The sequence below is a fragment of the Nansenia antarctica genome, assembly GCF_963989245.1.
Source record: "Nansenia antarctica genome assembly, chromosome: 1".
Classification (NCBI taxonomy): Eukaryota; Metazoa; Chordata; class Actinopteri; order Argentiniformes; family Microstomatidae; genus Nansenia; species Nansenia antarctica.
In genome coordinates this window covers 66841764-66913852 of record NC_137674.1, presented here as the reverse complement: position 1 = coordinate 66913852, position 72089 = coordinate 66841764, and the positions used below count along the sequence as shown (strand labels likewise).

The following is a 72089-nucleotide window of genomic DNA, read 5'->3' as shown; positions in this document are numbered from 1 at the left end:
TGCAATTTAACTATTAGTTACCGAACTAAATCTTACACGGTCCCTTCACAGAGATATCTAGGCCTGTGTGTGTCCGCGCGTCTGCCCGAGCGTGTTTCTGCTCCGCTGACAAAGGACAAAGGACACTGCAAATGGCGCCTAAGCTCCGCTGAAAGGACACTGCAAATGGCGCCTAAGCTCCGCTGAAAGGACACTGCAAATGGCGCCTAAGCTCCGCTGAAAGGACACTGCAAATGGCGCCTAAGCTCCGCTTACACAATGGCGTCCTTTCACACAGACAAAGAGTCTCATATGTTTTTCACTGCTACAATACAAAATAGACTACCCAGTCCATTTACACTTTAACACATAAACACAATTTTACCGAATTTTACACAGACACACACGATATTCCAATACCGTACAAACAAATCACATACCTTACCATCAAACACTATATTTTACAAAAAACGGGCTTCAAAGTCCGGCTCTCACCACCCCCACTTATTAAAGATTATGAAAGGTTTGTTTCTATTCCAACAAGATACTTTACTTTAAGGTTGTTTTAGTCTCAAAGAAAATGTTTGAAAAACACAGCTATTCCACACAATCATACCTTTCTTGCAGCTTCAGTTTTCAAACATAGATTTCCCTTTTTAGACTCCGTTGCTAGGCTCGCCATGTGTTGCGTATTTCTCTTATTGGTTATGAATCAAAGAACAGCTATTGAGTTTAAGACAATTTAATCAGAAGTTACAAACAGATTTATACATACACGTGTTGATCCGTGGGCCAGGGCTGAAAAAGAGGACGCTCTCTCTCTCTCTCCCCGTTTCGTTCCAGAGGGGAGGGGCCAGCGTGTATGTGTGTCTTTGCCCAACCCCCAGAGGTCTCTGATAGCTGGTCCAGGGGCCATCTGTTAATGATCAGTGTGTGTGTGTGTGTGTGTGTGTGTGTGTGTGTGTGTGCGCTCGACTATGTGGTCTGTCGTAACCTGACTCCCTCAGAGAGCTTGCCTGTAGGCCCAAAGGCTCCGCTTTGGAACAAGCCATAAATGCCATAAATGTAAATGAAACTGTTACCAAGCCTTATCATACAAATCCAAGGTATGTGTGTGTGTTTAAGTAGAAAATATACGACACCAGTTCAAGGGTTCTACGGTGACGTGCCTTGTTCAAATGAGAGGCAAAAGATATACAATTACTCCTAATATAACCCTTCACAGAGTCCCATAGTATCCGAGGATCTTCTACTGCGTGCTCATTGAACAAAATAAATTCAGCCAGACCAGTTTGAAGTTGTTCCACAAAGCTGTCATTACGCAATAAAGATGTGTTTAGACGCCAGCGCGGCGCACACGCTCGTTTCTGATAATTTGGCCCTGCAGATAACTGCCTTAAGGCGGCTACACACTAGACGATTTTAACCCCGATTTAACCCCGATTTACCAGTTTTTGCGGTCGCCGACAAAATCCACCCGTCGTTGCAAACCCGGGGACGCGCCGTCTCTGACGCTCGTTTAGTGTGACAGGCTCAGAGACGCAATCGGAGGACCGCCGACCCCGTCGTTAGGGCCATCGCAGGGCTCCAGATCTTTTCAAACATGTTTCATTTTATCGGCCGACGGAATCTACATTCTGCTAGTCTGAGATGGGCAACGCCCCGTGTGGACAGCACAGCCAATCGAGGTCGAGGAAATGCAGCGCGGAAGTGGACAGCACATTTTGAATGACAGGAAATGTTGGAAATGACAGCACAGTTTGACAGGAAATGCAGCGCGGAGGAGGCGTGAAAGTAGAAATGGCGCCGAAGAGAAAAGTTGTCAGCGCTGCTCGGTGGAGTGAACAGATGGAAGGAAGGCTCATTGAACTGTGGCAGGACCATCCGTGCCTGTTCGACTTGTCTTGCCCAGACTACCACAACCGTCTCGAAAAAGAGAAGAGCTGGAGAGACATTGCTACGATCCTACAACAACCAGGTGAGCTAACAAGCTAGCTAGCGAAACTCGCTAACAACCAGGTGAGCTAACAAGCTAGCTAGCGAAACTCGCTAAACACCAGGTGAGCTAACAAGCTAGCTAGCGAAACTCGCTAAACACCAGGTGAGCTAACAAGCTAGCTAGCGAAACTCGCTAAACACTAGTCTATAGCTTCACGTGAGCACTAGGCTATTTGAGCCTGCAGCCCCGCAGGGTTGGAGAAATGGTATCACTACATACCCAGCCATCACCTTGTCTTGAGATGTCTTAAGATGTCTTAACCAAAATAAGACATTTTGTCTGTCAAGATGTCTTAAGTCGTCTTAAGACCTAACCTGAAGACATGCACTCATTCACTCACTTAAGACATGGAGCATAAGAGCCATATTTTCTGTGTCTTGAAGACACAGAACATCTTGAGATGTCTTAAGACACTGAATATCAATGTCTTAAGACAGTCAGGCGATCTTGTTCCAATTGGAATAATTCAAGTATAATAATGAGTTATCCTATTATATATTTTACATTATTAATTAGTTAATAATAATTCAATTGGTGTGTCCCAGGACAAAAAATGCATGTCATCACTGTAAAAAAATATTTTGGATTTTAGTTCCTAAACACTGCCCCTGCAAAATTCCGTTTGTCAACCTGTGCATCCAGCAGCCTTTCTCCCTCACCTGATTCTAATTGACAATTAGATGCTGCTGAATTCACCCGTCTTGAGTCGTGATGAACGTAGCCAGCGTAGTAGGAATATCGAGAATATCAAGAATATAACGAATATCAAGAATATCAGGAGTGCGAATTACAAAAGGTGAGTTAATAATTTTATTTTTCAGAGTTTAATGTTCAATTGTGTAATAATTTTGCCGTTTGCCCCGCTTGTTAACTTTACCTCACCAGTGACATGATCTATTTAGCTAGCTAATATAGCTAACAAGTGAATTCAGTCGATGCAAGAGGGTTTCAGAAGCTTGGTTTCGTTTGCTGAAATATACGTTCATGTAGTATAATAATAATAAAAATAATTCATTGTTTTTATATAGTGCGTTTCCGGGGCTCAAAGGTGTATAGGCTAGTTAGCACTAGCTTTTCTGACTGCAGTGAAAGAAAGAATGTCAGTGTGCATCATGTTTAGTTAGTTAGCTAGTTAGTAACACCATCACTTGAATATGGCCCGTGTTAGCTTGCTAGAGAATTGGTTTTGTTTTCTGGAATATAACATTATGGCTTTTAGCTGGCTGAGCCAGGTGTAGCTAAAGTTTAATTGTGGGCTAGGTAGTTAGGGGGGGCTGCAATTAATTTCAGTACTTTTTTTGTGTGTGCACACTTTTACTTTTACTTTTTTTTCACAGAAAGTGTGAAAGTAAGAGGAGCTTTGCATTGCAGAGCTAGGCAACCCTATGAACTGGAAATGTAAGTTCTGCACGTTTTCTTCAGCTAACCAGCGTAGTATAATAAGGCACTACAAGTTCAAACACGGACATTATAGGTCTTGTCCCTTGCCTTGCATCTACAGTGACTGTGTGTGCTCTTTCACGACACAAGTAGCTCTAAAGAATCATTTACTGAAGCATGAAACATTGACCCAGAGACCTCAAGATGCTGTTGCTCGTGGATCTCAAAATAATATTGTGACTTATCGACTACATTGTGAATTATGTGATTTTTCGGAGCCCTGTACACTTAAAGAATACTTTGTTCATTTTAATTCAATTAAAGTAATGGGTTTATCCAGAGATATGGCATCCTGCGGCAGCAATTTAGGAAGATTGAGATTGTTAAGGAAAGCATCTGATTTAGATGAATCATAAGATACTTCGGAGTTGTATAACTTGGAATAAAAAGAGCGGAAGGTTGAATTAATTGTTTTGGGATCTGTTACTAGGTCTCCCTATAGTGTTTTGATGCATGAAATATTCGCAAAATTCTCACTGGCACGGAGGCTGATGGCAAGAGATCGGCTGGGGCGGGCACCTTCGAAATAATGATTCCAGCGTGAACGTTGAATGAGGAATTCAGCTCGCTGTCGCAACAAGGAGTTCAGCTCATCCTTTATTTTGTTTCTTTGTATGATTGATTCAGGGGTAGTGTTACTGTGCATGTCTCTCTCAAGTTGACCGAATTCATGTTCCAGTTCAAGGGTTCTACGGTGACGTGCCTTGTTCAAATGAGAGGCAAAAGATATACAATTACTCCTAATATAACCCTTCACAGAGTCCCATAGTATCCGAGGATCTTCTACTGCGTGCTCATTGAACAAAATAAATTCAGCCAGACCAGTTTGAAGTTGTTCCACAAAGCTGTCATTACGCAATAAAGATGTGTTTAGACGCCAGCGCGGCGCACGGTCGCTCGTTTCTGATAATTTGGCCCTGCAGATAACTGCCTTAAGGCGGCTACACACTAGACGATTTTAACCCCGATTTAACCCCGATTTACCAGTTTTTGCGGTCGCCGACAAAATCCACCCGTCGTTGCAAACCCGGGGACGCGCCGTCTCTGACGCTCGTTTAGTGTGACAGGCTCAGAGACGCAATCGGAGGACCGCCGACCCCGTCGTTAGGGCCATCGCAGGGCTCCAGATCTTTTCAAACATGTTTCATTTTATCGGCCGACGGAATCTACATTCTGCTAGTCTGAGATGGGCAACGCCCCGTGTGGACAGCACAGCCAATCGAGGTCGAGGAAATGCAGCGCGGAAGTGGACAGCACATTTTGAATGACAGGAAATGTTGGAAATGACAGCACAGTTTGACAGGAAATGCAGCGCGGAGGAGGCGTGAAAGTAGAAATGGCGCCGAAGAGAAAAGTTGTCAGCGCTGCTCGGTGGAGTGAACCGATGGAAGGAAGGCTCATTGAACTGTGGCAGGACCATCCGTGCCTGTTCGACTTGTCTTGCCCAGACTACCACAACCGTCTCGAAAAAGAGAAGAGCTGGAGAGACATTGCTACGATCCTACAACAACCAGGTGAGCTAACAAGCTAGCTAGCGAAACTCGCTAACAACCAGGTGAGCTAACAAGCTAGCTAGCGAAACTCGCTAAACACCAGGTGAGCTAACAAGCTAGCTAGCGAAACTCGCTAAACACCAGGTGAGCTAACAAGCTAGCTAGCGAAACTCGCTAAACACTAGTCTATAGCTTCACGTGAGCACTAGGCTATTTGAGCCTGCAGCCCCGCAGGGTTGGAGAAATGGTATCACTACATACCCAGCCATCACCTTGTCTTGAGATGTCTTAAGATGTCTTAACCAAAATAAGACATTTTGTCTGTCAAGATGTCTTAAGTCGTCTTAAGACCTAACCTGAAGACATGCACTCATTCACTCACTTAAGACATGGAGCATAAGAGCCATATTTTCTGTGTCTTGAAGACACAGAACATCTTGAGATGTCTTAAGACACTGAATATCAATGTCTTAAGACAGTCAGGCGATCTTGTTCCAATTGGAATAATTCAAGTATAATAATGAGTTATCCTATTATATATTTTACATTATTAATTAGTTAATAATAATTCAATTGGTGTGTCCCAGGACAAAAAATGCATGTCATCACTGTAAAAAAATATTTTGGATTTTAGTTCCTTTAACACATTTTTGTGAGTCAGGTCAACTAAATTTTGCCAAAAAGTTGAGACAACTAGAAATGTTAAGTTTTAATGGATTCAACCTGTCTGTGAAATTAAAATAGTCCATTCAAATCAGAATGATGAGATCACTCAACTTGTCAACAACGTTTCCAGTTGTTGCACATGCGCAGAACACTGCCCCTGCAAAATTCCGTTTGTCAACCTGTGCATCCAGCAGCCTTTCTCCCTCACCTGATTCTAATTGACAATTAGATGCTGCTGAATTCACCCGTCTTGAGTCGTGATGAACGTAGCCAGCGTAGTAGGAATATCGAGAATATCAAGAATATAACGAATATCAAGAATATCAGGAGTGCGAATTACAAAAGGTGAGTTAATAATTTTATTTTTCAGAGTTTAATGTTCAATTGTGTAATAATTTTGCCGTTTGCCCCGCTTGTTAACTTTACCTCACCAGTGACATGATCTATTTAGCTAGCTAATATAGCTAACAAGTGAATTCAGTCGATGCAAGAGGGTTTCAGAAGCTTGGTTTCGTTTGCTGAAATATACGTTCATGTAGTATAATAATAATAAAAATAATTCATTGTTTTTATATAGTGCGTTTCCGGGGCTCAAAGGTGTATAGGCTAGTTAGCACTAGCTTTTCTGACTGCAGTGAAAGAAAGAATGTCAGTGTGCATCATGTTTAGTTAGTTAGCTAGTTAGTAACACCATCACTTGAATATGGCCCGTGTTAGCTTGCTAGAGAATTGGTTTTGTTTTCTGGAATATAACATTATGGCTTTTAGCTGGCTGAGCCAGGTGTAGCTAAAGTTTAATTGTGGGCTAGGTAGTTAGGGGGGGCTGCAATTAATTTCAGTACTTTTTTTGTGTGTGCACACTTTTACTTTTACTTTTTTTTCACAGAAAGTGTGAAAGTAAGAGGAGCTTTGCATTGCAGAGCTAGGCAACCCTATGAACTGGAAATGTAAGTTCTGCACGTTTTCTTCAGCTAACCAGCGTAGTATAATAAGGCACTACAAGTTCAAACACGGACATTATAGGTCTTGTCCCTTGCCTTGCATCTACAGTGACTGTGTGTGCTCTTTCACGACACAAGTAGCTCTAAAGAATCATTTACTGAAGCATGAAACATTGACCCAGAGACCTCAAGATGCTGTTGCTCGTGGATCTCAAAATAATATTGTGACTTATCGACTACATTGTGAATTATGTGATTTTTCGGAGCCCTGTACACTTAAAGAATACTTTGTTCATTTGGGAGTTCATTTGAAAAACAAGGAAACTGTGAAGTGTCCTTTTCAGCCATGTCTATTCGATTCTAATGTGTATTCCACCTTCAAAGCTCATAAAAGTAGATATCACTGTTCTTCCGAATTGAAAGATTTAAGGGCCGAGTTAATTTATGATTGTGATCCACCAGCTGCAACCAGTGGGGAATATAACGTTTTGTTGCCAATAGACATTGATGTCTCACAAGATGATATCTCACAAGATGATGAATTTGAAGATGTTAATGGAGAGTCAATTAAGCATAGACTTGCATCTTTATTCTTACGTATGCAAACAATCTTGCATGTCTCAAAGTCAGCTACACAAGAAATAGTTGATGAACTACATGAAATTGGTACTCTAGCTGGAGAGTGCACCAAGAGATGTATTGAAAATGTATTAAGGCAGCACAACTGTAACACTGAAGGCCCCATCTTAGCATTGATAACAGAGACTATACAGGAAACAAATCCTCTTGGTTTTCTTTCAAGGAGTGGCCCTTTTGGCACTGACCACAAAAGGTCAGCTTTTTTCAGAGAGTTTCCCTGTCATTGAGCCAGTAGAATATGTCCTAGATGCAGACCAGAACAAAACGTTTGTATATGTGCCCATATTGACTGTAATAACTGAGTTGCTAAGCAGGAATGATATCCTTGACAAAGTGTTAGTTGAAGAATCTTGTGCAAAGTCGCAGTCTGGTGAATTTAAGTTTAAGAATACTTTTCCGTGGCCTTGAGATGAGGAATCATCAACAGTTCCACAGTCTAACACCGGTTAGAGAACAACTATTTATATCTGATGCATTTGAGTCCATCAAAGTGGATACTGTGGTTCAGAAAATACCTCAGATTCCACAGTTCACTGGCTACTACATATACAGCAACCACTCTGCCACTGCATTTGAAGAGCCAAGCAGCAGATACATCAAAGATGTAGCAACTCTCCCTGCTCATTGTAGTGAAGGGCAGCCAGAAAGAGAACTACCCACAGGTAGGCTAAAAAGCTTACCATGATATTGTACTACTGCTTTTCATTGGCACTGTTAAGTCATAGTTTCATGGCTTATCAAATATGATAGGTTGCTGTGAGTAAGCTGAACAAGAACATGCATGAAGTAATGGTTGCCATAAAATTGTTTCGTTAAAGGGGTACCAGTTCTGCCACTCTACATCCATTTATATTTTGATGGATTTGGGCTGTACAGGAGGAAGTACCATTCCACTAACGGAATGTACTTTTCAGTCGGTAACCTGCCCCGCTCTGAGGCGGCAAAAAGGGAGCACATGGGCATCATAGGCCTTGGAGAACCAGGTAGCATAATAATCAGCACATTTTAACAAATGGTTAAAATGTCTAAGTCATGGTTCATGTGAGATTGAGATATATCTTCTTTCCAAATCAGGGACATCATTTGAGCAGTGCATGAATGCCATTTCTCCATACATACGCAGACTACAGGAGGGGTATTATGCAAACTGCCCTTACTATGGAGGCAATGTGTTTGTATGTGGAGGAATTGGGGAGATCAATGCCGATATGCCCCAGGCAAACCACTGTGCAAACTGTTTGTCTTCCACCGCAAACAAACGGTTAGATTCAGTATTACTTCTCTGGCCATTTGGTCTTCTTGGTTATGTACATTGTGTGAAATCTTTCAAATGCATCCCTTATTAAAATGATGTCTCTCTTAGATGCAGAATTTGCACAGTCGACAAGGCCGACCTCTCCAACCCACAGGTTGCCAGTGAAGCACCCCGCAGAACAAAGTCCAACACCAACATCATTATCGCTGGCATGTCTGAGATGGGTGTAGTGGAGAGGAAACGACAAGAAACAGAGACTGGGACCTTGTTCAGCCAAAACAACCAGCTTTTCTCTGATGACATTGTCATTGAACCGCACATTCAGGTAAATGTTTTAATGTAAGCTCTGTCTATACATGCATGTTACCTATGCCTAATGAAGCTCAGAGCAAGGTATATGTTTTTGCCATGTTGCTGGAAATGGTTGCAACTAAGAAAAACATACGGTACTAATGGACTGAAAATCTCCTGCTCTGCCTTGTGTTAAAAATGATTCAAATAGAAAGCATATAATGATAAAACCATGTAAAAGCAATACAACTGTTGGCTTTGTATTTTGTTACAGACAAGAATCGATCACTTCCACTTAGAGATGCCCTTGGTGTTGGAAGACTCCAAATAAGTCTAATTTGGGGCAACATCAAGACACAATTGCAACTGTTCGTATCCAATCTGATTGTTGCAATTGACAGACCACACTGGCTCAAGCAGGTAAGTCACAGTTATACATTTTGACGCCGGTGTATTTAATTGTTAAAGGAACAGTTTACCCAAAAATGAAACTTGTGTCATCTCCTCACCGACATGCCACTTGAAACACAGGTGCAGTTTGTCCATATAACACACAGGGAGGTTGCCAGCACTACTTGAGTGAAAGCTAGTCCCCATTGACTTCAGTAAAGAACAACCAAAGTCAATGGGAACTAGCTTTCTCTCTAATAGTCTGCCTGTTTGTTATATGTGACACCCGCTGGTGATTTGGTCCTCTTCTCTGCAAATCCTGAATTGCGCTAGAATTTGTTTGTTTTTCTCTCCATATTACGGAAGTTGAAGTGAAGAACACACTTAATATAACAAGCAACTGTTTTAAGATCACTAAATAGTACATTTTTGTCATCAAAGTCCATGTCCTGTGAGAAGTGTGAACAGCTCTGAATGAAATTGCATTACACACCACATTATACTTTCAGCTCCCAGATGTTCATCACTTGGCATGTGCCACTGGCTGTGAGGTACTCCATCTCATTCAGATGTGGCCCATCATAGCCAGAGATGTCATGTGTTGCCCTGAGGCATTTACAGCAGCCTCTGTTGAATACATTGGCCGCAACACCTGCCGACTAGTGACTAAAGCCAACATCTTGCTGAGTGGATACTTGGCTTTGATCCGATCAGCTAGTTTGACGGATGACGAAGCAAGGCAACTCCAGGTCGAGATATGTGACCACCACAAACTTTTCGAGAGGGTGAGTTATTATTGATATCATTATTATATATATATATATATATAATTTTTCTTACAGGATTTTGCATCAAAACAGTGTGGTTTGATTAGATATTAATTCATATGAACATATTAACTCATATTAACACCATTTAGCAGAAGTAAGTACATTTTGGTGTCATATTTTCTTTAAGATATGGAAAGCAGATGTTGCAAACCGTGCCAACATTCATTGTGGCTATCACACTGGAGAGCAAACAGATGTGCTGGGCCACCCCATGATTGGAGACTGCAACCGCTTTGAACGATACCACCACAGGGTCAAGGACATGGGTAAATGTAACTACACATACAGTATTTAATTTGCAAGGCCATATAGGTGCTTAAAGCTAATTGTTTTATATGAATGTTGTACTTCAGTCATCGCTCACAAGAATGGTGTTAGTATGGAGAAGACCATGGTCAAGAGGATTGCAGTCTTGGATTCCATCACCACATTGTCAGCACCCAATCATGTGGCAGACAATACACCTGTACACGGGCTGCCAGGCTATGCCCCTGTATACAGAGCATCTGGTTCAGTCGCATTAGTATCGGCCACTGATCTTCGGCAAAGACGAGGGCTTGGTAGGAACATCTACTTCAAAATGTGTTTATTTACTTAAGTAACTGTATTATCATCTGTATTTATCATGTACAGTATTATTTCCTGCATGTCAGTTATACCAAAGATATCTAGAATGTTGGTACCAAAATATAACTCGTTCCAAAACAGGCTTAAGGCAGCATGGAAACGAGGTGTTGCCAGAGCTGTCAAAACTACAGGTGTCAAAAAATATGCGGCAACCTGATCTAATGGAGAGGATGGAGAATAGAATCCTGACACAGGAACAGGTCTTCCTCGGACCAAAGGTATGGTAGGGTGGGGTTGATCATAAATGTATTAATTATTTCAATACAATATTTAATACAATTAATTATCAAATAAGTCAGTATTAACTTCTTGTAAGAGAGCATTCTTTGAATCATATGCATGCTGTTTTATTTCCTAGGTTTGGAAAAGGGGAAAGCCTGTCATCCAAAATATTGACAACCCTCTTGCTGGGCAAGCAGCACAGAGACACACTCAATATCAGAGTGCAACATTGTCCCCTGAAACATACAAGTATATTATATCAATGTGTTTCTATGCAGTATCAATAGCATCTAATTTAGATTTTTTATTTTAGTTGTTTATCTAAAGAAAATAATATTTTAAAATAATGAATTATCTAAAATAATAAATTAAAAACAATCTAAATTATATGCTATTATCAATAGCATACCCCTTTTATAATTAGCATACTGAATTTCATTCTCAGATTTGATATAAAGACTATCAGAGTTGGGTCATTTGTGGAGACAACCCCAACCCAACTCAACCCAACCCTACTTGGTGAAGACAGGAACCAGAGGCAACCGGTGAAAATCACAGGCATATGGGCTACCATGTCAGGTAAAATAGTCTTACTGAAAGACCTTGTATAACAAATATTGATGGGAATCTATAGCCTACCTTAATACTTGTTGTATTGTCTTTTATTTTCAGAGAATCCACAGCTCCTGTTTGAAGGGACCGTGTTCCTGCCACTCCACAGAGAAGATCCCCTGACAGGCTGTGAAGAGTACAAGGTGGAAGCAAAGCTTCTCTTCCCACCCTCAGCCATCACTGACACCCTCCTGTTCCTACATCATAAATGTTTTGGGGAACCACGCCAACTTGTTGGGATAGGTATGAAGTCAACTGCCACCAATGGGCAATACTGTGAAATTGTTGATAAAAGAGTAGTCCACAACATCAGGAACACATGCTACCTGAAGAATAGGTTTCTCCACTCTCATATGGAGTAACTCTCCCATGTCACACTGTGACGGTGGTCATTGTAGTCTGTCTGGGATGGAGGATGTCAGTGTAGTCTCTTTCAGAAGGACAGTTTAGTCTCTCTGTGGTGGAGGGGAATCTTGGGGGAGTTGTTACACAACACATTCTTGTTTATTTATTTATTTGTATTTTACATAATTAGAGTTAGTAGATTTGTGACAGCCCCCCAGTGTGTCTGAATTGGAGTCCTAGTATACTGTACTTCCAAATGGTTTAGCATGGGGGGTCAGGTTCAGTACTAGATTTGGGCCGAGGTCCAATAGTGTCCTACCTACAAAAGGTTTTGTACATATAATCATTTTGTTCCTATTTATAATAGTTCCTGCAATTTCCTGTAAATGTCTTTATCAATTAGTAATCCACAGTATGATTACGTATTTGTGTATGTTGTTTTTTAAATAATAAAATGCTGAGACAATACTATGACATTCATTGTGTTCTTCATATTTCCAAGACATCTCAAGACATCTTAAGACATCTTCATATTTCCAAGACATCTCAAGCCATCTTAAGACATCTTCATATTTCCAAGACATCTTAAGACCCATGTCTATAGACACGTCCTTAGACGTCCTTAGACGTCTTGACAAATGTGTCTTAAAACCCTTCTGCGCCGAAATGTAACGCCGCCGGCACAAATCCGCACCCAACATTGTAATTACCGTAATTTCTAAACGTTTTGTGCTATCGAAAAAATTCCAACTGTCCCTGAAAGCTGAGATGTTGCACTTCAACCAACATATAGGGTATTACGGTAAAATGTGACGTGACGACATTCTCAGAGTCAGTTTACTCACAGTATAAGGCGGAGCGTTCTGTGGATGAGTTTGGAGGAGTTTGGTTTGCTTTTTTCGATCTTTTAACTTTAAAAAAGTATTATTATTATTATTAAAAATGTCTCGGAAATCATTGAGGGTGTCAAAACCTCCATCTCGATTTATCGAGGAGTCAGAGGACGACAGTGAACACGGGGACGTGATTTCGTCAGCGTGAGTATTATTTTATTTTTTTATGTTGTAGCCTAACACATTTGTAGCCTAACTTTTTGGGTAACTCGCATAATATTTTCCTTCGGGATGAATGAGACTCAAGCTATAATCTTATGTTATATTATCTACATTACTTTTAGCATGCCTTCTGAGGGGAGGAATGGAAGTATTGAGAGGGGAGAGAGTGCACACCGCAGCCGTAACATCGGGCACGGTGCCGGCGGTGACAGCTTCAGAAGCCGGTCACCAATCAGAGCAACCGGTTGGAAAACAGAGGCAGACCCTGACATTGCCCCCAAACCACCACGGTTTGCTCCCAAAAGGAGCCCCGGAGTTCAGCCCCCCCTCAACACTGGGAATCCATCCCCAGGCGAAATATGTTTACAGTTTTTTGATGAGGAGATAATGAGAGTGCTGTGTAACAACACAAACAGCAAAGCAGCAAAAAATAAAGAGAATGGTAAAACATTTGCGTGGAGAGAGTTGACCCCTGCAGACATGAAGCAGTACCTGGGCATCATGCTTTACATGGCGGTGCTGCACCTGCCCAAGGTGAGAGATTTTTGGAGGAAAGAAACCATCTTTCATGTGCCGTTTCCAGCCACCATGATGCCCAGAGACCGCTTCATGGCAATTTCTGCCAATCTCCACATGAGCGATCCAACTGAAGATGTGGAGAATGACAGAAAAAGGGGCACTGAAGAATATGACCTCCTCCACCGGGTCAGGCCACTGTATGGCATGATCAGGAACCGCTGCATGGCCATTTACCATCCCAGGCAACACATCTCTGTCGATGAGAGGATGGTCGCCACCAAGGCCCGGTTGTCCATAAAACAGTACATGAGGGCAAAGCCCACCAAGTGGGGGCTGAAGTTTTTTGTTCTTGCCGATGTAAATGGCTATACCATCGACTACAGGCTCTACACCGGCAAGTCCAAGTTTGCCACTGAGAAGGGTCTGTCGTTTGATGTTGTGGCTGACCTGGTGAACAAGAACTTCCTGGGCTCTGGTTATCACATATATTGTGATAACTACTACACCAGCCCAGCCCTCTTCAGACACCTCGGCCAGCAGGGATTTGGGGCATGTGGAACCTACCGGCAGGGTAGAGTTGGCACTCCATCCTCTCAGGAGAATGCTGTGTGTAAAAGGTAATAACAGTAATAATACTATCTAGACAGAATAATAATAGTAATAATACATTTGATTTTATTTGTAATGCACTTTTTGTTTGAAACACCTCAAAGGTCACCACGAGGAACCATCCGGTGGATCAGGGATGGTAACCTGCTCTTTGTAAAGTGGATGGACACGAGAGAGGTGTCCATGTGCACCAATGTCCATCCAGTCTACACTGGCGAGACGGTACTGCGCTGGCAGAAGACAGGTATTGACATAATGCTGTAATGTAACCTTTTGTCAGTTGATGAATAAATGACAGGAGCAAAACACATTGAATTACCATTGTGACAATGTGCACCCTCCTTTTCTCTCCTATCTGTCTAGCTGATGGACAAAATGAGAGGGTCCCCATCCCCAGGCCCACAGCTGTCGGGGAGTATAATAAGTACATGGGGGGTGTTGATACATCTGGCCAGATGCTGGGGACAAACTCTGTCCACCGCAAAACCAGGCGGTGGCCTATTACTGTGTTCCAGCACTTTGTGGACATTAGTATGACAAACAGCTACATAGTCCACAAGGAGCTATGTAAAAGCAAGCAGGAGGTATGTAATTGTACTCTTCTGTATTTTGCACTGTCCTGTCTTGTCCTTGCACCTTTTGTATGCTTGTCTACTTATTGTTATGCACCAACATTCCAAAGCAAATTACATGTATGTGTGAAAACCCCCGGCAAGAGTAAATCTGATTCTGATTTTGTTTCAGGGACACATGACACGCCAGGACTTCCAGGAGCAGCTGACTGCCCAGCTCCTGGGAGTGCCACTGCATGGCAGGACGGAGAGGATCCCCAGCCAGGGCCATTTCCCTGTCCCTGTGAGCGACGGTCAGGGGAAGGGCAAGACCGTGAGAGCCACCCTGGGGAGAAAGAGGTGCACTCTGTGCAAAAGAAACACTCCTTGGAGATGTAGAGAGTGTGGTGTGGGCCTCTGCCTTCAACTCGACAGGAACTGTTTCACTCTGTACCACGACTGAGTACAGTAGGCCTGTCTGTATATAGTTAGTTAGTTAGTCCTCTTCACCCCGTTGAGGGGCATAGGGCGTCCACCAGAGCTCTCCATCTCACTCTCTTTTAGGCCTGGGCCTTTGTTTCTTGCCAGCTCACCCCGATGTTCTTCAGGTCTTGGAGTGTGGAACGTCTCCAGGTGTTTTTCGGCCTTCCAGCTTTCCTCTTCCCTTGCGGGTTGTAGTCCAAGGCCTGTCTAGTGATGTTGTTGGAGTCCTTCCTAAGGGTGTGCCCTATCCAGCTCCACTTTCTCCTTTTGATGGTGGTAGCTATGCTGTCCTGGTTTGTTATTCTCCACAGCTCTTCATTTGTGATTCTGATGGGCCACCACAGCTTGAGGATGTACCGCAGGCATTTGTTGACTAACACCTGGATCTTGCTTGTGAGCCATAGCTTGTGTATATAGTCTGTTCTTAATTATTTGTATAATAGTCTGTTCTAAATCATTTGTATATAGTCTGTTCTTAATTATTTGTATATAGTCTGTTCTAAATTATTTGTATATAGTCTGTTCTAAATCATTTGTATATAGTCTGTTTTTAATTATTTGTATATAGTCTGTTCTTAATTATTTGTATATAGTCAATTTAATTTAACTAAAAACCCTCTAAAATCAATTCCGTTTTTGTGTTTTTCTTCCCTCAAAACATTTCAGTAATGTCAGATATTGAAAGCTGAAGTAATCCTGACAAAAGGAGCAAAGGCATTTACTCACAGGACATTATCTGACATTTTTACAGCCAAAACATTACAAAATACTTTTATTCTTGACTAAAAACCCGATTCCGATTTTCTTTTTCCTCCATGTCACTAATCACTAGAATGGTCATTACTCTTGAACAATATAAGATATTTCTAACCTGTCTTCTATTCTGAATTGCCAACAGAATTGTGCATGCCTCATACCCTCTAACCTTCCTCCAAGCTTGTAAGTAAAATGGTTTAAAATGCAGTTTTCTGATGGAGTATGGCAGCCGGAGAAGATTTTTGTAAAGATTGCTGTGTGAAATCTGTTGGATAAAGGATAGTTATTCTCAAATAATAAAATAAATATTGATACTATTTAAAAGCCCTAGCTCTTCTCTTTAAAATAGTCATATCATTTTGGCTCTGTGATGTAATATGAAAACACCACAAATGTTCTTGTATCGGAATGCCATATTCCGGAATATAAACATATGAAAATATGAATATATAATTAGGTCTAAAAAAGTTTTAAGGGGTAACCAGGCCCAGGCCCCAGGAAAGGACACTATAGTCCTGGATATTAAGGGGTAACCAGGGGTAACCATGAAGGCCCAGGCCCCAGGGGTAACCAGGCCCCAGGGGTAACCATGCAGGCCCAGGCCCCAGGGGTAACCAGGGGTAACCAGGCCCAGGCCCAGGCCCCGGAGGTTGAAATACCTTGCAACATAAGTGAGAAGTGTAGGTCATTGCGAGTAGGGTAGCGTCCACGGCAGGACTGCAGTCCGGTGGAGGTCCTATATTAGCGTGCCTCCTCTCACAGCGGGCGCTAAAACAATTGTGACGTTAGGATTATAAGGTTCTATCTTCATTTTAGTCAAAATTGAGTTTTTTGCATAATCTGATCCATTAGTGTTTATTAATGTGTGGTGTTATTTTTAAAATGTTGACATTTTGAGTTAGTAATTCATAAAATACAAAGGTTCCATCTCACAAAACATAATGAAATGTAAAAACTTTGACGCTCAATATCTCTGAACTACCCTAAGCGGAGATAGAACCTTATAATTGTAAACTCATGCAAAGGTGTTACGTAATATTGTATGTAAATCATAGTTGGAATTGTTATTATTATTGTAATTATTACTATTAAAAGGGATAGTTGAGTGAAGCGCCCTGGAGCAACTGGGGGGTGTTCCATCGGCGTCGCTGGGGGAGAGTCCGGGTTTGGTCTGACGGGTCTCCTAAAAATATCCAGGCATATTCTGGGTCTCGCAGGAGTTGTCGGAGGTGGGCCGGGCTTTTCCTTTGGTGACGTTGATGGAGTACCCCCCTGGTCTAGACTGAGTGCTCCCTGGCTTGGTATATCACTCAAATATCACTTGTAAAACTTTGTAAAATATGTTATGCCTCGTTCAAGGTGTTTAAAGAAGTGTTGTGCTGCGGGTGTGATCCACCATTGAAGCGCAGACAGCAGGAAAAAAAAGCTCACTAGGAGTGTCTCTGTTGATACGTGGTGATTTGTGTCTCGCCGTCTATGTAATAGTAGTATTTTTGGTGTGTTTGATTAAATTGTGGTTTTGTTTAGCATTGACTGGCAATAATAATATTGTTGGAATTGACCCCATATGGTTTGGAGATGGTTAAGAATTTCATCTCAGACTGATGTGTGTAACAAACACCACCCGTTAAAACAGTACTTAAATGTACACATATCCGATGCCTCCCTGTCCATTCCGAGAGATATGTATTGACTTCACGGACATGGGAGTGATTGATAGATTTTCAAGGTGGCCTGAAGCATATCCGTGTAAACGGGAGGACGCTGCAGTCTGTAATAAAGTGCCTCTTAAAGGAATTCATACCACGGTTTAGTTTCCCTACAATAATACACTTTGATAATGGGTCACATAAAAAAAAAAAAAAAAAAACATATGGCTGCAATTGAGACAGCAATGGGGATTAAGCATCGATTTGGTTCAGTCTACCACCCCCAGTAGTCACAGGGTTAGGGTTAGGTTGAGAGGGATAACCAATCTATTAAAAGAATGCTTGCCGACAGGCATGATACAGAGACAGAGGGAGGTGGCTTGGACCTCCTCTCCATGGAAATAAATGTATGTACAGGTTATGTCAAAACTCTAACTAATCTCAATCGAGTTTTCTCTTCACAGGAACTGAATGCTGCGGAGAAAGCAGACAACGGCGCAAAACAGACTCCTATTTTAGACCCAGGCGACGTGGTGGACAGGACCGTGGGAGGTATATTGACCACCTCACACGCTGTCAAAGTCGAAGGTAAACCGGGTGCAGAGTGGCCTCTCCTGTCACACTGTACCAAAGCAGACCCACCACATATATACAATTTTCTAATTCCTGGCGGCTCAGCATGCACCTCAATGGTGACGTTTACTGGGGTCCCAGGGGGGGGGTTTGGGTTCCGAGAAGCATTTCATGACTTAGCCTCAATTAATGTGGAAAGTAACACAACAAGTGGACTATTAATCCATGATATTAGCGATCACCTGCCTGTCTTTTCATTTTATGAATGTAATTATAGAAAGAAGAGTGAGTTAAAGGAAATGACATACAAGAGAATAAGAACTGAGGAATCCATATCTGCTTTTAGAAATGAGTTATTAAAATGGAATTGGAAGAGTATATATGAAGAATTAGATGTGGACAAAGCGTATGGGTTATTCCTAGAAACATTTAAAGTTCTATATGAAAAAAAAAAACTGCCCATACACTAAAACAATGTAGCAATAAGAATAAATATTCTGAAAATCTGTGGATGTCCAAGGACATTAAAAATGAATACAAGAAAAAGAATACTCTAGTTGGGTATTTATAAAGCATAAAACAAAGGAGGCAGGGGTTAAATATAAGAAATACAAAAACAAACTAATTAGTATTATGAGAATATGTAAGAAGGAGTAGTATAACAAATTATTAGATGAGAATAAAAAATAATGTTAAAGGAACAAAGTGAACCAAATGTATGAACAAAACTTCAACAGATAAACACCTCTTCACCAATTACAGACCGGTATCCTTATTATAACAGTTAGGGTTAGGGTTAGAGAAACTATATGATGAAAGACTGGCCAATTTCATTGAAAAACATCAACTATTAATGGATAGTCAGTATGGTTTTAGAACAGCTAGATCTACTGCCATGGCATTAATGGAGCTAGTAGAAGCAAATAACAACTTGTACAGAGAGAAAGAAATATGCATTGGGCATATTCATTGACCTTAAAAAAGCATTCGACACAATACATCATGAGATGTTTGGAGGGATATAGGTTGGAGGAGCTTGAGAATGACGTGAACTGGTATTTTTGTGGATATTTGGTTCCTGGTTCGCTATAGTGGATAGCCATATTATTATTGATATTGATAGATAATCTATTGCGTAATGGTATGATATTGTGGGGAAGGGGCAGGACCAGATGGGCTTTGTTTCTTTCTGTCTTTTCTCGAACAGGGCCATTGCCGACTGTTGCTTCCATGTCGAGGAAGATATATTTTATTTCAATTTATATATTTTATTTGTATTTTATTTGTATTTTTATTCATTTTTTGGGGTTTGCTTTTTGTTGTTGTTGCAGATTTGTGTGTTTTTGTGGTTGAAATGTTCGAGATAAATGGAGAGCAAATCAAATCAAATTAAAATGTTTGGTACAACTGGGTAAACTACACAATATCCACCATTTCTAAGGTAACATGTTTAGTCTGCTTGAAACAACCTAGAGAGAGTACACTGTTTCCCTCCCCCTACAAGCCTGATAATTGTTCAAATTCTCCAGTAGGGATGGGACGAGGGGGAGGACAGGAAAAACGGCCCCGGTATGGCTAGAACTAAAGGCCCCATGATATATGAGGGACATCACCCTTTACATTTAGAAAAAGGCTATGACTGCATTAAGATAACGGGAAAGGGGGGTGGTGTGGGACGCCTTCATGCTACGCACTTCTGTAGTATGTTCATGAGTGCATGGTCAAGACAGGGAAACATTTGTGAACAGGACTTTACTTGCGCATGTTGGGGGGGGGGTTCAACGATACCAAACAAGGGCTGTGTTTATGCCTCTGTTTTTATACTTGGTAATCATCTTATTTTTTGTAATTTTTTTGAGTCCTTTTGGTGTGCTGCACATTTTCATTTCCTTTTCGGGGGTGTTCCATGGGTAGGCTCCTTTAACTGTTATACATTTTTGTTTTGCATTTGTTTTAATCTTTGTTTTCATAAATATACATGTTCCTCTGAGTTCATAATTAGTCTGTCTAACTTGGAACAGTCTCTGGATACAGTCTGGAAGCATCTTGTTTTTTATTAGTACATTACTTGTGCCATTTTGAAGTCCACCAATTCTTTAAATTTGAGATCATAGGTGTTTATGAATAATTTGTTAGTTGGGTCTTGATAGGCAGCTCTGTTTATTTACGGTAATAGCATTCCACTTACTATTTTACTCCCAATTTCATTGGTAAAAATGTTATCTATTAAAGTAGCACTGTTACTTGTTATTCTAGTCGGTTTTAAGATTGTAGGAAATAGACATATACTGTACATTGTGTCCATGATGTCTGTAACATTTTTTTTTGTGTTCATTTGGGTTCAACAAAGCTATATTTAAGTCCCCACATACAAAGACCGTCTTTCTGTCATTTAGTTTATCATACATATCAACCATCATATCTTTGAATGTGTCAAGACAGGATCCTGGAGTTCTATATACACAGTTTATTATTATGGTCTTAGATTTCTCCATATTTTATTTCTACAGTGACACAATCCATAATGTTTTCTATTATTATTGACATATGTTTTACTATTTTACAGTCAAAGTCATTATTTACATACAAGGCAACTCCTCCTCCCTTCTTGCTTGTTCTGTTGGAGGTAAATAGTTCATAGTCCTCAAGTTCCACATCGGCTTCTTTTTCTTTACTGAGCTATGTCTCCGATACAGCAATGATGCTGAACTTGGTGAACTGTCTCAAATAGTCCTTAGTTTTCTTAAAGTTTCTATAAAGACTTCTACTGTTGAAGTGTATTGTTGATAAAATACCATCCAATATTATATTACTTTTGAATTGTTCCTCTGTGTAATACTCACAGTTGCAGACGGTTATTATTGTTGTAGAAGTGGTTCGATGTTATTATTGTTGTAGAAGTGGTCGATGTTGTTCTCAATGTCATACATTTTGTCCTCTGTAAAGTCAAAGGTTTTCAAAGTTCAACTCTTCATAGTTTTTAGGTGCAGCTGGATTATAATTCACACAGTCCAGTGATCCCATTTCTCCAAACTCATCATCATTTATATCGTTTAGTGGAAATGAATAATCCTTGTCCATTCCCATTTTGACAGTCATTGTCTGTTCAAGTATTTCCACTCAGATTTGAGTCAATTGTCTGTTCAGGTATTTCACAGTCATTATTTGTTCTCTCACCATAATCCCTTTGGAGGTTTCAGGAGATCCATTGGGCCTAATCATCACTTTACAGTTTCTTGTCCAAATGCCTTGCAATTTGTTTTGCTTCCTTAGAATGCGTGCCTGCCAGGCAATTTCAGCAAACCTGTAGCAGACATGTTTGGAAAGGTGGGGGCTCACCCCATAGATATCTGCCTTTAGATTGGAGGTACTGTCATGCCAAAACCTGCCGCTGCCAAAAGCTGCCGGGCCATCAGCGCGTCACGACCTAACGCGTCTCGACCAGCTGGCACGTGTCACGACCAGCTGGCGACTGTGACGCGTCAGTCTAGTGTTTTTGAAACCTCCGTTTTGGCCGCCATTAGCGAAAAGCTTTAATTTGGCTCTACAAGTGTTAATATGTCATTTTATGAAGTTTTAATATGTTTTCAGGCGAGAAAGTAACCATATATATTCACAAAATGTATCCGGTTTATCAAAATAACCCGTTTATATATGATCTGACGGTTTTTTCCCCACTTCTGAGAGCAGACGACACATTTGGGTTGTGTCAGCAGATTAACGTGTGTATGTTAAACTGCGAAGACAATGTCATCTTCTTGCACTTGAATAGCATTAAGGTTGATGCAGGCTCACTAGTCAGCTATATAATATATAACATTTTATATGAAAACACCTGCTAATTTCACACGTAACTCGCTCCGCTAACGTAGTACGGAGTTGGCTAGTTAAACCACATCAGAGCACAGAGCACCTCGGGTTGGGAGAGCCCTATAAGACCCCGATCAAATAAAAGCAGAACGGAATAAACGTTATTAAATACAACGTTATAAAATGCAAGTGTGCATAGCGCGCACACACACACACACACACACACACACACACACACACACACACACACACACACACACACACACAGAGGACATCTCTGTTTAAACTGACGGCTGATTTCCGAGAGGACGCCCACGGACAGAAGGTGAACTTGGGAGTCGGAGGTAAGAGAGGCTTTGCTATCCTAGCGGGGAGCTAGCTCGCGGTGTTCGGGTGACAGCCAGGGCGCGTTCGTAAATACGCTCTGGAAATCTGATCAGCACTCACGGAATGCCTCTTGTCCAATCAAATGACTTGGTCCCTTTATGACGTTGAACCCAGTGTGCGCTCCGGGGCTCTCAGAGCGAATTTACGAACGCAGCCTCAAGTTCAATACTCGCGACACACACGGACTGGTCCAGTTTCACTAACCACTGTGTAGAGTAGTAGACGCATCATTTCTACTAACACAGTAATATGACTACATGATCACACTAGTCTAGTCGTGTTTAAGCCCACGTTTCACTCTCTACTCCTAGACACACACTGTCCTAGTCACACACACTAGTCACACACACTCCTAGACACACACTGTCCTAGACACACACTCCTAGTCACACACACTCCTAGACACACACACTCTTTTTTACTACAGTAAACATTGTATCCAAGAAAAGAAAAAAAATCAAAGTAAACATTGTCAACAAGAATGAAGCCCTGCATTTTTATAACTTTATATTTGTTTCTCTCTTAGGCAAGTCTAAAGGTTGTGGTGGTGGTGTGTCAATCAATCAATCAATAATCGTTTAGAACGTGTCAGGACCAGGTGGTGACTGTGACGTCATTCTAGTGCGCTGTGTTTAATCCTCCGCACTTTACTCCACCATTTTGCTCTGCTGCCGGATGACGAAACACCTGCTACACGACACACCTGCTACTACAGAGAACTACTAGAGAACTACTACAGATAACCCTATCATTTCCTTTTATACATTACTCTTATATTGTGCTTGTATTGTAAATTGTTTTATTTTAGATTGTGATTTATTTCGAACTAGCTAACTTGTGCGCACACGCGCACACACACACACACACACACACACACACCCACACACACACACACACACACACACACACACACACAGGGCATTGATAGCTAGCTTTCCAACCATTTATTGATTGTTTTCTAGTGAAATTGTGTTGTATCTGTATATATATATATATATACACAATTATTATACATATCAGATAATAGATATGGCATCCTATACCAGCCACAGTGACATTTTCTGTGACATTTTCATTATCTGTCCAAAGCCCAGTTCCAGGAGGATATGTCTGCAGAGAAGAAGCGTGCTCTCCGGAGAGCAGCTGAGAATTACATGCTTCGGGGTAAGATTTGTTAAATTAACCCATAAAGCAATAAAGTAGTGTACTACTGTAAAAAAACAACAACAACAAAAAACATTATTGAACAAGTCCTGGTCTCTTTTCTCTAATCCTTTTGATGTTGTAGATGGTCTCATGTATTATTGGCCCAAGAAGGGACAGCCACAAAGGAGGGTCATCATGTCAGACGAGGAAAAGGAGGAAGTGCTGACCGAGGTCCATGCCGGTCACTTCGGAGTGAAGCGCATGATTAACAAGATTAATCAGCGCTTCTGGTTTGGCATTGTGAAGGATGTGAAAGACTGGGCAAGCAAATCTATTATTTCTTTAGTTAGTTTTTATGTTTTACAAACAGTAGCAAGATTGTATTTTACACACAGATAATATTCATTCATTCACATTTCATTTCAACTTGCACTTTACTGATTGTTTCAAGGTCCGTACCTGCGTGGCTTGCCAGAGGTTTGAGAAGGTGAAGACTGAAGCCCCTGAGCTGAAGAGCATCAAGCCTGTTTCACCGTGGTACATGATTGGTGAGTTCTACACTTTTATATCCCAATATTTTTTTTGGGTTTTGACTTGTTTCCCACCATGCTTTCTTTCAGTATGCTCTTTTAGTGTGAATGTTTTACTTCCGCTTGTCCAATGTTAGAGTATGCCAACACATTTTTCTTGCTAGGTGTGGACCTCATCGGACCGTTCAAGGCCTCATCCAAGAATAGCAATCGCTACTGCCTCACAGCGACAGATTTCTTCACCAAGTGGGTGGAGGCCATTCCTATCCAGGTGTGTTATATCTGTGTTTTCTCAAATATAATGATCATGACCATGCTTTTTAAAATACTTGAATGTATTGTACTTGAACAGTTCATCACCATGTATCCCCATTTTCATCTTAAAATTAACATTATGGGCCGGTTTCACAGACAAGGCTTAAGCCTAGTCCTGGACTAAATCACACTTTCAATGTAAAATCTCCATTGAAGATGCTTTTTAGTCCAGGATTAGGCTTAAGCCTTGTCTGTGAAACTGGCCCTATAAGTATTAATATAATAGTACCATATCCTGTGTGTATACACTGCTAGGACAAGACGGCTGTGGCAACATCCCAGGCCCTGATAGACATCTTCCACACCCATGGTGCGCCGGAGGTCATCCTGACTGACCAGGGCAAACAAGGTCATGTACTTGCTAAAACATATGATCTTGTAACAGTTATGGACATACTTGTATGGACAAAACTAATGACTTCTGTCTTACTTTCTTTTTTAGGTCAACCAGATTTTGTTTGAGAAGTGGGGGATGAAGCACCGGATTACCTCTGCCTACCATCCCCAGACCAACGGACTGGACGAGCGGACCAATCAAACACTCAAGAGGGCTATCGGGAAATCTCTGGATGGGCACCAGGAACGGTGGGAGGACAACCTTAAGTTAATCCTTATCGCACATAACACCAGCGTCCAGGCCTCCACCAAGTACTCGCCCTACCGCCTGATGTACGGTCGGGAGCCACGGCTGTCCTCTGAGGTATGTCAACTCTTGATATTATTGTTCTTATAATATATAATTTGTTTTGCAAATTGATTCTCAACATAAACAAAAAATAAAACACTAACTCTATGCAAATGTATGTATTGCGTATCTCTATTTGCCTCTCATTTCAGATCACAGGCGACCGTCCTTTTGTGGAGGTGGACGAGATTGATGAAGACACCGCTGCAGACTATCTCCACGCCAGGGCTGAGAAGGATGAGGAGGTCTTTGACGAGGTGAAAGATATTACACAACTATATACTGAACAACCACCTGAGTGATGCTAAGTAACTGCTAAAGCAATAACAATGCCTCAGCAATATACAGAGCTATACTGCACAACAGAGAATTACAATCTCTGCTGCTTCGCTTTTTCTTCAACGATCAAGGTGCGACTCAACGTGGAGAAGGCCCAGGAGAAACAGCGGGAAAGCTACCGGAAGAGGATCAAGAAGGGAACCAAGCGGTTTGAGATCCTCCCGGGCATGGAGGTCCTGAAGAAGAATGAGAGGAAACGTGGGAGACCTGGTGGCACAATGGACCCAGACTGGCCAACTACGTACCGGTAAATGTTAGACTTTTAAGAATATTCAGAATGAGAGGGTGATGTGTGATGTCCAATTTTGCCATTATTAATACATATTTTCTTCAGGGTGACTGAGGTTGGGGACAACAATTTGGTGCAGTTGGAGACCTTGGATGGCCAACAACTGGGAACCAAAACCCCCTATGCCTCAGTGAAGCCTCTGCGGAAGAGTAAGTGTAACATACAGTTCCCATTTTAAAGTTAATGTAATGTGAAACTGTATTTTTTTTACCACAAGATGTCATTCTAAAATTGTTTTGTTGATTGACTTAAGGATTCCGAGCCTGCCCGCCCACTCAGAAAGCTGTGTCCCATCCACCGGAGCCAGTGTGTTCTGATGACCCTGAACCGCTAAACTCTGAGCCGGAGTGGGACTCACTTCAGGTACACTTAAAAATCCTAGCTTCATTCATTTTAAATAATCAAAATTCCAATGGCTGAGTACTGTAACATGACAGTCCCTTTAACCCAACATCATTATGTTTTTTAGGCACCATCTCAGCTGCTAGATGTCATCATCACAGATGCTCAGCTGGGGCGGGCCTGTCCAGCTTTACGTAGCAGGTTGGAGGGGCTTAGGCCTTTCGTTCAGAATCCCAATTGTTGGCTGAATGATCTCTCCATTGACAATGCTCAGGCTCTTTTACAGGCTCAACATCCCCATGTAGGAGGCCTCTACGCCACAACGTCCCTCTCCCTCCTCTCCTCCGTGCCTGCATCAACCCAGGGGTTTGTTCAGATTTTAAATGTTTGTTCAAATCACTGGGTTACGGTAAGTAACATCAACTGCGAGGTAGGTACTGTTAACGTTTATGACTCCTCTGGTCACGGGTCGACCGAGGAGTTCATTTCTCAAATAACACGTCTCCTCTCTTTTTCAGGTCCCAAGGTCCTTCTGCAGTGGCCTGATGTCCAGCAGCAGAGAGGCAGCTCAGACTGTGGGCTGTTTGCTATTGCGAACAGTCTCACATGCTGCAGAGGTGAGGACCCAGCAAGCAAGGAATTTGATCAGTCTGCTATGCGTAAGCACCTCTTTTCCTGCTTTCAGGATGGGCACCTGACACCATTCCCCAGCTCCATACGGTGTCCACGCACGGCCCAGTCAGTGTACACTATGGACGTTAGTGTGCACTGCATCTGCAGGAGGACCATCCGACCAGAGCTTCAGGTATCCTGCAGGAGGTGTTTCAAGTTTTTCCATTCGTCTTGTGTGTCAATTAATATTATGTTTCCTAATGAATTTGTTTGTACTGCTTGTAAAGTTGTTTTTTAAGTATTTTCCAGATTGTACACATATAGCCCTGCTACGTCCTCCGTGAGGGCCCGTTCCCCTGTACATAAGTCCCTGTCCAGCCCTGCTACATCCTCCGTGAGGACCACCTCTACCACATCCTCCGTGAGGACCACCTCTACCACATCCTCAGAGAGGACCACCTCTACCACATCCTCCGTGAGGAACACCTCTACCTCCTCCGTGAGGACCACCTCTACCTCAGGCTACTGCAAGTATGAGCCACAATTACATCATTGTTATTTTTAAATGTTCATATTGATTGTTTCATTACTAATACATTAAATGTATGCTCATTCATTCACACAGCACCAAGATGTTTTGGACAAAATTACATCTGGACAGTTACCTTTCATCCCCATCCACCCAGTACACTGGTAAGTCACATTGAATAGGGATTATTTAGAAATGTGTTTACTCACAAAATGTTATTTTGACTGTACATATCTGTGCTTGTTTGTGTGTTTACACTAACAAGATGGTTATTGCTTACCTCAACAGGAGAGCTGATTGGTGTGATGTTAACTAACCCCCCAGATGTTACCCACCAACCCTCCAGATGTTACCCCCAACCCTCCAAATGTTATCCCCTAACCTCCTTAAAGTTTAAACCTTAAAGTTTATTCTGTTTTCTGAATCAGTGTGGACTCGTGGTGTGTTTGTTCATCGTCTGACATTGGCACGTTTTATTACAATATCAACTACTATACTAGTCCAAAAGTTACATATGACTGTAGTTATCATAACTGTACATGTCCTACTCTAATGGATCTTGAACGAAACGCGCATTTTTTTTATTAAGTTGAATTGCTGAGTTGCGTTTGCAACTTTATGAGAAAATGATCTGCTGATCAGACCTCCGTTTCTTTCTTTTGAAACCGGGAGCACTTAACCAATAGAGAACGGAATAAACTGGGCTTAGAAGAGATGTTGTTACCTATGGCAGTGTATAGAGCCTCTCTATGTGTTACCTATGTCAGTGTATAGAGCCTCTCTATGTGTTACCTATGTCAGTGTATAGAGCCTCTCTATGTGTTACCTATGTCAGTGTATAGAGCCTCTCTATGTGTTACCTATGTCAGTGTATAGAGCCTCTCTATGTGTTACCTATGGCAGTGTATAGAGCCTCTCTATGTGTTACCTATGTCAGTGTATAGAGCCTCTCTATGTGTTACCTATGTCCAGTGTACTAGAACCACTCTAACAGGAGTGTTTGTCCGTGAATAACACCGGCTATGCCCGGGGTAGAAACACAAGACTATAGCTGGATAAGGTCTACAGGTCTACACGGTAATTTTAAGCCGTCGACCAGCCCTCTACGACCACGGGAAGTCATGTTAAAAGTGAAGATACTTCTGTTAAACTAAGCTAAGCCAAACATCGCTAATCGCTAACTCCCTCCTGGGCCTTAAAGTGACAAGTAATAACGTTGTGAAAAAAACCGTCAGATCAGATAGATATAAGGGTTATTTTGATAAACCGGATACATTTTGTGAATATATATGGTTACTTTCTCGCCTGAAAACATATTAAAACTTCATAAAATGACATATTAACACTTGTAGAGCCAAATTAAAGCTTTTCGCTAATGGCGGCCAAAACGGAGGTTTCAAAAACACTAGACTGACGCGTCACAGTCGCCAGCTGGTCGTGACGCGTGCCAGCTGGTCGTGACGCGTTAGGTCGTGACGCGCTGATGGCCCGGCAGCTTTTGGCAGCGGCAGGTTTTGGCATGACAGTACCGCTGAAGGGACACTCGAAAGCCGACACAGACGAAGAAAAAGGAAATTATGCTGCAGATGCAGCCGCTAAATCAGGAGGGGGTGGCTGTGATGCAGGAGGTAGAGCCGCCATCTAATGATCGCAAGGTTGGCAGATCGGCGGTTCGAGCCCCGGCAGGCCACATGTCAGAGTGTCCTTGGGCAAGACACTGAACCCCGAATTGCTCCCAGGGCCGGCGCCTTGTATGGCAGCTTGCCACCATTGGTGTGTGAATGTGTGTGTTGGTGAATGAGAAGCCATTGAAGCGCTTTGGATAAAGGCGGTATGTAAGCGCAGTCCATTGATATGTCCCCAGAGAACATCAGCTGGTCTCAATCCAGCTAGACAAACCTAAATGCTCTGTACAGACTATAGATGACATACAAGGGGGGTGACGCAAAGCTGGTCCTCTGAAAAGGGCTACGGGTTGTGGAGAGCGCATGACGGAAGAATAGTGGCCCGTGCAGGTCTAATGAATGTTATTGGTGCTGAGGCACATGGTCCCACTCATGGGTCGGTGCGAGACACTTGGGCGCTGATAATGAGAAATTTGGTAGATGGTGATGAGGATGTTTACAAGAGGTGTATGCAAACGCTGGAGTTAGCACTGTTATTGGTGACTGGTTCGACTCTGTTTTTGGTAAATGAAAAAATCTGGCTATGTCTATGCTCACTGCCCTCCTCATCTCTGCCACGGTGGTGACCCCGAGGAGGGTGAGGAGATCATGGATCATGATACAGGAGTTGAAGATATGTTGTGATTATGGAGGTTTGTGAAGGAATGGTGTAAATAAAGGCATTTGCGGTCTACGACCCATCTCACCATGTCTGGCTACAAATTCTCTGTAATGGTCATAATTTTGTTTAATGACCAAAGGGGGGATTTGTTGGGAATTTGTATTCAAATAACTAGAAGTGATAAATCATGTACTATGTGCTCATTTAAATAATATGTGACTGAGGTCAGTTGAGAACAATAGGAAGGTCACGCAAAGCCAAAAGAGAGGTTCTGTTTTTGAGCGACAAGAAGAAGACGAGCTCCTGACTAAAAGAACGTTTTATGATTCAAACTGCCTGTAAATTACTTATTTTTACCTATGTGCTAACAACCATTTTACACCTGCTGTTATGATATTCTATTTTTCTGTACTGATTTTATACTTTCATAACTAATGATTAATGATAAGTCTATTCTTCTAATACTATATTTTAACTTGTAAATCGAATCCTAATATTACTGTGTAACTTCAATAGTTGTGTTTTCACAAGACATTCTGATAAGGACACTGACACACTGCTCTGCTCACACAAGTACGGATATCACCATGACAACGGGAGGCCAGCAGGACACACTGCTGATAACACACAGTACACTCTCGCGCACCCACACAGAGAGAAGTTGAAGGCCATGCTAACGAGCAGCTGCAACGGATTTTGGAAATTGGACAATTGGAAAACTACTAGATAGGGGGGGGGGAGGCACCACCCAGCCCCAAATGTTAAATCAAATGAATAAAGGACTATGTAGGAAGGCGAGAGGGACTCTTGTTTGGTGGAGCTCCTGCAGTTAACTTGTTGACGGCTAGCTGAGACGGACCTGCAGAGGTGAAACTAGATGAGACCACTTTTCCATGGAAATGAACTATTATTGCTTGCTGATGTGCTTGAATAAATATTATCGTAATGAACAGTTCAGTAGTGGTGCCTAATATTTGATTGGATCATATCATCTTAAGAAGTGATATCAAGGACGTCTCGTTGAGATTAAACGAACTCGCTTGTAAGTGACGACTCAATTATATCGATTCTGGAGAAGTTGATCGCCTTACAATTCCCAACTCTTTCCGATCTAGAGTTTCCATTATTAAGATGAACATCTTGCCCCGGGTTAACTTCTGTAGTGCTATGCTCCCCTTGGCTCCACCTGCTGGACACTGGGACAAATTACATAAATTGGTCTCCAGGTATGTCTGGAAAGGGAAACGCCCACGGATGAAAATGTCCACTCTGCAGAAACACACATCCTCTGGTGGTCTTGGATTCAGGGCCGCTTTTAGGGGGGGCTAGCTGGGGCGGTGGCACAGGACCTCGCGCTTTGGAGGGCCTCGCGTGAGGCAGGGTAAAAATAAATAAAAAAAGATAAAATAAAATAAAATGTACCCTGGCTGGCGAGGCCCTCCAAAGCGCCAGGCAAGGGACCATATTATTATTTTTGCCTTTAATACATTTCTAAATGTTCACACATGTGATACTCATAGTCAATCATATACAGTATCTAAAATCTAGCATACCTGTAGACTGTGAGGACAGGGAGATTCTTAGCAACAGTCCTTATATAAAAACAGGGCTCTCAAGTCTCACACATTGGGCGTGAGACACACGCATTTCAACCCGTTCACACGCTCACACGCCACACCTTGTATTTCTCACGCAGAGAAATTACCAGGGGCGCCCACCAAGTTGCGCCGCTATTTTTTGAAAATAGAACAGGTAGAGAATCAAGTGAGTTCCCTCTGGTTCCCCTAGAGTTTGTGTGAATTGATGTCACTTATCAGATCAGACCCCCGCCCCCCCCCCCCCCCCCCGCCGCCGCCAAAATCTCACTCTGAAAAACTTGAAAACTTGAGAGCCCTGCATTTATATCGCTCCACCTAGCGTTGCGTCAACGTCACGTTCTACCCGCTCCACCGAGCGCGAGGAGCGCGCGGTTATTAATAGAGACGTCCATAGCGGGAATTTTTGAATCAGGACCTATATTCTCTTACGACAATCATCAATTATGGGTAAGTATAGCTAGCTAGCTTAATTTGTCCACATCTGCTAGCGGCTTTAATAAACTTATTGAGGACACAAGTTGGGTTGTATTGACATAGAGCTGAATGTCGTACTTGGAGCTCTAGTAAAAGTACCTCAGAGTAATGTAATTGTGTTAGGGTTAGGGTTAGTACCTCAGAGTAACGTAATTGTGTAGCTAGCTTTTTATTTTTTACGTCAGGAAAGTACAAGGGTCTGTAACAGGTCTGCTCTACAGTAACACAATCTCGCGATAGACCGCGAGACCAAGGTTGCCAGGTGGGGCGGGTTACCATGTAATGGGGCTACTTTTGATCACACTGGGCTGGGGGGGGGAGAAAGCATTTGGGCACCTGCCAAATAGTAATTAGAGTGTTTCTGATAATCAAAGTTTTTTTTTTTTTTTTATGGATTTAGTGGTTTTTACACTGTGGTTAGGCAGGAATATGTCAATCCCATCTGGCAACCCTGTTTGGCGGCTTTGCGCTGCGCCAGCGCGAGCCGATATGACAGTTTCACCGCGGGGATTAAAGCCACACAACACAAAGGACTTCAGTTGAATTCTATATTCATATAGTTTTATATGTTTATATATGTTACTTTGAACGTTTTAAACTGTTATACTACACGACGGTGTTAACGATGGAGGCAGTTACAGGTAAGACTGACCATTAAAGTCTGTCAGATAAAACCTTTTTCCCAAACTGTTCTAGCCAAGTGTTGAGAAGCTAACTAGGCTAGCTAGCACAGCCTGGCTGGTTTCTATGGTGATGATGTTACTATAGCTACAGTGAGTTAGCTCTGTTAGCGACGAAAACTGGCTTAATATATACACGCATTGGGCGTGAGACACACGCATTTCAACCCGTTCACACGCCACACCTTGTATTTTACCAGGGTAACGCCCACCAAGTTGCGCCGCTATTTTTTAATAGAACAGGTAGAGAATCAAGTGAGTTCCCTCTGGTTCCCCTAGAGTTCAGATGGCCACGCACCAGCTAATCAAATAAAAATATATAGCTACCGAACAGCCAATCAGAAAATAATAGCATTGCTGTATCCGGGTAACATTTTGATATTCCCGCTACAACAAACAACGTTCTGATTCCAACGACACGGGCTGACTGGAGCTATTGATTCAGATGCTCGCTACACAGAAGAGGACAGATTATTTGAATTGATCATTCACATCTCGAAGTGGCTACAGACTGGTCGACGTGGGAGAAGACCATATCCTTTGACGCTGAGACTGTGTGTGTGTGTTTTTTTTATTTTTTTGACAAGGTTGTCAACAAATTGATGTCATTTATCAGATCAGACCCCCGTCCCCCCCCGCCGCCGCCAAAATCTCACTCTGAACTCTGTTCAAAACTTGAGAGCCCTGTAAAAAAAGTAATTTCCCCCTATGACACCTTACGTGAATTTTGGGCGCGCGTTGACACTCGTTGTGCATAGTGACTGCTTAGTGCAAACGTACAAAATGCATAGTAATTGGCCAGTACATATGGACTCTACAGTTACAGATGTGATCATTAGAAGAGGTCCCCCAAAGATGAAACCTGGATTTAGTTATCCTAAAAATAATGAGAACAGAAACTTTAGTGAAACTTTATTTCTCAGAAAACTACCAAATGGGGAAAAAACTCTCAAAAACGGGACATGTCTTTTTGCTTTTGCTGTAAGCTTTTCAACATAAAGGATAGGCCTACATGGTGGTGAGTAACATCTCTATTCATGTCAATAATGGCTTGTGCGTATTTAATGTTGGGTATGATGACTGCTTTATCCTAAATCCTAATCCTTTATGAGTATAACAGGTTTGAAATGAAACAAACATGGTTGTAAACTATCTAAATAAGTAGATATTCTATTGTCTATCAGCACAGCATGTGAGCGCATTTCTTGCAATATATCGGTGCGTGCGTGTCGCGCGGTTATAATAGTAGCCTACATCATTATAAAAGGCCTCGCAAATCTGACTTCGCACAGGGCCTCGCATATCTCCCAAACGGCCCTGCTTGGATTGCCTAATTTCCAGTTTTATTTTTGGTCAACAACCCTTCGTGCTCTTCACACCTGGCTCAACCCAGATGCACAAGTAGCCTGGCGATCTCTGGAGGAGAAGTTGGTGAGCCCACATAGGCTTCAGGATGTTATCTATTCTAACATTCCTCTCAAAACCTGTAAATCCAAGTTTGGCCATTTAATCTCCCATCTTGTCGCCACATGGAGAACTGTAGAAATGCAGGCCAACATTCATCTGAAGTTCCATCCTTACATTCCGTTATTTAATAACTTTGCCATTTGCTCAGGAGGTCGCCCCATTTCCTTCCCTCAGTGGAGTGGAAAAGGGGTTTACACCCTATCAGACATCACTGTAGGTAATGAATTTAGATCATTTCAAGACCTGCAATCTCACTTTAATATACCTGGCACCTCTTTCTTTTTCTACCTCCAGCTCCGCAGTGCCCTACGGGCATACGGAGTCCCCTGGGGAGAAGACTTGAAGGTACATCCCATCCACAAAATGTTTGTTGGTAAACCTACCACAGCCTTAGTCTCTAACCTTTACACACTTATGATCAAATGTGCAGATATCCCTCTACAAATTAACTTGCGTTGGAGCCATGACCTTTCTATCTCACCATCTACAATCAATTGGACTACGGTTTGGACTAAGATCAACTTAGCATCTCGCAACCCCAATCATCAGATGATTCACTATAACTTTGCACACAGGCTATACTGTACACCCCGCAAACTTTTTTTGATGAAATTATCACCCTCGCCAAACTGTCAGTTATGCTCATTAAACACAACAGGAACTTTCATCCATATGGTGTGGGATTGTCCTGGTGTTAAATCATTCTGGGGTATGGTCATCAATAAGATGTCTGAGTTTCTTGGGTCCTCTATCCCCTGCTCCCCAATAATTCTAAATGTATCAATGATGCACCAACGCTGGCTTCTGGTAGGCCTCACAGCCGCCAAAAAACTGCTAGCTCAGAGATGGAAAGACCCCCATGACTTGTCCTATCAGCATTGGTTAAACACTGTGTTAGATCTAGCCAAACTAGAAAGGTCCGTGGCCAGCATGCATGGCGCTCAAGAAAATAATATTAGTTTATGGACTTCCTTTATAGAATGTATGCAGAGGTGATATGCATAACTTATGGTTTGTAATGGTGTGGGTATTGATATTTGAATATTATAGTATTTAATGTTTTATGTTTATCCTATTATGTTTATTAATTTTATTTGGTGGCATTTATGTTGAGCTGGTTTAAATCCTTCTTGAGGGTTTTTGGGCGGAGTAAGACCTTGGTGTGGGAGGGTGGGTAGGGGGAATGTATGCAGTGTATTTTGGTAATTGTTTTGTCATTGTCCTTTGTGTGTTTGTACATAAAATTAAAATAAAAAATTGATCACAAAAAAACTGTATGGTTTCGTCATCTACCTGCCCTGTTACACCCAGTAGGGATTGCAAAGCACTTCCGCTTAGGGAGTCAGGAGGATGCCCACGAGTTCCTGCGATACACAGTGGATGCTATGCAAAAGTCCTGCCTGCCTGGAACCAAGTAGGTGTTACTGAGGGAGTTATGGAAATCAGTGTTCAGCCACTAGGATGTAGTGTACTTGGATCTGACCTACATTCATATTTAGCTTAGAATACAGTGAGACATGATTAATAGATATGTTGCAATGACCCTCGCTTATAGAAGCGACCCTTAAAACTGACTGTAGCAAGCTCTTGTGGATAGTGGATTTCCTTTCTGCGCCAACAGGTTACCTTTCTGTAATTATCTTTGCTCTATTTCCTCTGCTGTCTCTTCCCCTTTATTTCTTCTTCTCAAAGGGCTGTAACAGTTTGTGTTGCTAATGGTTAATAAACGAGTATCTTGATTTGAGAATGTACTGTAGTACAGACTGGCAGACTATTAGGAATAATTCAATCACATTTTGAGTAGTTTGTAGTTTGTCTTTTTAATTCTTCTGACATTTCTTTTTTCAATAGATTGGACAGGCAAACGCAGGCAACCAGTTTTATCCACCAAGTCTTTGGAGGGTACCTACGATCCAGAGGTAAGTTATTGGTCCAAACTTGCATTGCTCATTTGTATGCTGCTTATACTGTATGTATGTTGCTTACCCGTACAAAGTTAGCAAAGAAAAGCACTGAATCTTCAATGCTCAATCTTTCACAGTAAAATGTTTAAACTGCAAAGCAGTCTCTGACACGTTTGACCCCTACTTGGATGTCGCATTGGAAATAAAGGTAACACACAATTATACATAATCATTCTGCTGTTTCACATCAATCAAGTACCTTTTACAAGAATTATTCATCGTGATATGAGATATTGGTAATAAGTAAATAATTGAGAATTGTGTCTGTCGTCTTGCAGACGGCTCCCAGCATAACCAAGGCACTGGAGCAGTTTGTCAAGCCAGAGCAACTGGATGGAGAGAATGCATACAAATGCACAAAGTTAGTATATACCTGTATTCATTTATTTGTGCAGCCTATTGAGTTTTGATTCCTCACATCATAATGGAATGCAACGGACTAAAACCTGTCTGCAGGTGTTAGAAAATGGTTCCAGCCTCAAAGAGATTCACCATCCACCGGAGCTCCAACGTGCTCACCATCTCACTGAAGCGCTTTGCCAACTTCAACGGGGGCAAGATTGGAAAGGTAAGATCATTTTGGGAATATTTGGATTCAGGTTTAGAATGTTAAATGCAATAGGGTATTTTTTTCCTCTTCTCAGACAATCAGAAATGCCTTAGTTATTTTGAAGATGTACCCCCTGTTCGTTTCCCTGTGTGGTGCTGACCACGTCCTTACTCTCCTTACTCAGGATGTGAGGTACCCCGAGTACCTTGACCTTAGGCCCTTCATGTCCCTGTCCCACGGGGAGCCCCAGGTCTATGTTCTGTACGCAGTGCTGGTCCACTCAGGCCGTAGCTGCCATGCTGGACACTACTACTGCTACATCAAGGTATCACACACACACACACACACACACACACACCCCTCATAAAAATTAAGTTCACCAGTGCATCAGCCAGTCTCATTTTGCTCAGAATTAGATGTTGATGTGATGTGACGTTAACAGTCCTCTTCTTAATTCTCAGGCCAGTAACGGGCAGTGGTATCAGATGAACGACTCCTCGTTGTCTGTCAGTGACATCAGATCCGTTCTCAACCAACAGGCTTACGTGCTCTTCTACATCAGGTGAGTACCACAGAGGTGCAAAGACATTTCACAACTTACATTTCTTGTGCATGCCCCCCCCCCCCCTTTTTTTTATCACGAAAACATCTTGTTGTATTCCGGCCGCCAGGTCACCTGATCTGAAGAACGGAGGGGACTGTAACCTCGTGAGCCGCACCCCAGGCCAGTCGTCCCCGCGCCCTGTCCTCACGCCCCGTGTCAACCTCGGGCCTCGCCACAACTCCACCGGCTTCATCGGCCGAACATGGCTAAGGTACAGCCTCTATACTGCACTGTATACACACACACACTCTTTGATTGTCATATGAGCCTCCACACGCAGCTTCACACCACATTGGCATGATACTTAATGATAATTCTGATGATGATTAAAGATCAATGAATGATAATACTGTATTCACAGCAAGCTCGCGTACCAGTGTTTCGCACAGATTTGTTTTTGGCAGGGCACATGAGTACACATCCAGCGATGCCATTACCATTTACTCATTTTCGATTGAGTTCTATCTAAGCCAAAACTCCAGACAGGGGGGTCCGCCCCACCTATTCAATGGTAAGGGAAACAGCAGTGTGTAATGAGGCTTGTAGCTAACTTATTTTGGTTGTTTCACAGAACACCCTTCACGTCAACGGGAACGGCTCTCTAAGAGACAATCCATCTGGCTCCAAGCCTAGCACCAGCAGTGGCGGCCTCGGAAAACCGAGCCACGTGCTGCCCTCCGCCTCCTCTTCTTCATCCTCCTCGTCCTCCATCTCCTCAAACCCACTCTGCCGTCCCACTGGGATCCCCGACCCTGCTCTCCTTCTACAGAAGCTCTCCTTCTACATTGGCCAGGGCAAGCAGATCCGCCCCTCCTCATCCTCTTCTTCAGCCTCAGCTTCCTCCTCTTACGTCCAGCCGTCCGCCTCCTCCTCTTCCTCTTCCTCACAGTCTACCTCAGCCTGTATGTCCGCCCCTCGCCCGCCTCGTGTGAACGGCACGTCAGCCAGTAATGGGAATCACGGCTCCTCCTTCCTGGTGCCGTACGGCCACGAGTCATCAGAGGAGTCTGATCAGGAGGGCGGCGCTCTAGAAAACGGCCTGGCCAAGCCTAATTTCAACGGGAGGAACGGAGGAGCCGTCTACGGACCGGCCCCGCGACCCCAGCCGGCCGTTAAGACCAACGGTGCTGGTGGGAGTGAGGTTGGGGCGCACCACAACAGTAACGGCATCGCCAAACCCAACCAGAACGGTCACCAGAACGGACACCACAAAGTCAATGGCCTCAAACACACTGACAAGGTACTTAGTCAAATAACATGCCAAAACGGTAGCATAGAATAGTTTCTATCTGATAAAGTGTGGTTATCTGATATCGGGCCACGTATAGGATTGTTGTCATGGTATTTGGCTGCTTGCAAGGACAAGAGAAGAAGGTATTGTTGTTGAAATACTATTGCAAAGCATTATCCTGCAGTATGTCATCATGTCATTATCCTGCAGTATGTAATCATGTCATTATCCTGCAGTATGTAATCATGTCATTATCCTGCAGTATGTAATCATGTCATTATCCTGCAGTATGTAATCATTGTCATTATCCTGCAGTATGTAATCATGTCATTATCCTGCAGTATGTAATCATGTCATTATCCTGCAGTATGTAATCATGTCATTATCCTGTCAGTATGTAATCATGTCATTATCCTGCAGTATGTAATCATGTCATTATCCTGCAGTATGTAATCATGTCATTATCCTGTCAGTATGTAATCATGTCATTATCCTGCAGTATGTAATCATGTCATTATCCTGTCAGTATGTAATCATGTCATTATCCTGCAGTATGTAATCATGTCATTATCCTGCAGTATGTAATCATGTCATTATCCTGCAGTATGTAATCATGTCATTATCCTGTGCGTGAACGCCCCCCAAGAACACGTCAACGCCCCCCTTTAAAAAATATTTGCTCCAGCGCCCCCCGATGTTGTCTAAACGCCCCTGTTGAGAAACGATGCTCTAAACTGTGACACTTACTTATCTAATCTGATCAGCACTCATGGAATGCCTTTTTTTTTGTTTTGACTCACGTATTTAAGTGAATACATAATACATGTCTAGTTTTTTACATAGAATGTTGAATTAATAGAGGGTATTTAGTCTGCACTTTAAGGCCATATTCATTCTATAACATAACATAAAATATGTTTTGATTAAATTTCTTCACTCTTGTTTTAATATTTTGATCATCTTTATTCGTAGGTTTCCCTGCAATGTGACATGCGCCAGTGCTACGTCCAGTGTGGGAAGAAACTAAACATGGAGGATATTGTGAAAGAGAGGCATGTGCGTGACATGGTCCAGATAGCTGATAAACACCCTCACGTACATGCTGAATTCATGAAGGGCAGTTTTGTTGTGCAGAAATCAGCTAAAAAGTTCAGCCTCATGGCCAAGGACCAAGCTCATGAACAGTCCAACAAAAGCCTCCAGGCGCATGGCGTGTGGTTGTAAGAGTGATTAAAATGGTATAAAACTATCAACTTCAATGACTGACAGTAGCATCATAACCTTATATGTTCCTGTAGTGTTGTTATTCAAATTCCACAGTGGCCATTGAGGGCGTGTACGGGAACGGGACACACAGACACACTGCCAAATAAAGATCCCAATAATATGTTGAGGCCTATGACTATGAGCTCAATCAGAGACTACTTCATGTTCCAAGACGAGAACTATCTACAAGTCAAGGGTGTGAGTATGGGCAGCAAAGCCAGCCCGTCCATAGCGAATATATATATATGGGTCTTTTTGAACAGAACTATGTATTTATTAACTCGACGGAAAATGTGTTTCTACCCTACATCAACATGTGGAAGAGATATATTGATGACATCTGTATACTGTGGACAGGGGATGAAACGACACTACTTAATTTCTTTAACTTTCTAAATGTGATAAATGAACATCTAAAATTTACTATGGAGCATGACCAGCACCAAGTACATTTTTTGGATATTAGTATCACAAGACAAAATGGTACATTCCAAACAGATGTATATAGAAAACCTTGTTATAGAAACTCTTTATTGAAAAGTGATTCGTTTCATCCTACTCCTTTAAAAAACAGTTTACCTATTAGCCAGTTCTATAGAATCCGGAGGATCTGCAGTACAGAGAAGTCATTCCAGGAACAGACAGAGACTTTGAAAAATATGTTTACAAGCAGAGGATACACACAGGACATTGTAGACAAAGCAGCTGAGAAAGTTAGTCTGAAGACTCAAGATGAGTGCTTGCAGACTAATAAAAAAGAAAATACAGTACAACCAGTGCTATGTGTGACACAATACTCACCTCTTGGTAACTTTTTGAAAAAAACGATAAAAAAACATTGGCATCTGCTGAGTTCGGATCCAACACTAGATAAATCGTTTCAGGTACCCCCCCCCCCGTCTAGTGTATAGAAGGGCACCTAATATTAGAGACATTGTGGTGAAGTCTGACTTGCCGCCCAAGAAAATGCATACTTTCTTAGATGATTTACCTGATGGGAACAGACGCTGTGGGTCTTGTGCCCAGTGTCACTTTACGGAAAAATGTAATTTCTTTTATCATCCTACTACAGGACAACAGGTTAAAATAAAAGGAAAAATAACCTGCTCAACTACTCATGTTATTTACATGCTCAAGTGTCCCTGTGGAAAAGCTTATGTCGGAAAAACTACACAGGCCTTAAAGACCCGCATTGCGGAACACAGGAGCACTATTCGTAATGGGGACGAGAAAAGTCCAGTAGCGGTACACTTTAAACAGGCAAAGCACAATGTCTCATCTTTAAGATATCTAGGAATTGAAAAAGTGCATTACCCCAGACGGGGAGGTGACATAGATAATCTTCTCCTAAAAAGAGAAGTGTGGTGGATTGACTACTTGAAAACAATGGCACCTGTAGGCTTAAATGAAGACTTCGATATCAGGCCCTTTTTGTAAAACAGAGGGTCTATGAGTATAGCCTGTCTATGAAAATGTGAGTATAGCCTGTCTATGAAAATGTGTTTGTGTTTTTGGTGATGTAGTCAACATGAAGGTTGAAATCAAATTTGAATATAGCCTGTCTATGAACATTTGTTTGTGTTTTTGGTGATGTAGTCAACATGAAGTTTGAAATCAAGTTAGGATCTGATTTCCTTGGAGAGGTGTATTTTCTAAATGTTGTATGTTTATATAAAAAAGAAAAAGAAGAAAAAAACAATACTATGTAATCATGTAATTTTTTGTGAATCTTGTTCTAAATCATGTCTACACTGATACGTGCTCCAACACACCAAGGTGGGGCTAATGATTGTCAATGTCACATTTGTCTAAAAAAAGACATTGTTTTCTGTTTCCTGCTATACTGAAGAAGACCTCACGGTCGAAACGTCTATTTTTACTTGCTGCTTGCTAAATAAAAATTGGAGCAACGAAGTGAGTGCGGGCTACCTTGTTTTGTACTCAATCAGAGACTACTCAAAGTCTTTTTCTTTCCTTTGGGATGTCCATATACAGTAAGTATGTGTTAAATAAATGCGTCGTTTGCAAAAATGTTGAAGAAGAGGCGATGCCCCACCACACGTAGCGACCAGTCAGGTTGGCTAAAAACTCTAAAAGCATTGGAAAAAGTGTTCGCTAGATAAATGAACTTACAGCCGGTCTCCTTTTTGATTTCTTCAATTTCCTCCTCTCTCGGCAAGGTGGACGCTCGGTTCTATATCGTGGAGCTCCGCCCCATAGGGGAGCTCTGCTCCTATTGGTTTACCCGCTACCTAAAGTAGCCAATGACTGAATTTTTCAATGCCTGCGCCCGCCTGGGGTGCTATATAAAGGGGCGTCCTTCGCTCCATCATTCTCCCAAAAAGTTCAGCACGGGTTTATATCTGAAGACTGAGAAGGACGACTACTAAGACTGGAGGACCCGCCAGACTTTTCCCTTCAAGATGGATCGTCCGCCGCCTATGGAGAAGTTCCTCCGGGACGCCTGCCGCTGCGACTTCCAAGCAGCGGAGGACGCTTTTCAGCGGAGGAAACTTTTCCCTTCAGCGATGGATCGTTCGCCGCCGACCACGAAGAAGTTCCTCCGGGACACCTGCCGCTGCGATTTTCTAGCAGCGGAGGACAAGCAAGAACGGCGTTCTGGGCAGGCACCTCCCCAAGTAGGGATGGTCCCGCCCGCTCAGCCGGCCCTGACATCACGCCGCCCTCACCCAGCTGAGTGGTCGGTGCCGATGTCAGAATCAGAAAGCTCTGATGAGAGCGAGCGGCAGGTAGAGCACGTGCTCCCCGCCCTCGCCGCCCCATCTCGGTGCGCAGGCGGCGGCAGCGGCGAATAACATCGCCGTGTTTAACGCCGCCATTGCGAAAATCACTGCGAAACGGAGGTTTCGGCGTGATGCGGCACTGGCTCTACCTCTAAACGACGGAGCCATGCCCCACTCGGCATCCCCAGCCCCCGCCGCTGACCACTGGGAGGGCCCGCTACGGCCCCCCACGGCAGCGTGGCCCGGTTTCACGGGCGGAGGGGTCGGTAATGACCCCACCACCGGTTTCCTCTTCATGGCTGCTACCTCATAAAGAGGCAAATGAAGGAAAATCCCCACCTTACTTTTTCAGTAAAGGAGATTTTTCCCATGTTATCTACCGGAGCGGAGACCCACCTGCCTTGTCGGAGCGTGGTCCAATCGCTACCGGTTAAAAACAAGGCGGAGACTGGCCCAGCTTACCAGCGTGTGGCCAGCTCTCTGCCTAGCGGACTACCTGCCGCTGCGATTTTCTAGCAGCGGAGGACAAGCAAGAACGGCGTTCTGGGCAGGCACCTCCCCAAGTAGGGATGGTCCCGCCCGCTCAGCCGGCCCTGACATCACGCCACCCTCACCCAGCTGAGTGGTCGGTGCCGGTGTCAGAATCAGAAAGCTCTGATGAGAGCGAGCGGCAGGTAGAGCACGTGCTCCCCGCCTTCGCCGCCCCATCTCGGGGCGCAGGCGGCGGCAGCGGCGAATAACATCGCCGTGTTTAACGCCGCCATTGCGAAAATCACTGCGAAACGGAGGTTTCGGCGTGATGCGGCACTGGCTCTACCTCTAAATGACGGAGCCATGCCCCACTCGGCATCCCCAGCCCCCGCCGCTGACCACTGGGAGGGCCCGCTACGGCCCCCCACGGCAGCGTGGCCCGGTTTCACGGGCGGAGGGGTCGGTAATGACCCCACCACCGTTTCCTCTTCATGGCTGCTACCTCATAAAGAGGCAAAGGAAGGAAAATCCCCACCTTACTTTTTCAGTAAAGGAGATTTTTCCCATGTTATCTACCGGAGCGGAGACCAGCCTGCCTTGTCGGAGCGTGGTCCAATCACTACCGGTTAGAAACAAGGCGGAGACTGGCCCAGCTTACCAGCGTGTGGCCAGCTCTCTGCCTAGCGGACTAACCCCTATCACGACACAAAGGGGGTTAAACACCCCTGTCTGTAGCCGTATGGAGGGACCGTTATTTACATCAAAAACTCCTCCATGTCTATCAAGACCTGGCCCAGCTCATGAGCGTGCGGCGGGTTTTTTGGTTATCAGGCATAATAAACCTACGTCGATAAAGGGCATTGTTACTCAAAACAAGCACTCTTTACAGACGGCAAACCATCCCTAAGGAGGATTTTCCATGGTATCTACCAGAGCGGAGACCCACCTGCCTTGTCAGAGTGTGGTCGAATCGCTACCGGTTAGAAACAAGGCGGAGACTGGCCCAGCTTACCGGCGTGTGGCCAGCTCTCTGCCTAGCGGACTTCCCCTATCACGACACGAGGCGGGTTAAACACCCCTGTCTGTAGCCGTATAGAGGGACCGTTATCTACCAGAGCGGAGATCGACCTGCCTTGTCAGAGTGTGGTCGACTCGCTACAACAAACCGGAGTCTGGCCCAGCTTACCGGCGTGTGGCCAGCTCTCTGCCTAACGGACTTACCCCTATCACGACACGTAGCGGGTTAAACACCCCTGTATGTAGCCGTATAGAGGGGTCGTTATGTACATCAAAAACCCCTCCATGTCTATCAAGACCTGGCCCAGCTCATGAGCGTGCGGCCGGTTCTTTGATTATCAGGCATAATAAACCTGCGTCAATAAAGAGCATTGTTACACATAACAAACACTCTTTACAGACGGCAGCCCATCCCTTTCGAAATGACCCCACCTTGGGCTGTGCCACCTCCTCGGTGTGCAGCGGCGGCTGGGATCATACAGAAATTCAAGTTTTTTCTGTCGACTGCACCACAACAGACGGTCCCCGTATTTCCTTGTTCCAAAGAATTCGGGAGACATGAGACCCATACTAGATTTCAGGGTCCTCAACGAGAGAGTGGCGAAACGCCCCTTTCGTAGATACCTGAGGGTCGCGTATTTCGTGTGCCAATCACAGAGTGGCACAGGAAATTCCTACGTTTTGCTTTCCAAGGGAAGGTTTACGAGTACACGCGCCTGCCCTTCGGGTGCACGCTTGCTCCTCGTTTTTTCTCCAAATGCGTGCAGACAGCACTCGAACCACTGAGGCGAAACGAGATACGCATATTAGCATATCTCGACGACCTACTGGTCTTGGCCCAATGCCCAAATCGAGCCATTCGGGACGCAACCTCACTGGTGCAGCACCCCACTCAGCTGGGGTTAGCTGTAAACTGGACAGAGAGTGCTCCGTGGCCGGCTCAACAGTTTTCCTATCTAGGCATTCAGTTGGATACTGCCGAGATGAGGGCCAGTTTATCGGCACCACGGAGAGCGACACTGACGTCAGCTCTCCGGGTGTGTCGAGTGACAAATACAATCACCGCTCTGTCAAGGATGTCCTTACTAGGACTGATGTCTGCAGCCCATGTAGTGGTCCCCTTAGGCCTGTTACACATGCGCAGACTGCAGAGGCGGTTCGCACGACTGCGACGGGTTCCAGTGAGACGCCGTCGCAAGTTGATTGTAATACAGAGATCGGTCAAAACCGACCTGAGCTACTGGAGAGACCCGCGCGTCATCGCGCGCGGAGTCGCCTGAGTTCGCTGAAAGCTCTCCACATTCCAGGTCTGCTCAACGAAGGAGCAGATCTGTTATCACGGGGAGGCCCGAGGGACGACGACTGGAGGTTAGCACCCTCCATTGTGTCGCTGATTTGGGCACGGTTCGGGCAAGCAGAAGTGGTTCTGTTTGCGTCACGGACGAATGCGCAGTGTCACCTTTGGTTCTCCCTGCGCGAACAGGACAACCCGCCATTGGGAGTCGATACATTCGCACTCCACCCATGGCCGAGGGTCCTGTTATACGCGTTCCCACCCCTGACATCTATCCTCCCACTGTTGGCACGAGTGAGGTCAGAGAGGCTAGAGTTAATTCTTGTAGCCCCGGACCGTCCCGGAGCCCCGTGGTTTCCGGAACTGATGGAGATGTTGGTAGAGGGCCCATGGCCCATACCTCATCGACAAGATGCACTCTCTCAAGCCGGAGGCTTGGTGAAGGGGCCGCCTATGAGGGGGGGCCCCTCATGGCCTGGTTACTGAGAGGGATTGTTAGAACGCAGGGGTCTGACAGACGCGGTCATTCAGACCATTCAGCGTGCGCGCGCAATCCACTGCAAAGGGATATGCGGCGCGCTGGCGAGTTTTACACAGTGGTGTGAGGGACAGGACGTTGACCCTGTCTGTTGTCGGGTCGAAACGTTCTTGTGCTTCTTACAGTCGCTGTTGACAAGGGATTGGCGGCGGGAACTATTAAAGTTTACGTGGCTGCCATCTCAGCTTGTCATGAGGGTTTTGCGACAACGACACTGGTTTTTCAGTCATTCGCTGGTTTAGCGTTTTTTGACTGGAGTGTGTAGGCTTAGACGCCCTCATAGGACTCTAATGCCAAAATGGGACCTGTCGATTGTGCTAGAGGCGCTGTGCATGCCCCCATTCGAACCCATTGTCACTGTGTCGTTGCGTTGTATTGTCTCTCAAGACGAGTCTACTCCTCGCCTTGACTACGGCTGAGCGAGTGAGTGATTTGTGCGCTCTCTCGTCACGGGCAGATTGTTTGATCATATCTGATGACGAAACAAAAGCTGTATTACGCCCTAACCTGGATTTTATCCCTACGGTTAATCGTGGGTTTAGGGTTCAGAGCTGTGCTCTGAGCGCCTTTTTTTCCTCCTCCTCACGACGGAGAGAGGGAGAGGCGTTTTACATTGTATTGTCCGGTGCGCGCGTTGGCACAATATGTGAAGCGCGAGGCAGGACTGAGATCTTCTCCCCGGCTTCTGATCTGCTATGGCGGACAGAAAGCCGGGACACCACTCTTTGCGAGGCTATTAGCCTCGAAGGGGCAGCCCGTGCCGACTGGCATTCGGGCTCATTCCACCAGGGGCATGGCCGCATCAGTGGCCATTCTCAGGGGAGTGGGAGTGGAGGAGATATGTGTGGCGGCGTCTTGGTCGTCGCCATCACTTTTTATACGGTGTTACTTGAAGATATTTCTTCCTCATCCTTTTCTCATTCTGTCCTCAGTTTTGCTGATGACTGATGTAGTGGGGAAGGCACTTGGATTACCCTGGTCATGGGATTCTATTCAAGTGCTGTCAGGATGAATACGGATGTGCCTGGGGAAGGGACCCTCCTCCAGGACATGTTCCGTTAGATCAACAACCCTACGTGCTCACGTAAGGGTTAGGTCAGTGATATTCTTCCTCAATCCTTTCTCATTCTGTCCTCAGTTTGCTGATGACTGATGTTGTGGGAAGGGCACTTGGATTACCCTGGTCATGGGGATTCTATTCAAGTGCTGTCAGGATGAATACGGATGTGCCTGGGGAGGGGACCCTCCTCCAGGACATGTCTGTTAGATCAACAACCCAACGTAAGGGTTGGGTAAGTGATATTTCTTCCTCATCCTTTTCTCATTCTGTCCTCAGTTTGCTGAGGACTGATGTAGTGGGGATGGCACTTGGATTACCCTGGTTGGGGATGCTATTCAAGTGCTGTCAGGATGATTACGGATGTGCCTGGGGAGGGGACCCTCCTCCAGGACATGTTCCGTTAGATCTACAACCCTGCGTGCTCACGTAAGGGCTAGATCAGTGGAGCAGACTCGGTGTGGGTTGGGCCAACTTTTTAAGGTTGTCTTGAACCAACATCAGTGGTCAGCTCCGGGTGCCGCTGAGATTGTTTTCGGATTAATAGTCTCAGTGGGGGTACATTTGGCCTCGCTCGCTCCGCCTAAACCAATAGGAGCAGAGCTCCCCTATGGGGCGGAGCTCCACGATATAGAACGATAGTTATGGAGATAGACTCCAGTTCTATGAGTGGAGCGGAGCCCCATAGGGCTGCTGGCCCACTTCGACTCGTTCAAACCCGGCTGTTTTGTATGTTTGGGAGAATGATGGAGCGAAGGACGCCCCTTTATATAGCACCCCAGGCGGGCGCAGGCATTGAAAAATTCAGTCATTGGCTACTTTAGGTAGCGGGTAAACCAATAGGAGCAGAGCTCCCCTATGGGGCTCCGCTCCACTCATAGAACTGGAGTCTATCTCCATAACTATCGGAACCCATGGTGAAATCCGAAAACAAACTCCGTACGGCTGTCAAAGCTTGTCAGCTGTTTTGTCGGATTTTTTTTTCGACGAGGTTGCTCAATCTAGATTAGCTGGCTAGCTAGTTTGGGACACGGCTGTTACAAGCTAGCACGCGCTAGCTAGCAACCAAGCTATCTAATAACGGTATTGTTGCTTTTGGTAGAAACAGAAGTTAGTTATGTATTCCCTTACAATCGGAGATTAATACAAATATGTTTTTAGTTTAGCGAACTGATCGGATTGCTCCTAACTGTCATGCTACTGTACTGCTAGCTATCTTCCTGCTTGGGGAGATGGGCAGGTAAATGTAGTGCCTGCACCTCCCTCTCCGCACGTCTCTCCCTTCTCTCATTACTTGACTTCTTACTACACTGGTCGAAGTAGTAAGTTATCTTTCTCTTCATTTTTCCTAACATGTACAAAATCAAAATATATCAACCTTAACATCATGGGAGGTACTAGCAAAGTTAACTGGTTGGACTTCATGAGAATCCCGAAGCCCTTACACCAGGGCTCGACATTAAGGCTTGTCCGCTTGTCCGGGACAAGTACATTTTATGTTCCGACAAGTGGACTTCCTCCTGCAGTTGTCTACTCTCGCCCGCTAGACGCTGTTTGTGTGAATGGTCTGGCTAACTTGTAACGTCAGCTGGCTCACTATGAATTGCGTGATCAATGTTCCCATTTGCTATTAATATTGAATGATATATAGGGTTGTATAATAAAAATGAATAGTTTAAAAGATAAATGTACAATGTACGTAGTTAGCTAGTAATTTAAAAATATGTTCATTCATATTTCAGCACATCCTCTTTATATATTGGGACCGCAGCGTTCCGATATGACACGTTAAAGTCCCATGGTGCTAGCAAGCGACATTCTCATTGCATGACTGCTGCCAGTGAGCCTGGAGCGCCAATTCCTGGAATCATTGAGGGGGTTCAGAAGATGGTCGACACCCTCCGCGTGAAAATGATCAATATCATGCACGCAGCATATTACATAGCAAAGGAGGAGCTGCCTTTCACACAGTTTCCAACGCTACATGGGCTCATCTACAGGACTGGGGGCAAGCTTCCAGACTGTTATACCTCAGACAAGGCATGTGCTAGGTATGTACAGTAGGCTACCTATTAACTCATTCACAGCATCATTATAATAATTTGTTTGAATATAGTGTTCCACACAGTCCTCATGGCCTAACAATGAAGACATAGAAAATAATGTTTGACTATACTTTTTAATTATAAAGGGTACTGTTTTTGCCCTTTGATTCAGATTCATAGTGGGAATTTATGACATGGAGAGGGAGAGACAGCTGGAAAAAATCAAAAAAGCCAATTATTTCTCCATACTTATTGACGGGGCGACGGATAGCGCTAGGCTAGAGAACGAGCTGCTCTACGTTCGCTATCTGTCAGCTGAGGGGCCAGTAAACGCTTACCTGTCCATTGAGGATGTAAAGAATGGCAATGCAGCCGGGGTCCTGGACACCATCTATGCAGGTAGTGATAAAATAAAACATTGTCTTGAGAAGATTTGTAATGTTCTATTATGGTATTGTGTATGTATTCATTAGTGATTTCCTTGTTCTTCTTTCTTCAGCGTTTGAGAACGCTGGCATCAATGACTGGAGGGAACGTTTGGTGGGATTCGGCAGCGATGGCGCAGCTGTAAATGTGGGCTGCTGGAGTGGTGTGGCAGCGCGTCTGAAACAGGAGATTGGGCACCTGACATCCATCCACTGCATTGCCCACCGTTTAGAGCTGGGTGTGGTGAAGGCCATAAGAGCTAACCCAAAGATGGAGCAGATGCAGGTCATGCTGAAACATCTGTATGATCAGTACCACTACTCCCCCAAGGCAGTCAGAGAGCTTCGCATGATTGCTGAGGCACTGGAGGAGAAGGTTCTGAAGCCCTCCAATCTTCATGGCGCTCGCTGGCTACCCTACGTGCACCTTGCTATCAAGGTACTTCAAGCCTTTACAGCAGTGGTCTTCAACCGGGGGTCCGCGACCCCTAGGGGGTCCGCAGAGGTACTGAAGGGGGTCCGCCAAATTTTTTCCGAATAATTTAAAATTTTCACCAAAATAATTTGTGACAATTAAAAAATATAACAAAAGTTATATTGAGTAAACTACAAGCATTAATAGGCAATAATAAGCTACTTTTGACAAAAAACTATTTACAATAAAAATGTACTATTTACTATTTGCATTATGGGTAATGACCCGATCACACTGTTGAAGCTGAGTGTTGATTAAACTGGTTGAGTTAAACGTGCGAAAGTTGTCCGAGTCCAATAATTATATTATAACTTCACATTATTAGTTACTACTATTAATTAGTGAAGCAGGATGGATACATTTGTAACAGTAACGAGACCTCGAGCTCGAGATCCAACGGCTAGGCCTACTCCTTCCACCTCGGCCCCAGCAGCGCCTGCCCCAGGGGCAGATAAACGCAAAAGTCCCGAAAATATTCAGAAGTGTACCTAAAGTTTGGATTTACTTTCAAAGAAACCGAATGAGTGGAATTTCCGGTGTGTGTTGTTTGTGCTGCGACGCTCTCAAACGAAAGCATGAAGCCATCAAAGCTGCAACGACACTTGGAGACGAATCATGGCCACTTACAAGATAAAGCACTGGACTACTTTCAGGCTCGTTTGCACTCTCTCCAAGGCCAACAGACAATGATAAGAAAATCTGCGAAAGTCGGTGAGCTTGCTTTGAAAGCCTCATATCAAGTTGCTCTTCGCAACTTCGCGTTGCCCAGTGTAAAAAGCCATACACAATTGCAGAAGATTTGATATTGCCTGCGGCCACTGATATGTGCAAGACCATGTTTGGGAATGATGGATATGCAGAAAAGTTGAAGACTATCCCATTGTCAGACACAACAATTGCTCGGCGAATTGGTGAATGGCATCGGATGTGAGGGTGCAGTTAATTGAGAAATTACAAACGGCGGAGGCATTTGCACTCCAATTGGATGAATCAGTGGACATGTCCAAAGACGCACAGCTCTTGGCATTTGTGCGCTTTGTTGACCAAGACGAAATGTGTGAAGAGTTCTTGTTTTGTAAGAAGCTTCCTGAACGCACAACAAGTGCTGACATTTTCAAAGTGATTGATGACTTTCTCTGTGAAAATGACGTACGTTGGGCAAAGTGTGTCGCGGTGTGTACCGACGGTGCGCGCGCTATGACTGGGCAAAAGAGTGGACTGATGGCGCTTGTCAGAAAAGTCGCCCCCAAAGTGATGTGGACTCACTGCATGCTGCACAGAGAATCCCTCGCCGCTAAAGAAATGAGTGCTGAGTTTGCCGATGTTATGGACACTGTTGTAAAGGCTGTAAATGTTATTAAGAAGAGTGCCCTACAAACTCGCCTCTTCGCTTCTTTATGCGCCGCTACAGGAGAGGAACACACAGCGCTCCTTTACCATTCAGAAGTCAGATGGCTTTCCCGTGGATCCGTATTGGCACGAGTATTTGAATTACGCACAGCTATCCACGAATTTCTAATTGGCCAAAACCGCGCGGAGCTGGCTGCGCATTTCATCGACAATGCCTGGGTCTTTAAACTGGCATATCTGGCGGACGTTTTCGCAGTTGAACCGGCTGAACAGTTCTATGCAGGGCCGCAATACACACGCCATTCAGCTGTATGATAAGACAAGCTGTGTACCACCCAGCAGGGCCAGTCATCTCACTGAGGTAAGCATACCTGACTTCCTGAAGCTAAATGTTTAATTGTTGAATAATAATAATAATAATAGAAAATATAAGCCTCATCAACAATAATAATGATAATAATAACCAATAATAATTATGCATGAACGTTTTATCAATCATAAACACATATAGGTTAATAACCCAGTAATTAGCCTGTTACTTATTAATTTTCCCTTGTGACCTGACCCCCTGCCTGTCTGCCGACTACTTCTCCTGTCTGACCCCCTGCCTGTCTGCCGACTACTCCACCTGCCTGCCGACCATTCTTCCTGCTTGATTCCCCACCTGTCTGCCGACCCTTCCTCCTGCCTGACCTCCCGCCTGCCTGATGACCCACCTGCCCCTGTCCACCTGTGCCCCTGCACCTGTCCCATCAGCCTTGTTACTAGAAATAAACCTTTATTATTTAACTCGTACCTGTTCACCTGTGTCTGCGTTTGGGTCCTACCTCTGGTCGTGACAAAATAGGTTAATAAGGTGAATAAAGTTATTATAGGCCTTAAAGTGTGACATTTAAAAAAATGTATTACATGTGGGGGTCCCTGGTCTGGTTGTCTCTCGTCCAAGGGGTCCTTGGGCTGAAAAGGTTGAAGACCCCTGCCAGCATTTAAACGCATATTTTGTATTATATTATATATTAATATTTCGTTTTGTGTTCATAACATTACTATTTGACCAGTTGATAGGCTACTGGCCATGTAGTAACCATTATTCAGATATTATTTTACTACAGATTGTGTGCGACAGCTATCCGGTCCTTGTCGCTCATTTTGAGGATATGGCAAGTGCCGAGAGGAACCCCAAGCCATCCCCTACTGTCATTGGCAGGGCCAAGCAAGTAGCTGGCTACTTGAAGAATTATGTCAACGTCCTCTTCCTCCACTTTATGAGTGATGTCCTGTCCCACCTTTCCACCCTAAGCAAAATGTTCCAGAAGGACAACATCACTGTGTGCCAAGCAGTAGAGTGCCAGGAAGCATGTTTCTGGGATATCGCATCCCTGAAGATGACGATGGGTCCGCAAATGGCCAGGGTCCACCAGGCTGTGCAAGAGAGCGGGGCGTACAAAGGTGTGAAGCTCCAGAATGTAACCCAGTCCATGCTGGAATCTGAGCGGACGGTGGTAATCGGTAAGAAAACAAAGTGTGTGTATGCAGGGGCGCCGCTAGGGGGTGGTAAGTTAGGACGATTCTAAGGGCCCAGCACTGACAGGGGCCCAAGAGAATCTTTTTTGGAATTTTGGAATTAATATTATCATAAGGAAGTTAATGTAGCCGACTGTGTGTATAAAAAAAAGTCACAAAAGAAACAAACTGGAGTTTTGTTTCTTTGTTTGACAAAATTAAGCCTTATTATTTACCCCCCTCTTTATTGCATGGTTCAGTCCACCGCACGCGAGCCGCCTAGAGGAACGTTACCGCTATTCTGACAAGGAGAGAGACGATGTTGGCAAAGTCAAAGTCAGGGTCTCAAAAGAGAAAAGAAAAAAGAAAGAACGAGGAGACTGAGAAAAAAGGACGACAACTAGTAACAACGTTTTTTAAAAAGAAAGGTATTTATTCACAGACCTTCTTTTGGGGCCCATAACATGTCACTTAGTCAACGTTGTGTGGTTTAGCACTAGCTAATCACTGTGTAGATGATCTAGTTAGCTAGCTCACTAGCTAATTAACATTAACTTCAAGTAAAGTTAACTTACAGTACACTCCCGACGAGTATATTTTCCCGTAAATGTCACGTATTTTTAACCTATTATTAGGGATGTCCCGATCCGATACTGATAGACTACCATGTTACCCTACCATGCTACACTACCATGTTACACTACCATGCTACACTACCATGCTACACTACCATGCTACACTACCATGCTACACTACCATGTTACACTACCATGCTACACTACCATGCTACACTACCATGCTACACTACCATGCTACACTACCATGTTACCCTACCATGCTACATTACCATGTTACCCTACCATGCTACATTACCATGTTACCCTACCATGCTACATTACCATGTTACCCTACCATGCTACACTACCATGTTACACTGCCATGTTACCCTACCATGCTACACTACCATGTTACCCTACCATGCTACATTACCATGTTACCCTACCATGCTACACTGCCATGTTACCCTACCATGCTACATTACCATGTTACCCTACCATGCTACACTACCATGCTACACTGCCATGTTACACTACAATGCTACACTACCATGCTACATTACCATGCTACACTTACCATGTTATACTACCATGTTACACTACCATGCTACACTACCATGCTACATTACCATGTTACCCTACCATGCTACATTACCATATTAAACTACCATGCTACACTACCATGTTACACTACCATGCTACACTACCATTGGTGTCAAGTCATGTAGAAATAAATGTGCTGAATTTATATGCCCTTTTGTGTTTTCATAATGTAGGGATGTTCAAAGTATTGTCTAAATGTAAGGGGTATCCTATGGTTGTCTAGTGGTGATGTTAGGATTGACTGTGTGTACCCTTGTCTAAATGTAAGGGGTATGGTATGCTGGCAGTGGGGGGAGAGGATGGCCGGGGGTGCGCAGGGGGATATCCCTTATTTTGGGGGAAAATATCCCTTATTTTCAAATCCCAATGTTGCTAACTAGTATAATGTTAACTTACATGCTAATCACGTCATGCACAGATGCAGCTTCAGGATCAGCAGGACTCCTTCCCTCAACCCACCTCCCAGTTGAAGGAGAAGGAGGTGAATAGTGGGAGTTTCGGGTTAACAAACAGATTTTGAATATTTTAATGCATTACTATGCACGCATTGAATACAACTTTAGCTAATATTCATATTTAGTTAATAGTTCTTCCAGTAATTGCAATAACATTGACCACTAGCATGTTAAAATAAGATTGTTAGCTAGCTAGATAACATTTAAGTTAGCTAATCTGGTGTAATGTATGTATTACTATGTTAATACTATTATAGGACATATTATGAATTATGTACCTATGGATACTCCATGCCAGGGCCCACTTCAAGCCAGGCAGCCAGAGAGGAGAGCAGAGGCCAAGAGGCAGAAGAAGAAGCAAAGGACAATGGCAGCAGCACAGATGAGAAGGAGGAAGCAGCTATGGAGAGTCAAAGCCAGGGACACAATGAGGCTCAGATACAGGATGCCTTAGATACTGAGCCACCTGTAGTTGTATCTGAAATAGAACATTTGCTGTCACTTGACCCAGGTTTATTTCCACCTAAATTGAGTGACAAGGACAGGGCAACTATTGTCAAGAAATTAGCAACGAGAGATGACAAACAAATCCCGCATGATTCACAGGGGAAGCCATTTCCAGAGTACCTAAAATACACTAAAGCAGCAAAAGGTATGGGAAAAGTGAAAAGGGACTGGTTGATTCATAGTGAAAGTGCAAATGCACTGTTTTGCATACCATGTGTTCTTTTCTCCAAGGAGCAAAACATTCCATGTCATAGTGCTTTGAGTAGTGACCATGGTTACAAGATGTGTGATGTTGTGTGGTGTCGCATGTATGATAAATTCCCACGCCATGAAAAAAGTAGGAATCACAGGGACTGTTATTTGAAATGGAAAAACCTACAGTGTTCTGTTATGACTGCAGGTGGCATCGACCATCAGTTGCAGAGAGAGCTACAGTCTGAAATTGAGAAAAACAAAGCTCTCTTGCAGAGACTCCTTGATGTCACTCTGCACTTGGCAACAAGGAATTTACCTTTTAGAGGTAAAACAAAAGATTTAGGCGATGTCCACAATGGAAATTTCTTAGGTACGCTAGAACTTTTGTCCCATTATGATCCACTCTTAAAAGAGCACTTAGAGAAAATCAAGACATCCAAAAAAGAAAGCCGGCTAACTCATTATTTGAGCTCAGGAATCCAGAATGAGTTTATTGAATTGTGTGGGGGAAAAGTTTTACTTCAACCATTCTGAAGGAAAGGGAGGATGCCATATACTATGGAATCATTTGTGATGCTACGCCAGACATTTCCCACACTGAGCAAAATGTTGTTCTCATACGATATGTCCATTATAATGAAGATACGGGCGAATGGGAGATTACTGAAAGATTCATTGAATTCAAAGATTTCAACCAAAAAACAGGAAGTGAAATAGCAGGGATGATAGAGAGTGTGCTTCTGGATCTAGGGATAGACATCAGTGATTGCAGGGGGCAAGGGTATGATAATGGGGCAAATATGTCAGGGAAAGCCAAGGGAGTCCAAGCCCAAATACTGAAAAGAAATAATCTTGCTACATTCTCACCTTGTGCCTCTCACACGTTAAATCTGGCATGCTGCAGAGTCAAGCCCTGAAGTGTCAACATTTTTTGGCTACATTAATCGCCTTTACACATTTGTAAGTGCCAGTCCAGGGCGTTGGGCTATATACAAAGAAAAAACAGGCTGCTCTGTTCACCGGCTATCTGACACTCGCTGGAGTGCGCGAATTGATGCTGTGAAACCAGTAGCAAAGCACCTACCTGGTGTCATTGAAGCCCTTGGTACCATACTAAACTCATGCAGTCTCACAAGTGAGGCCAGATCTGAAGCTGTTGGTCTGAGGAACTACCTCATGTCATTTGATGCAATTGTCCTTCTCACCATTTGGGTGAAAGTATTGCAATGTATTGATGACAGAAATGTAATACTCCAGTCAGGGAAAATCTCACTTGAGGTAGAGTTAGCTAATGTAACTGCACTTAAAGATGAGATGCAGGCTCTTAGAAATGGATGGGATGCTCTTGTGTCTGAGGCATCAATGGTAGCTAAGGAAATGGAGGTTCCACCTCATTTTAAAAAAGAACTTAGCCGTGAGAGGAGGAGGAAGAGGTTCCATGATGAGACTGCTGAAGAAACAGGTCAGAAGGATAGGCCAGAAACAACATTTCGGAACACTGTGTTTTTTTCTGCCATGGACCAGATAATAAGTGACTTGGACACTCAACCGAGTGAACCACAGCAAATATTGTTGAAGAATTTGCTGCCATACTTAAAGTTGGGCAGTTGAGTGACAGTGTTATGGCTTCTGTGTGTCAGCCACTGAGGGAGAAGTACAAAAAAGACCTCACAGATCAGTTTGAGAGCGAAATCAGGCATCTCAATGCAATCTTTTCAGCCACTTTCCCCTCTGGCTGTAGCTCTCTTGCACTCCTGAATGCAATCTATAAAATGTAACTCCAGAGCATTTTTGGAGAGGTTTGCATTGCTCTGAGGATTTTCTGCACTCTCCCAGTTACCGTTGCCGGTGGAGAAAGGGTATTCAGCAAACTGAAACTGATCAAGAGCTATCTGAGATCAACAATGTCTCAAGAGAGGTTGAACAATCTTGCAATATTGTCAATAGAAAGCAAGTTGGCTTTATCGCTAGATTTTAAGGATCTTATTAAAGATTTTGCTACCAAGAAGGCCCGGCGCTTAGCTTTGATTTGACTTGTAATTCTTCATTTATTTATTTGTGTGATTTATTTATAATTTGGTTCATATCTTTATTTATTTTTTATTTGTGTCCTTGTTTTGATCAAATCTTAAGGTAATTAAGTTAAAGAATGTTGAGATTTTTATTTTTATTTATATGTGTGATTTATTTATAATTTGGTTCATATCTTTATTTAATTTATATTCTTGTCCTTGTTTTGTTCACATCTTTAAAAAAGTGAAAGAATGTTGAGATTTTTTTGGGGCTAAATTGTTCCTGTATTAACTGTAATTTTCCATTAAATTTACAAAAGATGGCCATCATTGGATTTCTTGCAGTGCATCAATAGTTCATCAACTTCAACTGGGTTGTCTAGGTTGATGGGTGGTTTAGGTGATTCAACAGATTAGTGACCTTGAGCTTGTATATCCTCAAAGCATGTACCTGTATGTATGAGTTGACTTGGAAACTGTTGACATTCAGGCTCTGAGTCAAAAATATCCTGAAATATAGATAGGATTCAGATAGGAAAGAGTTCTAAATGGATTGACTTCTATAGCGCCTTATTCCAAAGCACTTTACAATGGCATCTCATTCACCCATTCACCTACCAATGGTGGCAAGCTACCATGCAAGGCCCGCCGGGTTGTCTAGGTTGATGGGTGGTTTAGGTGGAGGGGGCCCAAAATGATATTCTGTCATGGGGCCCAGAATCTCTAGCGGCGCCCCTGTGTGTATGTGTGCAACATGGATTACATTAAATAAAAGTAGTCGTTAAAAATATTTAGATAGAGTTGGCGCATGACTCTCAATTGCCCAAACAGATTCTATCATCACCCATCTTGAGGAGCGACTGGAGGACTTGCAGCAAGGTGGCACTATCGCGAAGTTTAGAGCCCTTGACCCTTCATCGTGGCCAGTTTGCGACCGTGCTGACCCAGTTGCCAGGGAGGCTATGTTCAAGTTGTTGATAGTGATGAGGACCTGATGGAGACAATACCAGAGGCTGAGAGTGTCTCAGTGGTGAAATACAGTGTGAAGACAACTCCGTACCTGCAAAGTGTTAAGAGAACAATTGAGGGTGAGGCGAGAGCAAGCGATTCTAGACGAAAGAGCACCATCAAGGATCTGAAGTTCCTTACACCAGTGCGCCGCTCCTGCCGAATCCAACGCAAGTCATCACGCCTGCCTGGAATGCTGACAGACCACGACCCCTGTGTGTCCTCTCTGGCTGAGCTTGTGCAGCTGGACGACGATGCTAATGCCTACATTTACAGGAGGAACCCTGCCTGTTCATTCTAGAAACTAGTTCATTCAGGTGGGTTAAACCAGTGTTTTTCAACCTTTTTTGTGCCACGGCACATTTCTTACCTTGAAAAAATCCCACGGCACACCGCCATCCCAAATGTTACAAAATGATACATAGTAGCCTATCATATACGTAACATTATATGAACTTGTCGTTATACTCACTCAGTGCGAAGCCTGGCCCTGTATGTTGGCCATGTATGCGAACCTTGCGCACAATTTGTCACTTGCAAGCAGCTTTGCGTCATCACACTTCTCATCAGTTAAAACGGTGTTCAGCTCCTCCCGTGACTCAAACACGCGGGCGGCACTTTTCCGCGGGACAATCATCGGCGTATGGAGCAATAACGTATTATGCTGGGCTCCCGTCTCTTCACATAATGCTGCATATAAGCGGCTTTTCAGAGGTCTTGTTTTTACAAAGTTTACCATACGAACAACAGCATTCAACACATCAGATATCTCCATCAGTGCAGACACTTACGCAGCTGTCCCACTGAAGTCCTCCTTGTTCGACATACTCTGATGTGATCTGAAATATTTCCTCCCCTGTTGTTTTTTTATGCAATGTCTTGCAAAAAAGAAATGTTCTGTGATTGTGTCTCCATCCACAAAGCGTGCATTGGCCAAGAGTTGAGCCAAGACTCAAGTTGCAAAGCAAACTGCCCACTGCCACGTATCTTCTCCAAAACAAAATTTTCGATGTCTGCAGACATGTCAGCAATGCGTCTGGCAATCGTCTTAATGAATGAACAAAACAATGTAGGTTATTTTTATCATCTTGGGGTATGGGCATACAATCGTTAGGTTTTTCAGTCACATATTCACACACCCTCCTGTCAATCACCTGGAAGAGGCCGCTTTGCGGACGGCGATACGCTTTTCTCTGACTGTTACCATTCTTATGCCGATCTTTTTGGGCTCGTCAACTTCTAACATTACACTCTGTAATATCATATTTCTTGGCTCCTCGACAGTTGTTTGATGCCTCTGCTTCATTGATTCATTCATCCATGGTCTTAACATTGGCATCGTAACTCCTCCTCTGTTGTTTGTTAACTTGACCAACCACTTGAGACACTTTTTTCGAGCTAGTCCGAGTGTGTCTCCGTGGGTGTGTGTGTGAGTGTGTCTCTGCGGTGTCTCTCCACGGGTGTGTGTGAGTGTGTCTCCGCGGGTGTGTGTGAGTGTGTCTCCACATACGTTGTTGTGAATTAATATTGACGTGTAAAAGTCTAAGGTGCGAATATAAGACGCAACTTTTTCAGACTTTTTTCCAGGGGAAAAACCCCGTTTTATATTCGGGTCTATACGGTAAGTGGAATTTGATAATTTCCCGCGGCACATCTGATGATCTCTCACGGCACACTAGTGTGCCGCGGCACAGTGGTTGGGAACCACTGGGTTAAACAAACGGTATAAACGCCATAATACTGTTGGTTCAAATGTAATATATTAATGAACAAGTTAATGTCATGTTCTAATGTTATTTTAGTGAACAAACGGACGCGATCGCGTCACTCGCGATTGTGAAGCTAACTCTAACAAGCTAGTTAGCGAACATTAAAGACTACAACAGCTAGTTTACGTATGTCAACATTGTATTTCAGTAATAATTTCCTGGAGCGGCAGTTCATCACCATATCAGACGACTCAGACGAGGAGCCGGTGACTCTGAACCCCAGGAGCCCCGTCCTGGTCCCCGACGAACACGACGAGGACGTCAGCATCCTGGAGCCCCTGACCACCACCCGGCGACGCGTCATCCGCCCGGCCGCCCTGTGGGGCGGGGCTTCGGGGCGCAACCGACCAACCAGAGAGCTGCGAGAGGTCTCGTTACAGCCCCGCCCCCAACAGCCCCCCGGGGACCCCCACGCCGTCCCCTCCACCTCCAGGGACGACACGTCAGCAGGCCGCAGGGCTCGGCGGAAGCGGCAGTTCATCACCATATCAGACGAGGAGCCGGTGACTCTGAACCCCAGCAGCCCCGTCCTGGTCCCCGACGAGGACGTCAGCATCCTGGAGCCCCTGACCACCACCCGGCGACGCGTCATCCGCCCGGCCGCCCTGTGGGGCGGGGCTTCGGGGCGCGACCGACCAACCAGAGAGCTGCGAGAGGTCTCGCTACAGCCCCGCCCCCAACAGCCCCCCGGGGACCCCCACGCCGTCCCCTCCACCTCCAGGGACGACACGTCAGCAGGCCGCAGGGCTCGGCGGAAGCGGCAGTTCATCACCATATCAGACGAGGAGCCGGTGACTCTGAACCCCAGCAGCCCCGTCCTGGTCCCCGACGAGGACGTCAGCATCCTGGAGCCCCTGACCACCACCCGGCGACGCGTCATCCGCCCGGCCGCCCTGTGGGGCGGGGCTTCGGGGCGCGACCGACCAACCAGAGAGCTGCGAGAGGTCTCGCTACAGCCCCGCCCCCAACAGCCCCCCGGGGACCCCCACGCCGTCCCCTCCACCTCCAGGGACGACACGTCAGCAGGCCGCAGGGCTCGGCGGAAGCGGCAGTTCATCACCATATCAGACGACTCAGACGAGGAGCCGGTGACTCTGAACCCCAGCAGCCCCGTCCTGGTCCCCGACGAACACGACGAGGACGTCAGCATGCTGGAGGTGTGACCTCACACGACCCCCGACCTCATCTGACCCATTGCTCAGACCCTGGTCCATCGATAGTGACAGTTCACACACACTGGCTTGGTCAGATCTTATTTAAAGGACCAATTGGGATTAGTACATCCATTTTTGTTTACTTTTAAATGAAAGTAAACAACAGCGGTGCAGTTGGTGGAACCTAGAGGGTTATATGTTCCTGTGTGTGAAATATGCAATAAAAAACCCCAACCCTTAAAAAAAAAAAAAAAAAAAAAGAACTTGAGAGCAGAAAGTTCCAGAATCTCCTTAAGGGTGATGTTGAGGCCAGGAAAGCGTTGTGCCTCTCTCTTGAAGATCAGTAGGCTGAGACAGACACACCAACCATACCAGGTGCGTTGTTGTTCGCTCATCAGAGGGAAATTACCTATAGGTCCAAAATAGTCTCAGAAGAATGGCTGAATGAAAAGGTCCGATTCATTATTTAAATTGTGTTTTGATGGGCAGATAAAAGGAAGTTGGCCTCTGCAGGTGATTGCAAAACACCTTTACCTGGAGAAGAAATGAACAGGTGTGTAAGACGTATACATTGTGAATAACCTTACTCATACAGACAAAAGTGACTGCGGTGGATTCAGCTCAGAGGACAATCAATCTGCAGACACCCCCCCCCCCCCTAATTGAGAATTCAATTTAAGGTTCTGGTCATGACCTACAAAGCCCTCCATGGTCAGGCACCTGCCTACATCTGTGATCTACTGCCGGTCCTTACAGCCCCAGTAGGTCCAGAAAAAGGGTCCTATGTTCCCCGGGTCCTATGTTCCCCGCTCCAGAAAAAGGGTCCTATGTTCCCCGCTCCCTCCGTGGAGGGAGTTGGAGGCCCGTCTACTGAGGCTGAAAGAACAATATATTCAGGGCCTCAGACATCTGGCTTCGTACTGGAGGTCAGCCGTAGCGTCCTTATGGGCTAGATCGAAAGGGGTAGACTTTTGTTCTTTTTTTGGTTTGATTTTTGCATTTATGCACCTTTATTTGGATAGCACTTTTCAAACAAATAATCAGGAGGAGGTTATTATGTTGTCCAGTAGGCCTATGTTGTTGTTATTATTATTAATATTGGCCTAATTTAATTATTGTTATTATTGTTATTATTTACGTCTTACTTCTTACGTCTTGTAGGACGTCTCTGCGACGTGACAAGTGAAAGAGTTTTTAAACTCGTGACGACGTTGTGAGTTAGCTGGGCTGTTTGAGCTTAAAATAAAATAGCCCCCCTATCAATTCTTTTAAGCTCAATTGTTATTACCAGGCAGTGACAATGGCTAAAATAATGACTGGAGACCGAGGAGGTAAAATATTAGTTCCCACAAACACCGCACAAACAAACAGAATATTCGGTGGCGGTGTTGGAGAGAAGACTGCCGGACAGTACTGGTGAGATTATACCAAACCAGATTAAAAGAATGAGACTGAGGAACAGGAACATTGCTGAGCTGAACAAGGCTCAGTCCGCTCGGACATTTAAATCAGCCCGTGAGATTATACCAAACCAGATTAAAAGAATGAGACTGAGGAACAGGAACATTGCTGAATTTAACAAGGCTCAGTCCGCTCGGACATTTAAATCAGCCGGTGAGATTATACCAAACCAGATTAAAAGAATGAGACTGAGGAACAGGAACATTGCTGAGCTGAACAAGGCTCAGTCCGCTCGGACATTTAAATCAGCCGGTGAGATTATACCAAACCAGATTAACCAGTGGGTGGCACGGTGGCAGAGTGGTTAAGATCACTGCCTCACAGTCTCAAGGTACTGGGTTCGAATCCCGGTCTCGGAAGGTGCTGGGTTCGACTCCTGGTAATCACTGTGGGAGTTTGCATGTTCTCCCCGTGCCGCGTGGGTTTCCTCCGGGCACTCCGGTTTCCTCCCACATGAATGAAACATGCAGTATGAATGAGTAAGAATGCGAGCGAATGCGAGTGAATGTGAATGCGAGTGAGCTCCTTCGAAAATGAGACTCGTCTCAAAGGAATTCCCTGGTTAAATAAAGGTTCATTTCATTAAAAGAATGAGACTGAGGAACAGGAACATTGCTGAGCTGAACAAGGCTCAGTCCGCTCGGACATTTAAATCAGCCGGTGAGATTATACCAAACCAGATTAAAAGAATGAGACTGAGGAACAGGAACATTGCTGAGCTGAACAAGGCTCAGTCCGCTCGGACATTTAAATCAGCCGGTGAGATTATACCAAACCAGATTAAAAGAATGAGACTGAGTGTTACGGGTGGTGGGGTCTTTTTCTGTTGGACCTGTGGTGTGTTGTTGTTTTGTCTTAATTATTTTGTTTAAGTGTGTCCCTCCTGCTGGAGCAATCAGTGAGATGCCTGGCAGCTGGGATCATCCATCAATTATCCCATCAGTTCACCACACCTTAGTCTATATAAGTTAGTTTGTTCTGTTCTTCCAGAGAGGTGGCAGCTCTCAATATTTTTGGTATGTAATTTATGTTGCTGGTTATAGTTTTGTTTGATGCCTTGTTGTTAACCTTTTTGTTGTTCTCTTTCATTTTCTTTTAGCCTGGTACAGAGTTCGAGAGGTAGGGCACTTAGTAAGATACTTGCAGGTATACATCTGTGTCCTACACCACACGTAGATCACCCACTGTATTAGTAACATCAGCTAGTGCGGCGACACTAACCCTTGTATTTTTGTTAGGTGCTACGGCACCGGCTATGGGGGTTAGGCTAGGGGGTTAGTTCTGGGGTTGTTTTCTTTTATAGGTAGATTTAGTTTTCTGGGGCTTTTCCTTTAGTGGTCGCTGCATAGATCAGGGGGTTGGGGTCTGTGTTGTGTCTCGTCTCTGTACCGTGGGTTGTAAAATAAATTATTATTGTTTAACGGATGCCTGGTTGTCACTGGTCTACTTCATTTGCACGCTCACTGTCATATGTTATGCCGGCGGCCTCCTACCACCAGGGGGTAGGGCGTAACACTGAGGAACAGGAACATTGCTGAGCTGAACAAGGCTCAGTCCGCTCGGACATTTAAATCAGCCGGTGAGATTATACCAAACCAGATTAAAATAATGAGACTGAGGAACAGGAACATTGCTGAGCTGAACAAGGCTCAGTCTGCTCTGACATTTAAATCAAATATTGAATTGAATAAGGAGGAGGAAGGAGGACCAGAGTCACACCATCTCCAACGTTCAGATACTACTGTGGCAGAGAGCCAGAGTCACACCATCTCCAACGTTCAGATACTACTGTGGCAGAGAGCCAGAGTCACACCATCTCCCGTTCAGAAACGTTCACTTTTTTTTTTCAATGTACTGTTAAAGTTTATTGATTTTGTTTTGTTTTAAATGTTCATACGTATCAAGTTAATAGTTTCATTTTATTTTGGTTGGTGATCCAAGATGGCGATACGTTGCAAGTCTCGTCCATGTCTCGTCCATGTCAGTGTATGACATCTTAGTCAGTGTATGACATCTTAGTTTGTTTATCGTTTACTGTTTGTTTTATAGCAAATCAGTGCTTAATCGTTCAGTTGTGCGTAGTACATGAAGTTAAGCTGCTGATAAACAGGATTTACAATCGTTACTCGCTAATAATTAAGCAGCCACTGACTGTAGCCAAGACGCCAAGTCCACCAACTCCCTAAATTGACGGATTTCACCTCCCAACAATCCAGCAAACCGGAGACCTCGGTTATCCCTAATATCACCGGCTAATATCACCGGCGCTCCCCCGCTACTCACCATCCCCAGCGCAGATCTCCGCTGCTTTTCCAGGGGCCTCCTGAACGCCTCGTCCCCCAGCTCCAGCTCTACCGGGCCGGCTAACCAATCGACAACGCACCCACGTTGTAGGACCACGTCAGCTGGACTCCAACGGGGCTATTCTCCATCTCCGTTTACATCTAATCATCGTAGCGCGTACAGTACTGTACTCGGAAAAGTGGAACTCCGCGCACCCTGAAGCCACGTCCCCTCAAGGCTCAGAGTTGGAGCAGGCCCGCCCCCAGACCAGCAGGGAGGAGGAGCTACAGCTGCAGCTGGCCCTGGCCTTTAGCAGAGAGGCCGTGCTCGTTGATGAAGCTGGACCTTCCACAGCAGGAAGAGGAAGAGGAAGAGGCAGCCCTACAAGAAGGAAGCCCTATAAGGCCCAGTCCCCAGTGATTGACCTGACTGACGTTCCTGACTCCACGTCCCCTCAGGGCTCAGAGTTGGAGCAGGCCCGCGCCCAGACCAGCAGGGAGGAGGAGCTACAGCTGCAGCTGGCCCTGGCCTTTAGCAGAGAGGCCGCGCTCGTTGATGAAGCTGGACCTTCCACAGCAGAAAGAGGAAGAGGAAGAGGCAGCCCTACAAGAAGGAAGCCCTATAAGGCCCAGTCCCCAGTGATTGACCTGACTGACGTTCCTGACTCCACGTCCCCTCAGGACTCAGAGTTGGAGCAGGCCCGCCCCCAGACCAGCAGGGAGGAGGAGCTACAGCTGCAGCTGGCCCTGGCCTTTAGCAGAGGCCGCGCTCGTTGATGAAGCTGGACCTTCCACAGCAGAAAGAGGAAGAGGAAGAGGCAGCCCTACAAGAAGGAAGCCCTATAAGGCCCAGTCCCCAGTGATTGACCTGACTGACGTTCCTGACTCCACGTCCCCTCAGGGCTCAGAGTTGGAGCAGGCCCGCCCCCAGACCAGCAGGGAGGAGGAGCTACAGCTGCAGCTGGCCCGGGCCTTTAGCAGAGAGGCCGCGCTCGTTGATGAAGCTGGACCTTCCACAGCAGAAAGAGGAAGAGGAAGAGGAAGAGGCAGCCCTACAAGAAGGAAGCCCTATAAGGCCCAGTCTCCAGTGATTGACCTGACTGACGTTCCTGACTCCACGTCCCCTCAGGGCTCAGAGTTGGAGCAGGCCCGCCCCCAGACCAGCAGGGAGGAGGAGCTACAGCTGCAGCTGGCCCGGGCCTTTAGCAGAGAGGCCGCGCTCGTTGATGAAGCTGGACCTTCCACAGCAGAAAGAGGAAGAGGAAGAGGAAGAGGCAGCCCTACAAGAAGGAAGCCCTATAAGGCCCAGTCCCCAGTGATTGACCTGACTGACGTTCCTGACTCCACGTCCCCTCAGGGCTCAGAGTTGGAGCAGGCCCGCCCCCAGACCAGCAGGGAGGAGGAGCTACAGCTGCAGCTGGCCCTGGCCTTTAGCAGAGAGGCCGCGCTCGTTGATGAAGCTGGACCTTCCACAGCAGAAAGAGGAAGAGGAAGAGGAAGAGGCAGCCCTACAAGAAGGAAGCCCTATAAGACCCAGTCCCCAGTGATTGACCTGACTGACGTTCCTGACTCCACGTCCCCTCAGGGCTCAGAGTTGGAGCAGGCCCGCCCCCAGACCAGCAGGGAGGAGGAGCTACAGCTGCAGCTGGCCCTGGCCTTTAGCAGAGAGGCCGCGCTCGTTGATGAAGCTGGACCTTCCACAGCAGAAAGAGGAAGAGGAAGAGGAAGAGGCAGCCCTACAAGAAGGAAGCCCTATAAGGCCCAGTCCCCAGTGATTGACCTGACTGACGTTCCTGACTCCACGTCCCCTCAGGGCTCAGAGTTGGAGCAGGCCCGCCCCCAGACCAGCAGGGAGGAGGAGCTACAGCTGCAGCTGGCCCTGGCCTTTAGCAGAGAGGCCGCGCTCGTTGATGAAGCTGGACCTTCCACAGCAGAAAGAGGAAGAGGAAGAGGCAGCCCTACAAGAAGGAAGCCCTATAAGGCCCAGTCCCCAGTGATTGACCTGACTGACGTTCCTGACATTCTGTCATATGAAAATGTTATGTTCCTTTTGCTCTTTCAGTTGTCATACATTTGGCTAGGCTGCTCGTCCGGCCATTTTACACAGATCCACGGCTTTGATTGTAATCCAACACGGCACACCTTGTCTTTTAATACAGCTCATCTCCCATCGGTGTGGTTCCATGTCTCAAACTACAGTCAGAGTTCTCATGTGATAGAGGTTGAGGGACCCATTGAAGAGCTGTGTGATGGCGAGCAAGACGCCAAGCTCGAGGGATTGTGCTCACCTGTGTTCTAATGGGGTTACGTGCTGGGTAAGTACGCCGCTTGTGGACTGGCCATTTTCTTTGTAAGAAACGTGTATGTAGTTTCCTATCAGTTGTGACGCACCTGGATTGTAGCTCATCTGACGGGTGACAAGACACTTGACAAGACTTGACAAGACTTGACTTGACAAGACACTTGACACTTGACGGGTGACAAGACGGGTGAGGTGGACGTGGACGAAGACAACGTCATGAGGACCAGCGGGGCAACGGCGAGGACTCGAGGACGGGGGAAGAAAATGGACCTAAGCCGATGTTGAATGTGACGTGTGCGGACAGAAGGGGCCTATGGCTAGGACGTGCTGCCCCAACGAGTCCCAAGCGAGGCGAGAGGAGCGACAGTGGGACACACCACACCGAGGAGGACGAGGCCGCGACCAGGGGAAGAAAGCGGACGGAGAGACGGAGGATGACACCGGTGCGTCGTTCTGTTTCAAGTTGAGCCTCGTCTTCACTTGCCGCCCCTCGCTGTCCAGCAGAACGACTTCGGCGTCTCCCCTCATCTCCGCCATTCCGGTCGCTTTCGTTCAATCCGCCAGCTCTTATCACCAAGACATTTTTCCAGTGAAAGCAGCGACAGCTGCAGTTTGGACATGGCCGCAGGTACACTTCAATGGGAAGTTTATCAAGATGGTGCCAGGAACTTTGGGTAAGAAGATGCTAAAGGTTTATGATGATGATGATGTGTTCCGTTCCTCACCAGCGCCCCCTGAGCCCCTGCTCTGTAAGTTTGCTGATGATCAGAGGAAGAGGCACAGTCACAGTCCGTTTGTCCCCAACGGATGGACATGGCCCAGGGAGACGGAAGGAGAAACGCAGAACGCGTTAGATATACTTTGTTGTGCAGCCCAACGTAGCCGGCGGCTAGCGCCATGTGCCGGGGCCGCGGGGAGAAGAACGGGGAGTGTCTTTTGCGGGGGGATTGAGAATCCAGCCAAAGAAATGTCACGCTTTCTTGGTTAAAACGGTCAAGACTACATACCGTGGCAGCAAGACATATGTAATCATGTATATCCCCCTCTAACCACCCCCTGACGCACTCTCTACTCTCCACGCCCTCACTCCCCTCTAACCACCCCCTGACGCACTCTCTACTCTCCACGCCCTCACTCCCCTCTAACCCCCCCCTGACGCACTCGTGTTCACATTGGGTCATTGTGTTTCTGGATGTCATGGACAAGGCAGTTGAGACCAGATTCCCTCATTTGTTGCGGCCGATCCGCGATCTCAAGGACAACTGGGACATTGACGTCGGCTCGGAGCTGACGCTTTACCTCAAGGAGGTGAACATAGATGAGAAATGGATGAGATATGGCTAACTTGCATGATGTATTGTATTCTCAGTGTGACGGCCCTGGCCCCATATTGTGTCCTGGCCTGTAATAAACATCTGTTTCCCTGTCTGCAGAGAGTACTCCTGCTGGACAGGGTTACTAATCAGCAGAATGCAGGTCAGCTGGTGGACAGCTGATTGTGCCCCACCTGGTTCCAGGATCCAGGGCATAAAAGATCTATGCAGGCCTCAGTATTGAGGCCCCCTTCTAGGCACCATTATTCTTTATTATATTTAGTTTGTTCCTTGTTTCACACCATGCAACACTCACCTCACCACTTTCCACTACACTCACATTACACCACTGATTTACTGACTACCACACCTCATCTTATTATTGTTATATAGGCCTCATTTAGTTTACAATAAACATTTTCTTATCATTACTTACTAAGATCGTGTGTGTGTCTCCCGTTTTTGTCATGGTCATGAGCCTGGCCGTGACAAATTGGGGGCTCCGTCCGTTTTCGTTTTTCTAGCATTATTTTGATCACCTTTTGGTAAGTAAATATTGCTTTTTTTCTATTGAATTCTACCCGGTCGTTTGACTTTTTTGCTTAATTGATGGTTAAAACATTGTGGTTCATTACTTGTGGTGCGACTCCCATGGCTTGTTGCCTTGATTGGCAGGGGGTGCCTTGTTAAGTTAATAAACGCGTGTCTCTGTTAGTAGCCTAGGCAGAGATTTTGGTGAATGAACTGCAAACTGGTGTCGTAGTCAATTCCCCACCAGTTCAAAATTATCGCCTGCGGGTGTTTTTTTTGAAAGCCTTGAGTGGCATATTAAGCATTTTGGAGACACACTTATCGCATTTTTGTATATAATAGCCTATTGTTAATTGATCTGCGCGATCGTTTTGTTTGTAATGGTGCTTAGATAGTTTTTTTTTCTATTGGGGCAAGAGGGTGTATACAATTGGCTGTCAGTTGCGCACATGTAGGCTACGGGGCTGCCCTGGTAGGCTTACGGTCTCTCTCCTTTGAGTCTGGCTGAGCGTTTTTCTGTAGTGTTGCGGTACGGCGGCTAGAGCAATTGTCTCGGGGACACATTCTTAGCTGTCAGGTGGGCGACCAGCTTGCTGGGGGTCTAACCGGGCTGACGAGTTAGTGTTTAAAGATCCTCCCGCTAACGCATGAAGACTAGGGTTGAGCTTACTCAGTCAGGTCCTGGGGTAGGCAGTCAGATAGGGGCATGCTCCGTTGCGAGGTTGTCAATTTCCTCTGATGCGCGCTGAGTTGTCAGTGTATACGTCATCTTGGGTCCATAGGCCTACATTGTCCTGTACTTAATATTGTGATTTAATTAAATAAAAATGTCTGGAGTAGAGGGGTTTATAGCAGCTCCATCCTATGACTTATTGTACCGTTTTACTAAAGCTCAATTGTTATTGGTTGCAAAACATTATGATGTAGCGGTGGTAGAACAAAAGAAACATGAGCTTAGGGCATGTTTAGAGTCGAAACTGGTCGAGATGGCAATTTTGCCACAGCCTGTCAAGGGTTCATCTTCGCCTGTTGCTAAGCACCCTTTTACATTTGACCAGGAAAAAGAATTGCTCAAACTGAGATTAGACCAGGAATTTGCACTTGAGAAAATGAAATGTGAAATCCAAATGCAAACTGTGGAGTTAGAGAGACATAGGTTGAATTTGATTGAAGGCGGTAAAATCAGTAGTGAAGTCTTAAGTAGTGGGGGTTCTTTTGCTTCCAGGGGAGCAAATAGAGGCTTATTTGATATAGCAGGAAACTTGAAACTTTTACCTAAATTTAATGAAAGGGATCCTGACTTGTTTTTTTCGTTGTTTGAGCGCGTCGCTGACACTCGTGGTTGGCCAGATGCTGAACGCACCCTCATGTTACAATGTGTTTTTACAGGTCGAGCACAGTTGGCATATTCGTCCCTGAGCCGTGAGGATTCTCTGATTTATGAGAAAGTGAAGTCTGCAGTGCTTAAATCTTATGAACAGGTTCCGGAGGCCTACAGACAGAAATTTAGGAATTGGAGGAGAAACAAGAGTCAGACACATCTTGAGTTTGCAAGAGAATTAGTTTTGCATTTCAATCGCTGGTGCAAGGCGTCTGATGTAGATGATTTTGATGATTTGTGTGATCTGATTGTACTGGAGCAATTTAAAAATGCTATTCCCCAGAATATAGCCACTTATATTAGTGAAAAGCAGGTGACTACTCCTGCTGAAGCTGCTGCGTTGGCAGATGATTTTACATTGACTCATAGCAGGGGTAAGTTTGGAGAGCCGCGCATGTTTGGTGAGTCTCGCGCTTATGTGCCAGAGTCTGGGTTTCAGAGGAGTACCTTTGGTTTTGATATGCCACCTGCTGGTCAGTCAGTTGCAACTGATTTTGGTCGTAGAGGTCAGAATAGTTCAAGGACTTATGAGAATCAGAATAGTTCAAGGAGTTATGAGAATCAGAATAGTTCAAGGAGTTATGAGAAAGTGTGCAGTCACTGCCATAAAAAGGGGCATGTTAAATCTGAATGCTATGCTTTAAAGTCTAGAGGTAAGCCTTGGGCTCCAGTGTCTCATGGGGATGGGGCTAAAGGGGCTGGTTGCGCGGCGCCGGTGGTGCAGCGGGTTAAGTCTGCTGCCCAAGCCTGTGATTCGCTGTCCCAGGTGCGCTCTACACATGTTGAGTCTCCACAATCCTCTGACCTTGAATCTTACTTGCCATTCCTTACAGATGGTTTGGTGTCCCTCGTCGGTGGGGATGAGAAGGTCCCAGTAAACATTTTACGGGATACTGGGGCATTTGATTCGTTTATTTTAGCTTCTGCTTTGCCATTTTCTGATGCCTCTGACACAGGTGACTCCATTCCCATTCGTGGTATGGGTTTGGCTGTATTGCATGTTCCTCTGCACAGAATAATTCTTTCATCTGATTTGTTTCAGGGTGAGATGACTGTGGGTGTGCGCCCAGCGTTGCCCTGTGAGGGGGTGACCATGATCATGGGTAATGGCTTGGTTGGTGCACGAGTGTGGGCAGATGTGGCGCCACCTGTGGTGGTTACGTCTGTGCCAGTATTTAAAAGCAAGCCTGATGAAAGTGAACGGGAGTTTCCTGAGGTGTTCACTGCGTGTGCCGTAACTCGTGCCATGAGCCGTGCCACGCCTGACCCTGACAAAATGGTGGATGATGTGGAGCATGTGATATCACTGTCTGATTTTCCCCTGTCTGTCCCTCACAGTGAACTGGTGAGAGAGCAGCGGGCAGATCCAAGTCTGAAAGAGCTGTTTGAGGGAGCTCTCCCTGCTGGGGGGGTGAGGAACAGCGCCCATGCCTATTTCATTCACAATGAGGTATTGGTGAGGAAGTGGGTTCCCCATGGCGTTGAGTTTGTGGGAGACCCCATTTACCAAATTGTTGTGCCCTCCAAGTATCGCAGCTTGGTTCTGCAGGTGTCACATGATGAGGGTGGACACCTAGGAGTTTCTAAGACCTATGATCGCATCCTCCGTTACTTCGTTTGGCCTCGCCTTAAGAGGGATGTGGCAGCCTATGTAAAAACATGTCATACATGTCAGTTGACAGGAAAGCCGAATCAGAGCATTACACCGGCTCCATTGAGTCCGATTCAGGCAACCAGTCAACCGTTTGACCATCTCATTATTGATTGTGTAGGTCCCCTCCCTCCGTCTCGTACTGGGGCTAAGTATTTGCTGACAGTTATGTGCCAGGCTACCAGGTATCCTGCAGCTTATCCCTTACGCAATATCACCACCAAGTCTGTAGTCCGTGCCTTGACTCAGTTCATTTCAATCTTTGGCATACCAAAAATCATCCAGTCTGACCAGGGTTCTAATTTCTCTTCCCATCTGTTCGCTCAGGTCCTGAAACAGCTGCGCGTTAAGCACAACAGGGCGTCAGCCTATCACGCGCAGAGCCAGGGCGCATTGGAGCGATTCCATGCAACTTTGAAATCTTTGTTGCGCGCCTACTGTACTGAGCTGGACGGAGATTGGGAGGAGGGGCTTCCTTGGATGATGTTAGCCGCCAGGGAGGTGAGCCAGGAAAGTACGGGTTTTAGTCCCAATGATCTGGTGTTCGGACACACAGTACGTGGCCCCTTGGCCGTTATCCAAGATGATTGGAAAGAGTCCGAACCACCAAAAAACTTGCTTAGTTACGTACTCGGCTTTAAGCATAGGCTTTATGAAGCCGGTGAGCTGGCAAAAGAAAAACTAGCTAGTGCACAAAAGAAAATGAAACGCCTTTATGACCGCCGAACTGAGCCACGGAAGTTTAGCCCGGGTGATCAGGTTCTGGCACTCTTGCCCATGGTTGATTCCCCCTTTTGTGCTAAATTTACTGGTCCACATACTGTAGTAAAGCAAGTGTCTGATCTTAATTACCTGATTGCTACACCTTTGCGTAGGAAGCCTAATCAGCTCTGCCACATTAATTTATTGAAACCGTATTATGACCGTGTGTCTGATTCTGTGGAGCAGGCGTCAGTTCCTG

General features: G+C 44.8%; 1 protein-coding gene across 1 annotated transcript; it reads left to right on the top strand.

The window, feature by feature from the left end:
• Positions 1-14340: 14340 nt before the first annotated feature.
• LOC308152267 (uncharacterized protein) lies at positions 14341-40560 on the top strand (the record flags this gene model as incomplete). Its single annotated transcript, XM_080525195.1, has 24 exons — positions 14341-14496; positions 14657-14797; positions 22042-22078; positions 23211-23285; positions 23410-23588; positions 23743-23815; positions 23935-24068; positions 24368-24466; positions 24555-24812; positions 24950-25054; positions 25208-25383; positions 25471-25574; positions 25679-25788; positions 25895-25961; positions 34728-34827; positions 35265-35332; positions 35455-35525; positions 35656-35766; positions 35841-35945; positions 36112-36252; positions 36389-36489; positions 36599-36758; positions 37103-37771; positions 40552-40560. 24 exons carry the CDS (start codon positions 14341-14343, stop codon positions 40558-40560), a joined length of 3249 nt encoding a protein of 1082 aa, XP_080381321.1.
• Between the last annotated feature and the right edge of the window lie 31529 nt (positions 40561-72089).